Source organism: Pristis pectinata, chromosome 18 (genome assembly GCF_009764475.1).
Source record: "Pristis pectinata isolate sPriPec2 chromosome 18, sPriPec2.1.pri, whole genome shotgun sequence".
Taxonomy (NCBI): domain Eukaryota; kingdom Metazoa; phylum Chordata; class Chondrichthyes; order Rhinopristiformes; family Pristidae; genus Pristis; species Pristis pectinata.
Window position 1 is genome coordinate 19431751 of NC_067422.1, and position 56698 is coordinate 19488448.

Below are 56698 nucleotides of genomic sequence, written 5' to 3' on the forward strand. Positions count from 1 at the left end.
TCTAGCCCCAATTTCCGGTCTTAGCCCCATATCTCTTTGTACCTTGACTAATTAGATACCTATCTATCTCCTCCTTAAATGCCCCCAATGATTGGGCCTCCACAGCTGTACATGGCAAAGAATTCCATAATTTCACTGCCTTCTGGCTAAAGAAATTTCTCCTCATTTCTGCTTTAAACCGGTGCCCTCTAATTCTAAGATTGTGCCCTCTAGTCCTGGACTCACCCACCAAGGGAAATAGCTTAACCACATCTACTCTGTCCAGTCCCTTCAACGTTCTAAATGTTTCTATGAGGTCCCCTCTCATTCTTCTGTACTCCAGTGAGTACAGTCCAAGAGCCGACAAATGTTCATCATAAGTAAGCTCTTTCATTCTGGGAATCATCCTCGTAAATCTCTTCTGAACCCTCTCCCAACATCAGTACATCCTTTCTAAGATATGGGGCCCAAAACTGTACACAGTATTCCAAATGAGGCCTCACCAGTGCTCCATAGAGCCTCATCAACACTTCCCTACTTTTATACACCTTACCTCTTGAAATAAATGCCAACATAGCATTCGCTTTCTTTACCGCTGATCTGACCTGGTGGTTAACCTTTAGGGTATCCTGCACGAGTACCTCCAAGTCCTTTTGTACTTCCGTACTTTGAATTTTCTCCCCATCTAGATAATCATCTGCCTGTTTATTTCTTTTTCCAAAGTGTACAACAGCACATTTCTCAACATCGAATCTCATCTGCCGTTTCTTTGCCCATTCTCCTAAACTATCTCGGTCTCTCTGCAACCTTCCTGTTTGTTCAATACTCCCTACTCCTCCACCTATCTTGGTGTCGTCTGCAAACTTAGCCACAAAACCATTTACTCCATCATCCAAATCATTAACGTACAAAGTAAAAAGAAGCAGCCCTAACACCGACCCCTGTGGAACACCACTAGTAACCAGAACAGGATCCCTTTATTCCCACCCTTTGCTTTCTGCCTACCAGCCAATGCTCCACCCATTCTAATATCCTACCTGTAATTCCATGAGCTCTTATCTTATTAATCAGCCTCTTGTGCGGCACCTTGTTGAAGGCCTTTTGAAAGTCTAAGTACACAACATCCACAGCCTCTCCCTTATCCACCCTACCTGAGATTTCCTCAAAAAACTCCAATAGGTTGGTCAAGCAGGATCTTGCCTTCACGAAACCATGCTGGCTTGGACCTATCTTGCCTTGCACCTCTAGGTATTCCATAACCTCATTCTTGAGGATCGATTCCAAGAACTTTCCCACCACTGATGTCAGACTAATAGGTCTGTAATTTCCTTTATGCTGCCTCCCACCTTTCTTATACAGTGGAACTACATTTGCGACCTTCCAGTCCTCCGGCACCATTCTGGAGTCTATTGATTCCTGGAAAATTATCACCCATGCCTCCGCAATCTCTAAAGCCACCTCCTTCAGAACCCGGGGGTGCATCTCATCCGGTCCGGGAGACTTATCTGTCTTTAGTCCATTTATCTTCCCTAGCACCTCCTCTCTAGTAATCTTGACTGAACTCAGTTCTATCCCCTGAGACCCCTGACTATCCGGTATATTGCTGATGTCCTCCACAGTGAAGGCCGATGCAAAATACTCATTTAGTTCCTCTGCCATCTCTCCATTATCCATTATAATCTCTCCCGCACTGTTTTCAATTGGTCCTATATCAACCCGTGTCTCTCTTTTACTCTTCATGTATTTAAAAAAACTCTTAGTATCGTTTTCAATGTTATCTGCCAACTTCCTTTCATAATTCATTAGTTTCTTTCTGTAAGTTTTTAAAAGTTTCCCAGTCTTCTGTTTTTCCACTAATTTTTGCTTTGTTGTATGCCCTCCCTTTTGCTTTTATTTTAGCCTTCTCCTCTCTCGTTATCCACAATTGTGCCATTTTTCCATTCGTAATCTTTTTTCTTGGAATATATCTACCCTGCATTTTCCTTATTTCTTGTAGAAATTCCATCCATTTCTGCTCTGCCGTCCCTCCAACTAGCTTACTTTTCCAATCAATTTGGGCCAGTTTCCCTCTCATGCTACTGTAATTTCCTTTGTTCCACTGAAATATTGACACATCTGATATCAGCTTCTCCTTTTCAAATTTGAAAATGAACTCAACCATATTGAAGGCAAGCATGCCACATGTTCTCTACCACCCTATCTATTTGCGTGGCCACTTTCAATGAGCTGATGGACTTGGACCCCAAGATCCCTCTGTACACTCCTTTAAGGGTCCTGCCATTAACTGTATACTTTCTCCTTACATTAGACCTCCCAAAGTGTAACACCTTACACTTGTTCATATTAAACTCCATCTGCCATTTCTCCACCCTTATCTGTAACTGATCTATATTCTGCTGTATCTTTTCACAGCCCTCTACACTGTCCACAACTCCATCTATCTTTGTTTCGTCCGCAAACTTACTAACCCACTCATCTATGTTTTCATCCAAGTCACTTATATGTATCACAACAGAGGCCCCAGCACCAATCCCTGCGGAACACCACTGTGGCCATGGACCTCCAGCCAGAATAACACCCTTCCACCACTACCCTCTGTCATCCATGGGAAGTCATTTCTGAATCCAAACTATCAAGTCACTGTGGATCCCATGCATCTTAATCCCCTGGATCAGCCTACCATGAGGGACCTTGTCATATGTCTTACTAAAATCCAAGTAGATAACATCCACTGCTCTACTGTCATGAATCACCTTTGTCACCTTCTCAAAAAACTCAATCAAGTTTGTAAGGCATGGCCTGCCCTGTACAAAACCATGCTGACTGTCCCTAATCAGGCCATGTTTCGCCAAATGTGTAAATTCTGTCACTAGGAATCCTGTCCAATAGCTTCCCTACCACTGAGGTGAGGTTCACTGGCCTATTATTTCTTGGATTTTCCCTATTTCCCTTCTTGAACAAAGGAACAGCATTTGCTGTGCTCCAGTCCTTCAGGACCTTGTCTGTTGCTAGTGAGGATACAAAAATCTTCATCAAGGGCCCAGCAATCTCCTCTCTTGCCACTTTCAATAACCTGGGATATATCTCATCAGGCCCTGTGGGCATCCACCTTGCTGCTCTTCAAAAGACCCAGCACCACCTCCTTCCTGATCTCAAAATGCACTAGCATATTAGCATGCCCCACACTGCTGTCACTATCCTCCATGTCCTTCTCCTTGGTGAATACTGATGCAAAGTCCTCATTTAATACCTCACTGACATCCTCTGACTGCAAACATAACCTCCCTCCTTTATGCTTGAGTAGTCCTACCCTCTTCCTAGTTATCCCCTTACTTTTAATGTAACCATAACATGATTTGGGATTCTCTTTAATCCTAACATCTGCAGTCTCTAATGATGCAAGTGTCACTATTGTGGACAACGGAAGTGTTCTGCACAGTGATTACCCAAGCTGTGTTTTGAGGAGATGTGGAGGAGACTGGGCAGTACTGTAAATTGGAAGAAGTGCAAGTGAATCAAGGAGTATTTGGTAGGGAAGAGGTAAGAGAGCAAGTGTTACATCTCCTGTGTTTACTTGAGAAGAGGGGAGGGTATTGGTGGAGATGGAAGAGTGAACCAGGGAGTTGCAGATTGAATGATCCCTTTGGAATGCTGAAAGGCAAGGGAAAGATTTGTCTGGTGGTATTGTTGCCTGGAAAAAGCACTAACATTGAGTGCCATGATGGTCCTAATGACCATTCGAGGTTCTGTACAAGAGATTGAAAAATTTATAATTATTGCTCAGTTGTAAATCTCGAGATCCAAATGATGTTCTTGAAAAACTTATTTATCCTGGGATAAAGAGGATTTGGGGGGGGGGGGGCGCTGAAATTCCCAAAGTTAGGCATAGCGGCAGATATTGAGTTTTCTCTTTGAAGTCACTGTTTATATTTCTGCCATTCCATTCCTGTCTCTGTAGTCTTAGGCAAGTTAAGTCCTAAGTATTCTCTCACCTGTTCAGACTTCTTACTATGTTGACATACTATATAAACATCCGTTGTTCTTAGGTTACTGAAGTACTTTATATACAGTAAGTACACTTACTGAAGTACTTTATTTTCTTCTTATCTACTGAAATATATGCCTTGTGTTCGTTTTTCCCAGATTCCAGCTTCAATGCAAGGACATTGGTATTCATACATAACATTGTAAGGCTGTAACAAGGCGGTCATCAGGACCTAGCGGAGCTGTCTCGGAAGACAACGGCTGACGTATAGAAACCAACCTAAATAAGAGCAAAGCATCGCAGGACTGTGCTCAATTACGTCGTGGTGATATAAGGAATTCCAACGAGGTAAGGACCTACAATCTTGTAACTTGTATGGCGAAATTAAATTATGAACACCTACATATAATTTTAAGCGGCGTGACGTGGGAGATATATTGAAATGATCATTTTTGCAATTTTATTCAGAATATGAAGTCGTGGTTTTTTTAAGTATATTTGCCCAAGGGAGACCAAATGTGTACATTTGTTGAGATGCTGAATGTTAGTCTATTCTCAGTATTTCGTCGAAGATAATTTGCTTGGAACAACATTATGTTCACTTATGGCAGAAAATTAGGTAACACTGCCCAGATGTATGGTTCAAGAGTCAATTTAAGGTTGGATGTGAGTTCAGGAAATTAAAAATAGCCGATGGAGTATTTGTTAATGATTATATGCAGAGTGTACTTTTAGAAGAAAATTCTAAAGTGTATTATTGAGGGTGATGATAAAGCGTGTAACGTGCGCCCGAACAACAAATGGCGATGGGCTGCCGGAGGCACGATGTTAATGAAAGCCCTACACGTTTACAACAGTCTGCCAACAGTTAGGGCGAAAGGTCTAAGGGTTTATTGGGGAGGCGCGATGGTGAAAATATACCAAAGGTAGCATGAAGAGGCAATTTCCCAAACCGTCCATTTCATTTAATTTCATCATCTGCCACGCGGTTATTACACACATCCTGCCTTTTGGAGTTCCCCGCTTCGAACCGTGATGCCTTTCTCAACAAACTTGCTTACCTACACTCACTCACTCACTCTGTGTCTCTCTCTCTACACGCACGTATTTTTTCCTTGCAATGATACACTGAAAATCCATAAGCAAAACCAATCTGAATAAATCTCATCGTGTTGATGGCAGTAGCCCAAAGTACTTTAACGCAAAAGAAGGATTTCAAATTAAATTTGTCAACTGCTTGACCTTCATTTAAATATCCGATCCATTTTATTACGGAGAGTGCACTGGTTTGAGATTCCTTAGAGGCATCTGTTATCGAACTGATACTAAATATGAGTTATATCCTAGAGTGTATAGGTGATAGGCTACCATTTTATTCGATCTAGCAATTTTTGTTGTTCCAAAGATGTTATATGTCATTGCTTGTATGTTAAATCCCCGCCCCGTCTGGCAATTGGGTTAAATAACTAATCAACTTCAACTTTACCAACGTTAATTGTTCTGGACAGATTCGACGCATGTGTGTTGGAGCTGGACCACCACGTTGGTAGGCTTTCTTTTATGATTTAAAATATTCCAGGTTGGTTTCCTTGCTGATTTTTCAGGGGTGGGTGTGACTAAATGTTGTTAATAAACAAAACTCCGGGACTACCTTCTCACCAGTCTCATCGGGCATCCGTTCGAGTCCTTGACCACACTTCTCTCATCCAATAATCCTCATTGTGTTGCGTCCTGGGTGCTCCCACACTCTTGGGTCACGTCGCTCACGTTCTCCTGCAGTGGCATGATTCTTTGTTACACCTACTTCCTCTTCCAGTGGCTCTCTCTGGCACCTGATCACCGGGCTCTGGGACAGCATTCCACAGGCTCCAGCACCGAGTATTTGCAGGGATGCCGAAATAAAACCAATAATTATGCCTTTTGTTATTAGTCTGTTGATGTCGGACATACCTGGGAAAACGGGTTGGGGAGTTTTTCAGTGGGGGGGGGGGGCGGGGGGAAGGTTGCTGAGCAGCTGAATAAAATATTTTCTAAAGCTGCTTCATTTTATGTGTGTGTGGATATACATATCTCCACACACAACACACATCGTACCTCTCGCACCCCGCTTCGGAGATAATTTGACTGCTTTGACTATTCGTGCTGAAGTGCTGTGTTAACATGCGAAGAAAAGGAGTTCCATATTTAAGTTACACCAGTATAACTTGTTGATCAAACCTAAAGAAAATAGGATTTGTAACAATCAGGCGACATTTACATCGTTAGGTCTAATTGGCTGAAGGATTTTCTCAATGTAAGACTGAGATAGTCCCCGTGGTTACGCTGTAAAAACAGTCTCTACTGTTTAGTTGCGGATTGGCTTGATTCTATAGCAATTATGGAGTACGTGCGTACTGACTTGTCCGTTTGGAGGATAGTTTGGGTAACTGGCATTCTTGACCTTTTTGTCCTCTCTCTGTCGCTCGGAGACTAGACCTACAAGAATAAAAATTCCTTTGCTCCAGTTCTATCTACTTAGCAAAAATACAAAACTGGATGCATATTGTACTGACCAGGTCACAGTCTAATGCTAAGTATATCTGTTGCAGTTTATTCATATAATCTTCTGTGAACCAGTGTAGTTGGTCAATGTGATCCTTTCAAAATGAGACATTTAAGTGCTAAACTGATGCAGTTTTATTCCCCCAAAATAAGCCTTTTAATTGCTAGTCATGAGTAATCTGATTTCAAGATACTGAATTGAAACATTGTCCTTGAATGGACAGATTTATCATAAACACACCATGCTTGTTATTTCAGTCTGATCTTGGCAGTCATGTGGGTGGGGGCTGTGTGAGGTAGATTAATTTTTTTTCAAGCTAGTGTCTAAGATTGGGGAAACTTGATTTGCATATGATGTAAATCGTGCTGGAGTTTGAGGTTCCTGCACTGGTTCAGTGATTGATATCCAGGCTGCAGTGGTGAAACTAACACACAATACTTGCTGAGTTACCAGACATCCTAATGTTGAAGAACAAGAAGCTTACAAATGCTAGCTTGAGTTAGATCTCTGCAAGCTTGAATGACCAAAATGTGCAGTGCCTTGGTGGAATAGAAACATGGCGACACTGGCATTTTTTCATTGCCATGAAGGATAAATGATGGCAAGTGCATCAGGGGAAATAGTTTTCACCCATCTGAGGAATGCAAATGGAATTAAAAAGAAAAATGCTGGGAATACTCAATAGGGCATGTTTCATTGGGTGGGGGAGGGCAGGAGAGAGATTCAAATCAAGGTTAAGCCTGCTTCCCTTGAATACTTCCAATCTTTTCTGTATTCGGTGTCTGCAGTATTTCCTTCATTGAGGGCAAATGGGCTTCTGGTTTGACATCAAAGAATAACATGTCTAAGAATGTAAAATTCCTTGTTATTGCAGTGAAACACCAGCCTAGATTGTTACTCTTCAAGGAGTGTGGCTGAATACGTGATCTTCTAAATCTGTGAGTGCTATATCTTGGATAAGGCTGATAATTTTTTTAAGTGATGTTTTATCTCCTATAGAATATATTGTTTCTTTCTATCAAGGTGGGGAGATTTCTTAATGGTGTGCATGAATGTTCCTTCCTGTTCTTCAGGAATGTAAAAATGTTTAGATTCAATATTCATTAGTATTTCCATAATATACTTGATTGGCAGAGCACACTCAAAAGGCCAGGTGCCATTTCTCCTACTCCTGTTCTTGTGTACTGTCACTTGGCTCAGCAGTGCCATTGCTGGAAGGGTATGCAAGTCTGATATTAAGCAGCCAATAGTGGTAGAAAAAATTAGCTGAACCTGATTTTATCATGCAATACTTGTGAATTGGGGGATTAATTGGCCACTGTAAATTGCCCCTAGTGTAGGTGAGTGGTAGAATCTGGTGGGAGTTGATGACAATATGGGGAGAATAAAAAGTATAGGATAAACATGGGATTAGTTTAAATGAATGGCTGGTGTAGACTTGGTGGGCTGAAGGACTTGTTTCCTTGCTGCATTTTTGACTCCATGTCACAATGACTCAATTTTTAAAAACCAAGTGAGATTAAACTACAATTAACTGGATAATAGCATAAAATATGGAACAGTAATGGCATATGCATTTTATAAACCAAGGAAAATGAAAAGTTTTACATGCTGCAGCCAAGATTGAGAGTGGAAAAGTATATGTCATTCTATGCATCATCATTTTGCATTGCTCTACAATTTGTAATTAAAATTTGCTTAAAATCTTTCATTTATAACAGTGTCACTTCATCTCCCTAACCTCCATTCTGGTTCCATCTATTTCCTCTGATGTGTAAACAAAAGCTTCTATGGTTATAGAATTAACAGTTGTAACTTGTTTATTGATTGACTCGGGAATATAGCATTGTTTCTGAATGAATTAGGTGATACATTTGAGCAAGCATTAGAAATTGTTACTATAGTGATTCTTAATTTTGGAAGTAGAACAGAAGTTGGTAAACTGTCAAATTAATAAGGTACATACTGACTAAAGATTTGCCAAATGATTTTAAACCAAGTAACTTGTGGTTTACGACTCTTAATTTTCGTTCTGGTTTATGTTTTGTGATATTCACTATTGCCTTTAGAACATCTACATGGAATCATTTGGCAATCTGGGTAAAATTGTTCAAAATTGCTTGATCTGAGTGGAATTGGTGGAAGTTAACAATATTGTTTGAATGGGACCCTCTTCTAGTATCCTCTTCAGAAATTCATTTAAAACATGTTGCATTTAAAATTCAAACTTATTGTGTTCTGTTGTTAATGGGTGAATTACTGTTAAAGGAGGGAATGGCACACAAAAGAACTGTGGTCACAAAGGCTTTGTGTACCAGATTAAATGGGTTACTTTCCAGTTTTGGCTCCATGTTAGTGAGGGTGGCACTTCTCACTATGGATACGTATTGTTAGTTTAATCAACGTTAATGGGTAGTCAAATCAACATCAAAAGATTAAGTGCCAAATCTCTAATTGGGTGTTTCGAGGAAGAAACAATGTTGTGGAGAGCACAAATTAGGGAAATTACTGGCCCACAGACCTTAGTTTTGTGAAAATCAAATGAACGGCAGATGCTAAAAGCCACTCAGTGGGTCTAGTAGCATCTGTGGAAAGAAAAACAGTTAATGTTTCAGGACTTTTTGGGGGTAGGGGGAGGAGAGTTAGTTTTAAATTGCTGAGAGAATGAGGAGGGATGGATTGGACAAATGGAGTATCTCTGATTAGGACTGTGTGAGAGCACAAGCTATGAAGTGAAGGCAGTTGGAGAATGAGAACACAAATGAAGGAATGTGGGAGTTGTGAAAAGCTGGATGTATTTGGCAGGTCAGGCTGTGCTAATGGAGAGAGGAAAAACCGAGCCAGTGTCACAGATGGATGATGCCACAGAAATGGCCAGCTCTGATACAGATTTAAAACAAAATGAGTTACTGAAGTTGTACAATCAATATGGAGCCTGGAACACTGCAGTGTGCCCAGACAGATGTGGTCCAATTCTTGAGACCATAGATGGGTCAGAGTGGTAATGAGATGGAGAATTAAAGTGGCCGGCAACGGGAAGCTTAAGTGGCCTTTGCAGACTGAATGTAGGTGCTTTGCAAAGCTGATAATTGACCAATATGCATTTGCTAACTCTAATTTAGAGGGGAACCATATTGTGAACACCAGATGCAGTTCACTGAATTGGATCAAATGTACATGAATTGCTGCTTTACTTGGAAGAACTGTATGGGTCTCTGAACTGTGAGAAGGGAAGAAATAAAAAGATCAGCATTGCATCTCCTTTACTTCCATGGGAAATGGAGTGATTGGTGGAGATGCATGAGGACCAGGGAGTTCAAAGGGAATGATCCTTTCGGAAATGCTGGTTTTGTTTTTGTCTGGTGGGGAGGGGGAAGAGAAATGCGGGTGGAAGGTGGCAAAAGTTGCAAAGGATGATCCATTGAATGTGAAGGCCGGTGGGAGGTGAGGACCAGGTGAATTGTTCTTGCTCTGCTTGTGCAGAGGTGTAGGAAATGCATAAGGGCTGTGCCAATTATAATAGAGGGGAAGCTATCATGATTGGCACAGCAAGAGGCATCTGTATGGAAAGTCTCAATCAGAGCAAATATGACTGAGGCAGAAGGAACTGTGAAAATGGACTGGAGTTCTCACAGGAGGCAGGGCGGTAGGAAGTATCGTTGAGATGGATAAGTAGTTTGGAATGGATCTTTGTCACAAGCCTATGTCCTAGATAGTAACAGAAATCTAGGAAGGGAAGAGGCAGATGAATCGTGTTAAGGTGAGCGCAGGGTAGAAAATGGCAGCAAAAATAACTTGATTTTCCAATCTGTAAAGTGTAGGAGGCAGCACCAATACATTTATCAATGTAGCAAGAAAAAGTATTCTGGGAGGGCACTCACAGGACTGAAGCAAACTGTATCCCATCATGTGAGGTACCTCGCTTTCTGTCTGTCTCAGAATTGGATAGTCCATCTGTAAAGACACAAGACTGCAGATGCTGGAATTGGATGCCTTACTGAGTTCCATCACTATACAAGATAATCTGAGGAACACATTCAAAGATAATCTGAAACTTTCTTAAAAGTGTAACATCCCCTTGTGGGAACCCTTGGTCCATGTCCATTTAAAATGGAGCAGGACCATTTGGGGTGGTAGTGAAGGACTCTCATTCATTGTTGGGAGTTCACAGAAACTCAAAATGGTAGAAGGAAAGCCATCTCCCAAGATGCCCACCTGCTCAACCCATCAGAGCATCCCATGCTCTGCCCCACCAGAACAATGTCTTCAGGTCCCACATTAGCTTCATCAGCCACCTCCTGGACCTACGGAAGTGGAATGGAAATGAGGCGGCCTCAACACTGAGGGACTTCCTATTCAAAAGAACTTTTTCTTTGGATTAATTGGACAAAACAAATTGGCAAAGGTAACTTTGAAGAAGAGTCCATAAGATTGTATTTCACACAGTTTCTTAGAACACAATCTTGTGAAATCAGTGAGGAATTTTAGGTCTGATCATGTGAAATGAGGTGGGATTAATTGATGACTTTCTGGGGAAGCATTATAGAATTTTATATTTAGTTTGAGATTGGAAAAACTTAAGTCTGAAAGTTGTCTCTTAAATGAAGCCAAAGTTGGTTAAGATGAATTGGGGGGAAAATAGAGGGCGGCATGGTAGTGTAGCAGTTAGCATAATGCTATTACAGTGCCAGCGACCCGGGTTCAATTCCAGCTGCTGTATGTAAGGAGTTTGTACATTCTCCCCGTGACTGTATGGGTTTCCTCAGTCCTCTGGTTTCCTCCCACATTCCAAAGACATACGGGTTAAGAGTTGTGGCCATGCTATGTTGGCATCAGAAGTGTGGTGACACTTGTGGGCTGCCCCCAGCACACTCTACACAAAGATTAATTTCACTGTGTTTTGATTATACATGTGACTAATAAAGAAATCTTAATCTTAGATTAAAAAGCAAGATGGTAGCAGAGGACAATTAAGAAATAATTCTCAAGGTATTTCTCTGTAGAAGATATAAGACTCTGAAAAAGCTTATCTATTCATAGCAACCTATGGAAATGTTGAAGTGGTATCAAATTGAAAGAAACTTAAGAAAAACAATAAGGGAAGAAAAGATGAAATATGAAGGTAAACTAGCCAATAATATAAAAGAGGATACCAAAAGTTTTTTTTCCCCCCAGATATAGAGGGACAAGAGTGGATATTGAACTGCTGGAAAATGACACTGGAGAGGTAGTAATGGGGAACAAAGATGAACTAATTAAGTATTTTGCACTGGTCTTCACCGTGAAAGACACCAGCAACATGCCAGAAATTCGAGACAGTCAAGGGCAGAAGTGAGTGTGGTTGCTATTCCTAAGGAGAAGGTCTGAAAGTGGGTAAGTCACTTGGACTGGATGGACTATACCCCAGGGTTCTGAAAGAGGTAGTTGGTGGAGGCATTCATAATGATCTTTCAAGAATCACTAGGCAGGAATGGTTCCAGATGACTGAAAAATCACATGTCACTCTACTCTTTAAGAAGGGAGGGAGGCAAAAGACAGGAAATTATAGACCAGATAGCATGACCTCAGTGGTTGGCAAGATATTGGGGTCCATTATTAAGGATGAGGTTTCAGGGTACTTGGAAGGACATGATAAAATTGGCTGAAGTCAGCATGGTTTCCGTAAGGGGAAATTTTGCCTCTCAAATCTGTTGGAATTCTTTGAGGAAGTAACAGGCAGGATGGACAAAAGAGAATCTGTGGATGTTGTTTACTTGATTTTCAGAAGCCCTTTGACAAGGTGCTGCACATGAGGCTGCTAAACCAGATAAGAGCCCATGATATTACAGAAAAGGTACTAGCATGGATAGAAGATTAGCTAACTGGCAGAAGGCAAAGACTGGGAATAAAGGGGGCCTTTTCTCATTGGCTGCTGGTAACTATTGGTGTTCCCCAGGGGTCAGTGTTGGGTCCACTACTTTTTGCATTATATGTTAATGATCTGGATGATGGAATTGATGGCTTTGTGGCCAAGTTTGCAGATGATACAAAGATAGTGGAGGGGTAGGTAGTGTGGAGGAAGCAGGGAGTCTGCAGAAGGACTTGGGCACTGTGGGAGAATGGGCAAAAGTGACAGATGGATTACAGTGTAGGGAAGTGCATGGTCATGCACTTCAGTGGGAGAAATAAAGGCATAGACTATTTTCTAGATGGACCAAATCCAGAAATTGGAGGTGCAAAGGGACTTGGGAGTCCTAGTGCAGGATTCCCTAAAGGTTAATTTGCAGGTTGAGTCAGTAGTAAGGAAGGCAAATGCACCGTTAGCATTCATTTCGAGAGGACTAAAATATAAAAGCAAGGATGTAATGCTGAGGCTTTGAGGGGTTGGTCAGACCACATTTGGAGTATTGTGAGCAGTTTTTGGGCCCCATATCTAAGGAAGGATATGCTGGCATTGGAGAGGGTCCAGAGGAGGTTTACAAGAATGATTGCAGGAATGAAAAGGTTAATGTATGAGGAGCATTTGATGGTTCTGGGCTTGTACTCACTGGTGTTTAGAAGGATGGGGGGGGGGGGGGGGGGGAAGAGAATATCATTGAAACCTACTGAATATGGAAAAGCCTGGATAGAGAGGATGCTCCCAGCAGTGGGAGAGTCTAGGACCAGAGGGCACAGCCTCAGAATAGAAGGACGTCTCTTTAGAATAGAAGGACGAGGAGGAATTTCTTTAAACAGAAGGTGGTGAATCTGTGGAATTCATTGCCACTGATGGCTGTGGAGGCCAAGTCATTGGCTATATTTAAAGTGGCAGCTGATAGGCTCTTGATTAGTAAGGGTGTCAAAGGTTACAGGGAGAAGGAGAGAGAAAAATAAATCAGCCATGATCAAATGGCAGAGCAGACTCAATGGGCCAAATGGCCTAAATCTGCCCCTATGTCTTGTGGTCTTAAAAAAAACAGACAAATCGTGAAGCAGGCTGGAAGATTGAAGTTCTAGATACCAACAAAAGATGATTTAACAATGGAGTAAGAACCTTTGCAAATATTAGTTAAGGAAGGTGGTAGCTGGGGTAAGCATGGGTCTCTTGGAGGAATTAACAATATTTTGTATCTGGGGATAATAGAAGCATCCCAATATTAGTAGAAACCTGAGGGACAAATGGAAGGGAAGGACTTGATGATTGCCACCAAGGAAAAGATGCCAGGCAAATTAAAGTGACTAAAAGCAAAAAAAAAAGTCCCCTGAAACTTGTGGCCTGCTTGCTAGAGTCTCAAAAGAAGTGGCTGCAGAGTGAATGCATTGGTTTTAATCTTACAAAATTCTGTAGATTCTGCAAGATCCCTCCAGTTATCCCCTATTCAAGAAGGGAAGAAAACTATAGCCCAGTTGGCCTAACGACTGTTATTGGGAAAATTCTGGAATCCATTATTAAGGAAAGAGTAGCAGGTTAGAAAATCATAATAGAATCACACAAGAGTTAAGGCAGTGGCAGCAGATTTATTGACAACATCAAATATATGGGCAATAGAATTGGGGAGGGCAACCAGGAATAAATGTTCAGAGGGGTTCAACAGAATTACAGAGTCTGGCCATGTCATGGAGATGGTACTATGTCATTTTGATGATGGTGGCCTTATTCTGGTATCTGATCTAGCACCAATGTGGAGTATTGTTAAGTTTCAGACAGTTCTTGGAGAGAGTGGAGACACTGGTTGGGGAACAGAATTTGACTGAATGTGAAGACCACTGTTCTGGTTTTCCAAATAGTTGCTGGAATGAACCTTTTGTATTGGAGAGATGGTCTAACAATTTAGAAGCAGTAAAGATGTCATTAGTGATGAAGTAGACTTGGGTGTTTTCAATATATAAGTGTCAATTAACTTGTTCTTGGATGATGTTTTCAAGGGACACAATCTAAATGAGAAGTGGGTGAGGTTATGACCATTTGGAGAAATAAGAATCCAGGTGAATGGTCCCATCCAGTAAGATATTACAGATGGGTGATGTCATTGTTTCAAAGGCTATAGGAAGATTGAGAAGTACAAGTCATACAGGTTATCATACATGACCTATTAAGAATGGTTCTGATACTGTGTGGGGTAGAAATCTGATTTTGTACACAGGAAAAATGAGCATCCATGTGGGAGGCCAATACAAAATCCAAGGAATGGGGAACCAGGTGTTGCTTTTGAAGAGAAAATATAGAGTTGGAGGGATCAGTAATTGGAGGAAAAAAAGTGTTAGTACCAGCTAATGTGAGAGCCATGAAGAACTCAAGGCCCAGATGGAGGGGATTGCTGGAGTGAGAATTCTGAAAGAGGGGTAGGGAGTGTTGAAGGCTGAAGCCATTTGGCCAAAGATTTGAATATGTGAAAACATTGCAAGCACTTGGCATTATCTTGGCCTTTAGATTTAGTATCAGGGGAGTGAGCTGATGCTTTTATGATTTGATTGTTTGGGGCCAGAGGCTGGAAAGTCACAGGGTAGTGAAATTGCGACAAAGGATAAAATTAGAAGTTAAAGGTGAAGGAAGTGGGTATCTAAAGTCCTAATGCACCAAATACATGATTTACATGGCATCACATGTCTGTTATCAAAAATATATTGCACCATGATTTGTAGTTGCATGTAAAGTCTGCAATAACAATTGGTGCATAATAAAATTATGTGCCTTACTCCATAGTTCATAAAGGCTAAATCTGATGGTTCCTGAAAATCTGTAATAGGACTGTGATGCATAATTAATGAAGCCCACTGATATTTTTGTTTGCAGACAGTATGTCATCTTTACTAATCTGCTATTACCAATATTTTTTATTCAAAATAAAATTTATTCATCATAAAAAAAACTATATACAACAATAAAACAGTGCAAATCTTTATATTCGTGTACGGATCCATCATTAGTGTTGCCTTATATATAAAAAAACAAGCACCGATGCCACTGGGGGCTCTGTGGGGGCTACCCAATCCCGTATTTACAATATTTAAGGGGCTTTCTCGCCTGACTCTGCCCCTCCCTCTCCAGTGCCAGAAGAACCCTAAACTGTAGTCCTTCCCCACCAAGCCTTTGCATTGGCTGCACCCAGCTTCAGTGCGTCCCTCAGCATGTACTCCTGCAGCCTGGAATGTGCCAGTCGGCAGCATTCCCCTATGGACATCTCGCAGTGCTGGGAGACCAACAAGTTTCAGACAGACCAAAGGGTGTCTTTCACCGAGTTGATAACCTTCCAGCAGCAGTTGATATCCGTCTCTGTGTGTGTTTGCCTGGGAACAGCCCATAGATCAGAGAATCCTCTGTTACGCAGCTGCTGGGGATGAACTGTGACAAGGACCCTTGTACCTTTCGCCACACCCCCCTCGCAAACCCACAGCCTGCAAAGAGGTGGGCGACTGTCTCGTCCCCAGCGCAGTCCTCCCGGGGGCAGCATGTGCTGGGAGTGATGTTCTGACCATGCAGGAAGGATCTGACTGGGAGTGTCCCTCTCTCTGCCAGCCAAGCGATATTGTTTCATCTATTGGCTGAAGACATCAGCTGGAGTGTTGAGTAATAAGCTTGTACTAAAGCTATGCTATGTGGTGGCTGATATGTGGGCAGTCATGTAAGAAGTGAATCTGATTCAACTACTGTTGGAGAAGGTTGGGAAGTGGGGTGGGGGTTTGTTTGAAATTTCAGATGTTGCATAGGAGAATGTGGTGAAAGAGATGGAAAGTAGGATAGAGATTCTGTATCCTTGAGCAAATAGACACCTACTCAGAAGGTGGTGCAAATGGGGAGCCCACTTACTCTGTCCCTTCCTTTGAAACATTTTGCTCCACTCAGCAAGATTGACTGCTAAAATTCCTGCCCTGTCATCTGGCTTCCAACCACTTCTTACAGTGACCCACTGCTGAACATAATGACCAATCTTTTTCATTGCAGATGTTTTGCTATAATAGCATTCATGCACAATTTTTCTTTGGCATCGAACTAAATGTCGAGAGATGTGGGGAAAAATCTGGTTATTGTTTGAGGTGCCTCCCCAAAGGCTCCAGAAAATGGCATTTTGTTGAGGAACTACTGGGATCCAAGCAGGTATTGCACAGAATCAACAGAGGAGGGAAGACATTGCAGAAGAATCTCTGCATGAAATGGTTTTTAAAAAGCTGAAAATTTGATCTATGACAGAAGTTTCCTATTTTCAGTTCACAGCATCTCTGGGCAAATGTGCAAAATTATTCAATACAGCTTTTTTTTTTAAAGATTTGAGTTTTGGATTAACTTATCAATTATTTACTAAATGTTGTACCACTCAAATGGAAAAATTATCTTTAAGCTAATTTTTGTTGTTTTTCAGATCTCCTGTACAAATAAGTGGCACCCATTCTCAGAGGTGATTGGTTTCCTGCTTCTACTGGTGTTATATACCTGAGCTACTTGGAGGTATGTAGGAATAGCTTGGAATTGCTCTACCTTAGATTTTTCATATGGGGAGAGGTCTAGCCTCCATTCTGTATTTTCTCCAGATAACCTCTAGGGATTTGAGTGATCACCATGTAAGAAATGAATTTGAATGTCATTTGTGCCTTTCATCCTTCCTCACTTAATATCTTAGCCTAATTTCCTTTTTGCTTGTGTGTTTGTCCAGCCTCCCCTTAAATATATCTGTACTACTCGTTTCTCTCTCTTCCTCTGGAAGCAAAACAGAGATTCAGGATATTTTTGCAGATGCCAGAAAAGTATTCCCCCTCTGTGATCTCTACCACTATGAAGTCTTTTTGAGGTATGATTGCCCTGAAGAAGTTTCCTTTTTTTTTTTGGGAGTTATGCGAGGCTCTCTCTCACTGCTCCCCCTCTGTGATCACAGTCCTGATGAAGGGTCTTGACCCGAAACATCAACTGTTTATTTCCCTCCATAGATGTTCCCTGACCTACTGAGTTCCTCCAGCATTTTGTGTTCGTTGCTCCTCTGGAAGCAAGTTCCAAAGAGTGGTGAGAATGTGAATAAAGAAGCTTCTTCTGAATTCCCTATTGATTCCTTAATGACCTATATTTTAATGATGTTCTGTAGTTAAGCTTTTCCCCACGAGTGGAAGCATTCCATGTCCACTTTACCAAAACTCACATTTTAAAGATCTCTTGGATTACCCTGCAGGGGCTGTACTTTCCTGATGAATGCCCGCACATTCTGGTATCATTGTAAATCCTCTATCTATATTCTCCTTATGGAATGCATAATATTGTCTAACTAAGGATTAGTAGAGGTTTAGCTAAATTTCCCTACTTTTCATTTTTACCCCTCCTAGGAATGAACTAAAATACTTGATTTGCTCTTTTTTTAAATATCCTTGCTAACCAGTATCACAGACTGTGATACATCTGGTGATGTGGATTTGTGTATTTGTTATGTGCCATGATATGTTCTTTAGTAAGTGATCACAATTTAAAGTCAGTTGTCTGGATTGAAACTTAAGTGATTGCCATCCAGCTGTTCATTGCTTAATCAATAATACTAGTTGGTGATAAGCTGTACATCCTTAACATTTGAAATATTAACTTTGCAATAGTGAGTTTGACCTGAAATAAATGTATGTTCAGTGGATACAAGTTCTTGATGCATTCTGAGTTTTACCTAAGTGTAAAAACCAAATTACTTCAGGGAATTTGGTTTTACAATTATTCGTATGATCTGATGAGCTTGAAATTGTATGGCTCCTGAATACCACCCATTGTCCTTTTAATGGGAAGGTCTATGACGCTTTAGTTTCATGAGTTTTGGAGCTGAAAGCAACAACAAAATGGATAGATTTCCCATAAAACAGAATGTGAATGTTGGGAGGACACACACCTATAGACTATTTGTTATTGGTCAAACCCATGCTTTTGTTTTTGTATGAATTTTTTACTACAGCAGCAAAATTTATTAGTGTGAATTGTCATTACCAATTTAAATTGACAACATTTCTAGCATTAAGTATAATGATGCCATCAATGATGCTTTGCTTCTTCACTAGCTTCATTGTTGCAATCTTTATTCTTGCTGTCCACAATGAATTAGTAATTTGAGTCTCAGGTCTTTGGTATTAATCTGGCTGTAAGGACCATTCAAAATGTTAAGTCATAAAGTTATAATCACTTGGGCAACCTGAAAACTATTATTATTTTGTTTAGTACCTTTTTAAGAATAACATTCAAATTGGATTGCTTTCAAAATGAGATTAAAAATGTGCCATTTTGTCATTTTCCAAAATTTTATTGTTTTCAGTAAATTTGTGTAGATATAATTCAGCATTCAGTAAAGATATAATTTTATTGTTTTCAGTAAATTTGTGTAGATATAATTCAGTAAAGATATAATTTGGGGAGAATTTCAACCTTTTTTTTGTTTAGTTTGATTTTTAAATCCAGGGTATTAAACTAGAAGTTTATCCCTTTGTTTTTTATTTTCTACATAAAATGATAGTTATTTACGAAATACTTTTTTTGCTTTCTCTGTGGATTCTTCACTCTGCTGGAGACTGTTTGCCACAGCCTGTTTGGTCTTCATGTGCAGATTTTTTTTAAGGCAGATGTACATCATTCATCATGAAAGTAGAGTCATTGCCTTGGCCTATGATGATTAATAATTCTTAAACCTAAGATGTTAAACTGGAAAGAGCTGTTTTGTGCCTTCCACCTCCACTATAATAATGTAGAGTGTCTGAATGCCATTGTTACACTTCCAGCATCTTTAGTTGACTTCAATCTAAACTGATGTGGCAGGATTCTGTGATTTGAGTGTAAAGCATAACTTATTGAATCATTTCTGGTAAGTTGGTTTGATTAAAATTTTAATAATGATCATGCATGTGAATTATTCTCAACATGTATTCAATTTTGTCTGCATTCTTTTGGCGCTAATTCCTTTATTATACTGCAGACATCATAGGTTACAGGTTTCACAAGAAAAAGGAGCAGAAGTAGGCCATTTGGCCCATTGTGTCTGTTCTGCTACCTCACCGTGAGCTAAACTATTCTCCCATCTAGCCCGAGTTCCCAGCCTTTTTCCCCATATACCTTGATACCTTGACTAATTAGATAACTATTAATCTCCTCCTTTAAACACCCCCAATGATCGGGCCTCCACAGCTGTATGTGGCAACTAATTCCATAAATCCACAACTCTCTGGCTAAAGAAATTTCTCCTCATTTCTGTTCTAAATGGGTACCCTCTAATTCTAAGACTGCTCTCTAGTCCTGGACTCACCCACCAAGGGAAACAACTTTGCCACATCTACTCTGTCCTGTCCTTTCAACATTCTAAACGTCTCTGAGGTCCCCTCTCATTATTCTGTACTCCAATCAGTACAGCCCAAGAGCCGACAATCGTTCATCATATGTAAGCCCTTTCATTCTGGGAATCATCCTCGTAAATCAATTTATTTAAACTGGATCATCATTAACTTTGCATTATTTGGTGCCAAGTTAGTAGCAGAAGAACTTTTGTTTTAATGTGAACTACCTCTTAAAAATGGTCTACAACATCCTACTGCATGGATGAAACATTTACATAAATTACTCTGATTACCCCCAAGTTTAGCAAGGCACTTTTATGGTGTTGACTCCCTATTATAAATGCTTCCAGCATCATTCACATAGCCTACAACTGGAGTTAATGTTGAAATTATAAGTTGTACTCTTGTTCTTTAGAATGATAACAGATTTGAAAGCAGTGAAGTATTTGAAACTATATTGTCAAACTGGCTAACATTTAATGTACAGTTAGCTTGTGCAGCCATTGCTCTGACAATGAGGATGCACTGCAAGTGTTCTTATGAGCCCTGCCAAGTCTTGATAGTTGGAATGTCATTGGAAAGGTTAAACATTTCAAACAAGTTAGATGCCGTGTCATCTAATGCTTGTAATCTATCTTTGGTTGGCTGTAATTTAATCATGCTTTGAAATCCCTGGAGAAATGTCCCATTTGCTCCTTTTTCATTTTTAAAGGCAGTGATCTTATAACTGGTATAGTAAGAGCTGAAGATTGCTACTGAATGCACAGTGTTAACTCAAAATATCTTCCTCGTTTTTCAAAAAAAAATTGACAGGAAAGCTTTGACATCAAACAATTCATATAACATTTACAAAATAAAGATTAATAAAACAAAACAATTGGAACTTAGCAATAAAACTGAAGGTTAACAAAGGTCACCTGGTGAATGAAAGGGGTCAACCTTCTGTATGTAACACTTAATCATCCTTCTGTTGGAGAGGTGAGACCTGACATTAAGCATTCTTTTTCAATTGCTGAATAACCCATTCTGAATTTTGTGTTCTCCTAAGTTGCAGAAAATTTATCTGAGATACTTTGAGAAGCTTGCAAATTCACACTGCTAAAACTGCTTAAGGTATTTGTACTATCCTGTCACCTTTTCAGATTAGTTTCTCTCTGCATCTATAAATTAATTGAGACAGCATCTCAAATCTTGTTACGTATCTGGATTAGGGAGTGCTGTTTTCATATGGCTACAGGGATTAGTCAAAATATCAAGCAAACAACCAGTGCTACAGCTGCACTGAGATGATTTAGTATCTTCTAAAATATCTCTGTTCCTGTGATTAAACCACTTTTGTGGTGGGTTTCAAGATCTGTCGCCGAGATTGAACCATTCCTTGGCTGCAAGCAGATTTGGTTATTTTTCTGAAGGTTGCTTCTTCATGTGTATTTAATAGTGTGTAAAATTATTAACTTTAAGTTAATGAAGTAAGTGCATTGCAACTCTACAAGGGAACGGAATTGGTAAAATCATATACTAAGGCACCTGTTGATTTTGAAAATTTCTAGTGTACTCTGAGCAGCGCACTTTATTGATTGAGCATAGTTAAGAGTAGATTATCTGTTGATCCCAAAACAATAGTAGTTCAGGAAGGCCCCTAAACCAGTATTAGAACAGTTGACGTGATAATTGCTAGCAATTTCCTCTCATAACTATGCAGATTTGATTTTAAAAGATCTATGCAGCTTTTCATGATCCTGTGGTTAATTCTACTTGATGCTTTTTGTTGGAACTTTGGCTGTTACAATGATGTTTTTTTGAATTCCATAAATAATTGGGGTGAGGATCTATAAATAGTCAGTAATTTTTAATTCTGTTTGGGGAGAAGTATTTGGCACTGCAGAGTTGAATCCATCAGCATGTTTGGTTTACACCTGTATGCACTTGATGCTTCCGACTTCATCTAATGCATCAAGGAATGTATGCTGAAATGAGAATGTTTCTGGTCTTGGCTGGGTTGCCAACAATGGTGCACGGGAATATTTGATAGACAATTGTCTGAGTTTTTTTGCTTTGTATACACGTCCTATCCAGGGAGTGAGAGAATTGCAGCCTTTGACAGTTTTCTGCCCACCTCTTGCCAACATAGAACACCTATGTTGAGGCACAGTCAAAAGTCTTCAGCACTGAAATTAAAGATGTATGTATTTAAAATGGCTATTTCAGCATTTAATTTGAAGTAGGTTGGCACCTTTGTTAAAATTGAGCAGTAGAGCTAGAAGCTGTGAATGCAGAGTTAGGCATGACTTCAGTATTTTTCTTTACAGAAACTGAGACCACAGTATGATGAAAGCTTCCTAATAAATGCTTATTCAGTCACTTAAAGTCTAAAGTAGCCCAAGTATTGAATTTTAATGGAGTTGGTGGGGCTTTTTGCTAAGAGCAAGATTACAAGTCAATATTTTATATGTCCTCTACCAGTTACCATCATGCATTGAGCCTCTTCAGGAACAAGTGTGGGGGGAGGGGTGGAGAACTCTCACGCAGGCTAAAATAGTTTAAGGTCCTTGTTGAAAGCAATGGCAAACAATTGAAGCAATTCAAATTTTAATGAAACAGAGCATGTCCAATAGCTCTTCCTAAGGTAGGTCTGAGCTACTTTGGAATTGTAACGTGACAGTGCTTTGTAGTGATAAAGTTGGTACACAAATGTACCATGGCATTATTGAAAGGTGATACCTACTATTTTAGGGGTCTACATAAATGGTAGAATTAATTTACACTTTTTTATGCAAAATCTTATTGCTGAGTGAAGGTTGGGTTCTGTTTTGATGGTCAAAACTGTTTCATCACAGGAATGACAATATTCCTGGAACTTTTATTCCATTGAACAGGTATTTCAAAATCAATGTGCTTTACTTCCTTGTCACTTAACAAGCCCAACTTTTAACATGCCGAAGGTTGTCATTCTGAGCAAAACTCCTTTTAAAGCACCATGTAATAATTGACAATAACTCCATATCCCCACTCCAACTTGGGGGCATGCTGATTCTGAATACTTAATAAATATTCATGAATTATATATTGAGCTTGGTCCAATGGCTTAGTGAAATAATGTTTGAGTGCAGTGTCTCAGACTTGTTGCATTCCTTGATTTGCAGATAACCAAACTTGAATTTTACTATTATTCAGAAAGTTGTCTGGAATAGCTGTAAAATGTTATCCTTGACAGACAGGAGCTTGCATTTTATAACAAGTTATCAGTAACTATGAATAGGGACCAGAGGCATCCCAATATAGATCTGACCTCTTGCTGTTGTGCATAAGAATTCCATCTCTGGCACTTCATAGTATAGAGTCAAAATTGGTCCACAGAGCATATTACAGTACCAAGGTAATTGGGTTGCTGTACAAATTAGTGCACCATTTTCCCTCATGGGACAACAAAGTGTTTTGTGGTTGACTTCATTAGAACAACTTGGCCAACTTTTTCCTTTTGTGAAGCTAAAGTGAGATGCTCTCTACTCCACAACCATCATTGATTCCATGACTTGCTCTCCAGGGAGGAGAATGATTTTAAAGTAGCATGCCATGCCATTCCATTCCATTCCTTGTAAAGTTCAAAACTAATGGCACAAAACTAATTTTGTTGTTGTTGCCTGGTCTCCTAACAGATGTATGAGTGATGGCTCCTTCCTTGCCTTTTAGAAGTTAGACAAACAGATGGAGAAATTCTACTGATGTGCTAAACTACTGAATCCAAATTCTTAGCTGTTGTCAATTTTCTTAATCAAAAAATATATCTGATGCATTTTTGATCACCAGTTTTAGCATTTTAGTCAAATCAATAAACTGCTGAAGCACTTAACTTGAGCTGCTTTGTTAGCTTTTTAAAGGAAATGATCACTCTGGTCTTGTTTAAGAGCTGTCAGCCACAATTAGCACAAGCTGCCCTCAATGATTGACTGTGTCATACTCTTTACAGTTATCTGGGCAAAAATAGTTATCCAAGGCCATCAAAACAAAGTCTGAAAAATGAGATGTAAACTTTATGCAAGTTCATTCTATATACAATTTGTGTGTTCCAATCTTAAAGCAAACTAATGAGTTATGGCCTCTCTCAGCAGATAAAACAATCCTTTTGTAGATTAGAATATCCTTTTAATTTTAGTTGACCAATGGAATTTTTTTTGTTTGGAAGGGAGAGGTTTTTTTTCCCCCAGAGCCAAAAATTAGAAAAATGTCCACTGTTGTTAACCCCAAACCTGATTTGTACATTAAAGCAGACCTGGTAAGTAGCACTTTTCACAGTCCCCCAGCTGACCCAGATACCACCTTGGGGGGCGGGGGGGGGGGGGGGTGCAGGAGGGACTGTGAAAAGGATTTTGCTCCTTTATTCTCAGCAAGTAGCCTGGAGTCATAGGCTATGATGCCTCTCAGATGGAGATGCACTTTTCCTACTGGGTGCAGATAGCTTTGAGCTTTTCTAGCACAAAACCAAGTGCGACATTTTGAATTGGTTTGCAAGAATGTACAATCATTTCTATCATTTGGTACACTGGCAATAAGGAATGTGAACATGCATAGATAAACATGCAATTAGTCCTAAAGTGCAGAATTCAAGAAGTGTTTGCACACAGCTGGTAGAGCACTGAATGCAATGGCAAAAGAAGTACTCAAGTTAAATTGATCACAACTTGGAAGGGAGGAGTATACTTGGACCAGAATGTGTAATTTTAAAGTGAGCATTTTTTAAAAAAAAAAATTCCTTTAAATTCTTTGTGCACATTTGCATTTTTCAACACATTATGATTGCACCCTCAGAACAAAATGATCACAGCTTGCTGTCTACATGGACAATTTCCAGTGTAACTGTGAACACTTCTATTAAGGCAAGTGTGTACAGATGCAGAATGTGTATATATGGAGTTTTTTTTTTGGGGGGGGAATGATACATAAATGGCAATAATGCCACACTTTCAATTTTGTTAAATTAAGTGTGTGCAGAAGGCCCATTCAGTACCAGTGTTCTTGCTGCAATACATTCATAACCAGGGTATTTTTCAACTACCCAGAACTATTCATCTTTAATAAAATCCTTTCATGAATGCAGATATGTATTTTGGCATTGGACTTTTAATCCCTTGACCAATAGATCTTCCATGATTTATTGTTTTTTTTATATAAATGTTTTCACCAACTTCACTTCCTTTACAGGTTTTGCCCTAAACCATGGGTGCAGCAGTGGAAGATGATAAAACTGCTGAAGTGGAAGCCCCTGATGGAGGCTGGGGTTGGGCAATTCTCATTGGATGTTTCGTCATCACTGGATTCTCTTATGCTTTTCCAAAAGCTGTTAGTGTTTTCTTCAAGGAATTAATCAAGGAGTTCCATGTTGGGTACAGTGATACTGCTTGGATCTCTTCCATTATTCTTGCCATGTTGTATGGAACAGGTAAGCATTTATTGGGTAGAAAACAGATGTGATTGAATTTTCACCGTCTATCTTGGTCATTTATAGCATTTGGAGCTATAACTTTGGTTGTATGTTACACACATCACTAAACAAATCAAAGTAGACAGTTTAACAGTGTATTTATATTTTAGAAAATCCTCATCGAAACAAAGGTAATAAAGTAGTTTCTCACAGTTGATTTTTGGATGCCCATTGTCTGTGCTTCATTGGTGAATCTGATTGGTAAGTGGCACCATTTTCACTAAGAATCAACAATAACTGCACTTCAAAGTAATTTATTGGCTTTGTGCTATTTTGGGATGAGGACATGAGAGTTGTTTTTGAAAGTACTGTTAACTCAGAAAAACTTATTAAAAATGAGTTATAGGAATGCAAATATTTGAGAACAAGGGACAAACTTTCCTAATCTTTTTAGTTTTACAAAACCAGAAATCTGTAAGGGCATATTGCTCATTAATATAGCTGTTGGTAAAAGTTTTTAGATGAACTCTCTTGGAAGCATGTAGAGGTCCACCTCCATTCTTTTATTTGTTCCAACTCTGTCAAGAAAATCTACAGCTAAACAATCAAGGCTTTGTAAAGGGAGCTATTTTCAGCAACCATATGTCTCATTCTTGCCAATAAACTGGAGTGGCAGACTAAATTTGTAAAGCAAAAAACTCCAGCTGAATAGTTGTCTTGACTTGCAAGTGAGCCTTCAATTGAATAGTCAACATTCCTGCATTTGACTGGTAGGAAGTTATTACAGTGGATATTGTTGATGCAGAGCACAATTTCCAGATGGGCAGAATATGCACCAGAAGTAGTGGACTGGGCTAATCAGGGTAGCTAATTACAAAGAAAATACTATAATCAAATAGCCACGATTCACAAGTTGAAGTAGGTCAAGCAAGACATCAATATGGATGCTGAGCCCTTTCTAGATACACCAGAGACAAATCTCCTAAATAATTCCATTAAAACAGGAGCAGCACAAATGCAGCTCCTGCCTTGAAAACTACTACCTTTTTGCAGTTTGATCTGTGATTGCTGACCCCTCCTAAACCTCCTCCCTCTCTCAATGAAATCCAGGGGGGTTGCCGAATTCTCCAGTTGGCAGCTGTCGGTGCTTGATGGGCACTGGATCTTCACTAATATAATGCGAGTGTTTGAACCTCCCCTTGATGGACCTATTGTGTGTGCTTAACAAACAACAACCACCTACTATCTGGTGACAGAGTTCAGACAACTTGGCTGTATAATTCATTATACTAGTTATTGCCCTCAATTTGAAAATGCTGCCGTTTTAGCCAGAAACTGCAGCTGTCTTGGCAACGTGGTAAATGAATGTACAAGTTTATAATTAGCAACAATTCTAGAAGCCACTGCAAGTAAACCAGCATCTAATTATTTAACACAAGTTCTTGGTGTTCCCTTTCTATAGACTATATCCCTGCCAAAGAATGCTTGGATGTGGGTTTACAATACAATTTGTATGCAGTAGGTGAAGGAAGGGGTAAATATTTAGAATACAAACAATTAAAAACGTTTTCTATATTTGTTTGTATCTGCTCTTCAACCAGCTTTTTTTTCAGTTGGAAGTGACATAAACTATCAGATCAATTTTAGGATTTAAACTTGACCATTCACACATGGTTCCAGCTCACATAAAAATAATGAACTTTGTCCTGTGCCTGTCACATCAGTCTTCCTGTTGATTTGCTGGTGAATTGCTAGTCATCACTGACTAGATATGCAGATAACATCACTGAGCTTATTCCTTCCTTTTCACAGTACCACTGCTTATCAGTAACTGCATACACATTCTGAGACATTTAGGAAAACATTTCAATAACACAGTTTGGCTTAGTAACTTGCTAGTTTCATTCTTGTTTTTCAAACCAGGTGGTAGGTCATCACATTCATCTAACTGTTAATGAATTCTAGGGTTTGCTTACCAGTTACTGCTGAATTTGCAAGAGTTCTATAATTATTCTTGGTTTTCCTAGTTTGGGGATGGGGAAAATTGGTCAAGGCCTCTTCTCCTGACGGTCATTCAACAGCTCTCAAAGGAAGAGGAACATTCATTAAGATCAAGTTCTAATGCAGGCAATCTGACCATTGGTGGAATGTTATCTTCGAGGCTCACATAAATGGTGACCACTTATTGTATTTTCTTGGTAATTGGCTCCCTGACACCAGGCTTCAGTATGAAGCCAACATCTCCACTTGTAACTAACTTGCTGCTGTTTACTTGATGCAGCTGTGATCTTGTGGAAAAACTAAAAGCTTGCACTTGAGGACACTTCTAATTGTAATGTGACAATGGAAACTGATAATAGATTTATTTTTTCAGAATGGTGAGTTCCAAGCACAGACTTGCAGGCAGTCTTACTTGATTTTCCACTCTGAGCAGTCACAGATGTTCATTTCCAAGTATGAAATGGTACAAAATTTCCCAGAACAACAAAACTACTTCCCTACATTGATGTTTATCTATTTGTTCATGTCAAATCCATTAGAAAATTCAACTATTTTGATTTCTTTATCACTTTAAAACTCCAGATCTTTAGTAAATTTGTAGTTCTGTTGGGTGATGGCAATGTATTTTGCAGTGTTATCACCTGGGCAATGAGAAATTTTCCAAAGATGGGGAGGTCCTCTGCTCCTTTAGCTTCTTCAACAAGCTTTCACCCATTATAAGGTTAATGGTGGGATTGTTTGATTGCACAGATATCCAGCTCTGTTTAGCTCTGGGTAATGAACTTGTCATTGCCCATATTAGCAAAACCGGGGTGATGCTTGGGCTGATGAGGTGGTAAATGATATTAACAATGATCATCTCTGAAAAGTGAGGAGCTAAGAAATGTACTCAACAATACTTTGTCCTAGTTGTTACCTTCCCTGTTTAAAATTGCATAGCATTTCCAGCACACTTTCTCTAACACCTGCTGGAAGAAATATTGTGGAGTGTTACATGAGTAGAAATTGTAATACATTGGTCAAAAATGAGTGAGTACATTTGTTTAAAAGTCTCTTTTAATAGAGACTTGACCATATTTTAGCTTTACAGTAAGACTAACAATGCTAGCTGTTAATTCAGTGCAATTGGACAAATAGCAGAAGAGTGATGCAATTCAAATATCAAAAACTGTCCAAGCTGAGCTGGTCTGTAAATAGCTTTTGTACAACTGTTTTGTCATCAAAATGCTTTGAATGACATGATGTTGCTGTACTTCTACAGTGGACACCAACTAATCATTTCAACTGTGGCGTGTGATTCCTTTTGCACTCTTAAAAATTGCCAACAGCCAATGAAAAATTACTTTTATGTTCTCTCAATTTTCTCTTGCAGTCTGGCCTACTACTCTTTCTTTTATTTCTATTTCTGAATGTGATTTGACACTGAATTTTTCTGAACTACTTATTTCTTTCTGTTTGTATGTTTTTTTTAATTCAAGTGCTTATGGGCATTATCAACTCTGCCCTGTTTTCCTCACTGTCATTCTTGGTTCACGTGCAGCAACTTAAGTTTTCCCAGTATTTTACATAAAATGTGTGAGGACAAGTCTACTTAAAAGTACATTGGGAAAATACAAAAATTAACACTTCAGATTTCAATCATTCAAAACCTCATTAATCCTATATTTTTGCTGTAATTCTTCATGTGCTGTGAATCATCATTCTTTATCATTCTCTTTATTCTTAAAACTGCAGCCCTCCTTCCCTCCTGTCTACAGACTTAAAGGTTGTCAGCATTGTACAATAAATTTTGGTGGTGATCCACACAGTTGGCATTTGCCACTTCTCCCAGGTTAATAAGTCCATTATTCATTTAATAGATGGTAACTGTGTGGCCAAATTGCCAATCGTGAACAAGGTTAGTTTTAGCTTGGTAATCTGATTGCCCATCTTTTGAAATGAGTTTTGCAATGGTTTCAAAAGCCTTCCACGTGACAGCCTTGTCTACTTAGAAGTGTTTAACTCAGCACGGGTTACCTTACAGACTTTTTTTTTCCCCTCTTCTGCTAGGACCTATATCCAGTGTTCTTGTAAATCGCTTTGGTTGTCGTCCTGTTATGATGGCAGGAGGCTTTTTTGCATCAGCGGGTATGATACTGGCATCGCTGTGCACCAGCATTATTCAAATCTACTTAACAGTTGGAGTCATCACTGGTAAGAAGTTGCTAAAGCCAAAACAACTTTTTTTATAGTCAAGTATATGGATGTTGGAAATCTGATATGGGAAATGAGAAGTATGCAGCAGGTTGAGTAGCATCCATGGAGAATGAAGCAGGGTTAATGTTTCAGGCTGGGATATTTCACAAGTTCTTCAATGATCTGAAAAGTTGATCTGCACACTGTCCATTACTTTGGTAAATGTCAGTAATTACCTCTTTTTTTTCCTCCTCGGAAAGTAAATGGGCAATTTTCTTACCACCAGTCAAAGTTGAGTTTATTATCATATGCACAAATACATGTATGCATAGGTGCAGTGGAAAAACTTAATTGTAGCAGCATCACAGGCATATAGCATCATATAAGCACCATTTACAAGAAAAACGTAAATTAAACAAATTACACTTTTTACACAATTAGAAAAAAATTCCATTTTAGTGCAAAGTGGTCATAGTGTTGCTAAACTAGTGATTTGGGTTGAGCTGGTTGGTTTAAGAACTGAATGGTTGTAGCTGGTCTTAAACCTAATGGTGTGGGACTTCAGGCTTCTGTACCTCCTGCGCAGTGGTAGCTGTGAAAAGATGGTATGGCCCAGGTGGTGGGGATCTTTGCATGTTGCTGCCTTGAGGCAGTGCCTCTTGTAGATACTACCAGTGGTGAGGAGGGATGTGACGGATTGGGTCGAGTCCACTACCTGCATTCCTTGGCTGTGCCACTGGGAGCTGGAATCTCCCATACTTTGTTCACCAGGTCACCTTTATTAATGACAGACAAAACTCTGCAGAGTTTTTTTTTTGAGTGCAGGGAGTTTGCCACTGACTACAAACTCCCATGCCAAAATCATATGTTCAAGGCTGAAACTCCTAACCCATATGATTGTGTCCATAAAAATGAAACCTACACAGGGCATAGTTCTTTGGTCTGAATTGAGGGTGAAGTTTTTATTTGTGTAGCAGGTAATACTACTATAGCCAGCCAAACAACTAAATTCCATTTTCTTCACTCCGCTTTTCACTTGCCAGTATCCAACTAAAGACCATCAGATGATGAAAATTAAGGTTTGAACTTGTAGCGTTTATCTGTTTAATGTATCTGCATCCATGCATGCTTTCTTGGAATTAAACTGATTTCATTTAATTTGTGAATAATCCCTCCTAACTGCCTGAAGATACATAACTGAATAAATTACCTTTTTTTTTCCTCCCCAGGTCTGGGTCTAGCCTTGAACTTTCAACCATCTCTCATTATGATAAACCGCTACTTTGACAAGCGGCGACCATTAGCAAATGGCTTAACTGCAGCTGGGAGTCCTGTGTTCTTGTGTGGCCTCTCTCCATTAGGTCAGATCCTATCCAAAGTATATGGATGGCGAGGTGGCTTCCTCATTCTTGGGGGTCTGCTGCTGAACTGCTGTGCATGTGCAGCACTGATGAGGCCTCTGAAAGCAAGCACCAAAGGAAAAGCAAAATCAGAGGAAGGAAAAGAGACACAGGTGGTGGAAAAGAAGAAAAAGAATAAGCTTCTGGATTTCTCTGTTTTTAAGGATCGAGGTTTTTTGATCTATACAGTAGCAGCTTCTGTCATGGTGTTTGGACTCTTTGTTCCTCCTGTCTTCATAGTAAACTATGCAAAAGACTTAGGAGTACCAGACACTGATGCTGCCTTCTTGTTGACCATCTTGGGTTTTGTTGACATTTTCGCCCGACCTCTTTGTGGTATTATTGCTGGGTTGAAGCCTATCCGGCCTCGATGTGTATATTTTTTCAGCTTTGCTATGATTTTCAATGGGATTACGGATCTTGGTGGCTCTTTTGCTCATGATTATGCTGGACTCACTGTGTTTTGCATCTTCTTTGGAATGTCCTATGGAATGGTGGGAGCCCTGCAGTTTGAAGTCTTGATGGCAATCGTCGGAACTAAGAAGTTCCCCAGTGCCATTGGCCTAGTATTGTTGGTTGAAGCCATGGCTGTCTTGGTAGGCCCACCAGGAGCTGGTAAGTGTGTGTTCACCATAATATTAAAGTAGGGAACAAAAGGTGGAGGGAAATGAACAAAATAACTTGAATGCCAGAAATATGGAAAAGGGGCTCAAGTTTGTTTTCAATGGGACATTTCATTAGATGTGTTAAGATCAGGAGTGGAGTCCCTATGGCATAACAAAAAGTGGTGATATTTACTATTTAATGTCATTCAATTCTATTATAACTTTTTAAAGGTACCACAAATGAATTTGTGACACATGGGCTTGTTCCTCCAGTTTCTTTCCTCCTTCCCCTCTCTCTGTATAGTCAAATGGGATCCAAATGCTTTCTTTTGATTGGTAGACAATGATTTTCTTGTCACCATTATAGAAGACCTTTTGCAGCAAGGAGAGGAGAGCATTAACAAAAATATATTGCAGAGCACAGCTTGGAGTTGCAGATTCTGCATTCTTAAATATCTGGTTTAACTGTGAGCAGAAAACAGTTTCTTGAGGTGTTGCTGTTTACTTGCATGAATACTAGTTTCTGTATGATTATTGATAGTTTCTCTTTTCCATTTGTGCCTATTACAGGGAGGTTGTTGGACTATACAAAAACTTACAAGTACGTTTTTTATTTGGCTGGTTCTGAAGTGGTCCTCTCTGCCCTGATACTGTGTATTGGAAACTACTTTTTCATAAGTGGAAAAACTAAATCACCTGAGATTGAGCAAAAAGAAAGTGTAGAAGAAGGGGAGAAGCAACGGCAACAGGAACCAGGAGCAGTGGATTCCGTGGAGGTGGAGCAGTTCTTAAATGAGACGGGAGAAAATGGTGAAATTTTGCCAACACCTGAAACAAGTGTATGAAACTCGAAAGAAACAGAATGTTTACAAAAGTGAAGAAAAAGGAGTTTGTATTTATTTAGAAACGTGAGGTACCTTGTATTGGTGAGAGTAGGTTATTTAATTGTGCAGAATATTTTTGTGACACTTGTTTTAATTTGCTGCCTTGCATTTGTCATTCAGTGTGTCTTTCAGAAATCTTTAAAATGTAACAGTATTTTTCATAAGTCGAGATGCTTTAAGAGCATTTGGAGATGTGGAGGATGGGGATATCAAACCTACAGAATTGTGATTTCCATAACAATGAGAAAAGTAGAGGTACAACCTACACTCTGCTAACAACATGGACAACGGTACTCCTTCACTTTAAGAAATTGTCCATAACTGAAGGTTTCCACAATTTATTTGGCAGAAACACTTGTGGACCAGCATGGGTTAAGTATTTTTAAAGGAAGCAGAAATGAACCAGATGTAAACCTGGCTCTATCTGGGGTTCTAATCCCATTCTTCTAGTGTTTTATTTGTCAATTAAGGATGTAGCCAAATCGCTAGTATGTAGTGAACTTACTTGCAAGGCAAGAATATAAAAATAGAAAAATTTTAAAGCTCCTAGTTGTTAGTATTGGCTTGTTGCCATTAAGAAATGATCCTGCTGTGATTTGTGCAGATTGATATTCACACTGTACTGGAATATGAGGCTGATGAGATTTTTAACTTCCAGTGATTCTCCCACTGTATTAAAACCATCTTTTGTTTCTTACTAAATTAGGAGTGTCTGACTAAATGTTTGTTTTGAAAACTGGAACAAAAATTTCTATCCATAGTAGCATTGAACATTGCTTTGTGCTCCTTCTGTCAATTAACCAAAGTTTAACTTCTGGGACTGTAGGTGATTGGACCAATGCACCATACTGTTGTCAAAGGCAGTTCCAGTTTAAGTGTAAGGTGACACATTCAAACACTGGTTTTATGGCATGGCTACATTTACAAAGAAGATGACTGCTTTTTAACTGTGGACCAGCATGGGTTGTGGGCACAGATTTCGATACTAGTTGAAGCATCCTTGGCTTTGACATTTCAATTACCTAAATCTCAGGATAAAATCTTCTAAACTAATCCCAGCAAATTTAAGACCAAGAAACCAGCCTATCGCTGGATGTTGAAAAGCCCTTGTATTTCTTAACAAATTTCTTAACAACTGATAAGAAGAATCTGCACTTCTAATTGGGAAGTCCCAAACCACTATTGCTCATTCTTGAATATAGGATCCCATTGTTAATGCAACTGGGAAGACACAAAAAAAAAACCCTATGACATTGTTCCTGATAATATTGTCCACTTATGACCAGCGTATTCTGGGACACCTCATTTAAAATGAGCAAGTAATATAAATGAGGAATAATGTTATTCCCTGCTGAGATTGAAAGTCCCCAAAATGCTCTGAAAATGGGCATTTCAGAGGAGACCATTTAGATACATGTTACTCCATAAATACTTTAAATTAGTTGAAATATTCTCCAGACTGGTGGAACTGGGGTGGTCTTGCATTATTCCAACTCAAATAGGTGTTTAGAATTCCAGTTTTTTTTTATTCCTAAAATTGGATACTCCTGTGGTTTGCTGAAGATCTGTCAATATGATTTAACACATTTTTAAACAAAAACTTCCTGTTTGTGTGTAGTACTCTATTATTGACATAATTAATTGAATTAACGCAAAATGTTTGTAGGTTAATTTTATTAATGTCTTATGACTGGTCCAGAAACTTCACTCTAACTTGAAGTTAATGTAGTAATTTCAAATTCCATAGATAATATGGTCAAACTGGAGAAAATTAAGAACACTAGACTGGCTTTTTAAGATGGGGTTTGAAAATATCCATAAGTATTCTCTATTGATGTCTATTAAATGTCCATTCTATTCCTTGTACTTAAACAGATTAGCACTTGTCTATATTTAAGGTTGGGATTATAGCAGTGCAGCCTATTGCAGTCATGTGCCCTTAGCGCATCACTCTATGTTGAATTAGCCCTTCAAAAATATTTCTAGATAATGAGGTTCCAAGTTGTCCAGTGACTTGTGCTGCTGTTTTAAAAACCTGAACAATTTCAAATGTGCAGGCTGTACAGAAGATGGTGTATTAGATCCTTAAATTATTCCTGTAGCATCAAACAGATGCCTGTTCTGTTCTTGTGTTTGAATATCTGATGTGAGCAAGAACATTGTGTTCATTGTTAGTATTATCATAAAAGACTCTTGGGTCTTTTAACAATATTGCTTGTACCATTCTTGGAATTATACTGGTAGTCGGTTTATCTGGTATCTGGCTGTGCTGTAGCAGTCCTTAAGATGTTGCCAGATGGCCCTGTACTTGGTTTGCCACCATTACAGAGTATAAGCAAAGGTTATGTGGCTATATTGTTTGAGCTCTGCCTCAAGCCAGCAGTGGGATCATTGAAATTTGGCCTCCTGGTTTAAGGAAATGTTGGGGATTAGCCAGCAACTTCACTGGTATGTGTTTTTCATACAAAGGATGAATTGAAGGGGGTTGATGTGAAGCTGCTTTAGCTGACAACATCCATTGCCAACTGAAGAACAGCTGCTTGGGTGAGATATTACAAGATACTGGTGCCTATGGGTTTGTACCTATCCGTGAAAGCACTTCCAGAAAGTAGTGGATAAGCGACAAATCTACTCACTGCTCCCTTTCTTAGGCTGGGTACTATAATATGAAATGAGAGATTTTTAATTTGCATGTAGTTTACAATTTAAATCTAATCTCAAATTCTAAAAGATTTTGGATCTATTCAAATTCTTAATAAAGGTTTTTTAAAAGCTGGTGTTAATCAATATTTCAGGTTAGTATTAAACCACATTGTAAGGATTCTTACCCATTTCCAATTTTGTTCTCTAGAATTTGGCAGGAGAATGCATGTGATTCAAGCCCAAAAAATGGCAGAAATCTCAAATTCTGCCTCCTCCCTTCCCCACCACCCCCCCCCCCCCCCCCCCCATCAGGAGGACTTGATGCAGTTGTAATTGTGTCCTGGTGAGAGGGGAGTGGTTACAGCCATCTTCCCACTCCACTGCTGCAGGTCAAGTGCCAGGTAAATCTATAATTTACCTTGGCAAGACCAGGAGGAATGGGTTGTTCCTCGATGCAACAAGGAAAACCTAGATTAATCTTCCACTTCTTTCTAAATCTCCTATCTCTCCACTTCACCAGAAGGTGATGAATGGCCAGGAGGTGCCCAATCTGCAACCACAGGACAATGTTCTGCATCCTATTCATGTCTGTTTCAGATGGCTAAGAGTTAAAATACCTGAGCATTGGGGTGTCTGGTCAAAAACTAAAATAAACTCAATCACTCCATTCTCAATGCTTGGTTAAACCTTGGTGGATTTCAAACTCCGCATGAAACAGTGGTAATATTTAAATCAATGAGGAGGTTTATTGCAATTTGACTGCCCTGCTTATTGGGAGTTGGTTGTTTTAAAAAGTCTACAGTTTTATCTTGATAAATTATGCGGTCTTGCTTAACAAAAACTAGTGTAATTAAATGGCAGTAAATGGGAAATGGTTTGACAAACTAACAGTTAAAGGAGCACACAGTACCCCAGTAACTTGCATAATCTGTTGGGGTGATGATGGGACTTAGCAACTTTACTGAGTTGTGACATTGTAGTCTTGGAATGTTATATGCAATTGGATAATTTAAAAACAATTGGAAGAATTTGTTTGCTCAATTTGCAAAGGATGTTAGGATTAGCATTAGAACCAATGCACCAAGTTGTAAAAGTAAAATCTGTGGGACTGTCGTACCAGTGCCTGTTAACTCTTGAAGAATATCGGGAGCTAAGAAATGCAAAGTGCAAATGTATTTACATTGCTGCCAATCAAGTTTTCATGAGATTTAGGAATGGGGGAGGGAAGTTGACACATGTGACAGTTGGAAATGAAATATTGTCAAGTGTTAGCAATTTCTAGTTATCCATACTATACAGACCTGAAGGTTAAATAAGTTTATTAATGATGCACTTTATATGGAAGAATTAAGTGCAGTTTACTTGTTTAAAGCCATATTGAACAACTTTCACACTGTATTGTAACATTCTAGTTACCTAATTGACTTCTGGTCTTTTTTTAAAAAAAACACCACCTTCATTGGATGGTGTGCAAGTAACTAGTTTATCATGAAATTGGCCAATTTGGAATAAAAAGTGGAAAAAAACAAAGTCTAATCCCATTGTGGAAAATCACTATTTTAACAATCTGCATAGAACTTAAATTCAGAGTTGCACATTAAGACTTAATTTTCACACCTTGTACTAATCTCTACTCTGCAAGATCTTTGGGGTGAATTTTGATGCAAAGTAGTGGTAATAAATTGTCTATCCTTGATTTATACCCAGCATCCTCTTTCTGTTAACTTCAATGTATAGTGCTTGATTTGCTGCCACCTGTTTTACAGACATGCTGGAGCTGTATTTTACTTATTCCACTGATTCTCCTCTGTTATACTTTTTTAAAAAAGGAATGATCTCATTGAGAGAACACTCACTCGCCTATACTTTTGATATTACAATGTAAAGCATTTTTAAATTGCACCATCACCAATGGTATAATAGAATTTGCAGAAGATATTTGCCAACTAAAAATGTAAATTGTCTTGGAATAAGTTTTATTTGCTATCTAGTGAATGCATGGATGACAGGAGGGCAAGGGGGAGGAGCAGATCTGAAACCATCTTTTAAGAGAGCCTATTTTCCATTGGTTTCCCATTTTATAATTGATCAGCTGGTCTGGGTAGTTAGAGCCTACATGTGAAGTTGCTGAGAATGTCTGCTGTAAGGCGTACGTATACAGTATGTAAAGCCAGAGGCCATGTTTTGAAATGACTGTTGTCATTGATAATCCCCCTTGGCAACTTGGTGAAATCACTTTGTTAACTGAATTCATCTGTTTCTCTCTCAGCTTTTTACGTGTTACAATGCAATTTTTTGTGTAATTCTATTTAATTGAAACCTGATGGATTTTCAATATTTTTGGCTATCCTGTCAAGTGTTCCTGGGATTTATTTTACGACATCCTAATCTGTTCCATTCATGGCCAGAGTTCAATCTGAAAGTGCATCAATGTATGAAATTCAGCTTCAGTAGCACCACAAAACCCAGCATTAGTGGATTGGTCATTTTTGGGGTTAGGCTTAGGCCAGCTTTTCTATTCCATTGAAGTTGATGATAAAGGACCTCAATTTAAAAACTGATTCACACCCCCTCCAAACTGGGTGTTCTCCCTGAAGGAATCAACTGCTGTGCTGAGGCATTTTGGTTTATTCACTGCATAAATCATAAAATGAATATTCTTCAAAGCAGAGCACATCAGTAAGTAAATGTTGTTTAAGTACCACAGGCCAGATCTCCTGGCTGACTTCTCCCCGGGGACTTGCTTGGAGCAGAGCAACTAGTATGTTTATTTTTATCTGCATGTATAGTAAGACCAGCTAAACTAAGCAGTAGAAAAATATGTCAGCAGCTTTTTGATTGTGGTTGTTTTCTCAAGAATTGTAGTTCTTGCTGAAGACTGTAATCTTCTAACCTCAAGTGAGGTTTTATAATATTTGTGTTTTGAAAGATGGGTGGGGCTCAGGCAGTTCTGCTTTGAACAGTTGTATGAAACCTGGTAAAACAAAGGAAGTTCATCAGGTCAGAGAATTTCATCTCAAGGCATTATGCAGGCTTTGTTTTAAATGGATATGTATGTTGGCAATTGCCATATTACTTAAGCAATAATCAGATGTGAGTTAACTGCTGTCTGGCTGATCAGCTAGGGGCTAAAGTTAGAAAGAAGGTAAAAAGAAACCAATAATTCTCATTGCTGATCTTTTGTGCTATGACTACTGTGCCAAGCAGTGTGTGTCCATGGATCAGGACAAGACTGAACTCTGCACATTACCCCTTATGGTCAAATAGACTTCTGGCAATTTGCTGCCTGGGTTCACAAATGCAGAATGAATCTATGGTGCTATAAATGTGAAAACTGAGCACCTTTCAGGATGGCCATGTGATTTTTTTCTCCCTGGGGTAGGAGGGGAGAAAACCATCCTCAGGCATGCAATGTAAGACTTCTGTTGTTCTTTGTTCCTGTGAGAATTTTGCCCACAAATAGTGACTAAAGGAAACATACCCCTGTGGTTTCCCAGTAATTTAGTTGCTACAAGCATTTCATTCTACTAATCCATGGTTAAATGTGAACATTACATGGTTTATTGTAGTTTTTTTTATTCTTGGTTCAAAAGTATTTGCAGATGTAGGAATCTATTTATTAATGTTTACGTATACTGGATAATGGAGAATGTAGATGCTTTGCAAAAGAATTGTAGCTTTCAGTGGCTTGAAGCAACACCTTAAATGCTCAACATTCAGTTTGATTACTGGGTTTTTGCATTATAGTCTTTTTTTCTGATGCATTGTTTCACCATTTGAGTAATTTGGCATAGATATTGGCTGCCTTTTATAAACTTGACTGTAAGGAAGTAACTAACCAAACATTATCAAATTTGATATGTCTGTGAACTTTGTATCTGTATTTCCTGTATGTATTACTTCTGTCCAACCTAAACTGTGTCATTTTCTAGCAAAGAACCACTGCTGTGTTTCAACTGACAAATTTAAGGAAGATTCAGATTCTAAAGGTTTTAATCACAGAAATAGTAGCAATACAATTTTCTTTGCATGGTTAAAACATGAATAACTTGAGCTGTTGTTACTTCAAACCAGTTTCTTCACTCTTAATTAGACCAAAAGTATTCACTGCTTTGGACTGTTGATTTGATTGTGCCACTGTGATATCTCCATCCCAGGCCTTTATCAGTTTACTAATAAACGAAAAAGGCACACAAATTGTAATAGTGCAAGTTGGGATTAGCAACTGCAGTGAACTAACACATATGCAAAACAAAATAAAGGACAATTTTTTCTAAATTTCATAACTCTTCATCTTTATTCATAATAATCTTGCCCTAATGATTCTGATTCTACAGTGACTATCAAATGCTGCATAATTGTCCTAGGATTTTTTTTCAAACAAATGAAATAGTTCTTGGATATGACTGTTATAACTGTAAAATCTGGAACTTTATGAATTTTGTGAGTGAGATCAAGTAGTGGTGTTGCTTGTTCAGGAATTGTAAATGATTCCTGGGCCACAGTTGGAAACTGCTAACACATTAATGTTGTCTCATTGTATCAAAACACCAAAATTTGTTGCTTTGTTCTCATTGCAGCTTCCTTCTATCTCAAAGATTTGATTATTGTTGGAGTTTCACTGTTATGTATGGACTTTCTCCTGATTATCTTTGCTCAAGTATTTGCTTTTTTTTTGAAGTTTGAGGTGCTCTGGGTACTTTGTAGTTGCAAATACATGTAGATTTTGGAAAAACGTGGTTTAGTCTTCAGTGTGTTCAAATATCTAGGAAGAAGCATCAATTACACTACACCATTCTGACAGTCTTAGAAAATGGTACAGAGCCTAAAATAGTAGGAAAGGAGCAAAAAAATTAGGTTGGTAATCAGATAAATGAGAGTCCCTAGCAGTGGCTTCAGCAGTGAAATTAACACCACCCTGCTCCTCCCAATAAACATTTATTTCAAAGCTTTATAAAGGTAGGCAAATGTGTTGATGGAAGTAAACCTCTTGTTTCTGAGATGCTTTTAAAACACTTCCTCCCACGTTTTGAGCCGGGAACTCTACAGTCTATTCACTTGTTGCATCCATTGCCATGAATAGTGGCAAAGTACCCAACATGAAGCTTCCTGGTGGATTTGACCTGAGTGCTTCAGAGGAGCTGAACTCCACCAATGCAGCAGTACCTGCATACCTACATTCAGAGGCCCAAGGATGTGCATTTAGATCTCCTGATTCTTGTCTTTGCTACCTCCAGCTCAAGCCATACTTCCATTTGCTGCATGATAACCTTTTGAATTACAGAAGTGAAAGTTACAATGTGGAGTTTTGATCTTTCCCATTAGAACAAGGACACTTCCTACCTGCATCAAGCAGTTAAATATGGACATAGGGCTTGTAATTTTATTTCAGAAGTATTCTTTCATTAAAATCCCCTCTGCAACTACTCCACTATGTGTTTCTCTTGAAACTATCCCACTGTCCATCAGTACTCTAGTAATGTTTGGACCGTATGACAACAGAAAACAACTACTGTGGTTGCATTTTTTTGAAAGATAGAGGGGCCAGGAACCTGGTACTAGAAATTCACTTGGAACCCCTTTCAATTAACAACACTGATGTGGCATATTCAATTACATAGACTCCTTTTGCCCTTGAGTTTATTCACAAGTTCTCGTAAAAGCATGAAAAGGTTTTGGCCTGGATGTCTTGGCATGCACTCTTCCACTTGCCAGCTTACCAACTTTGCCATAAGGAAATGTGAAAAGGAAAAGGCTGCTTGTACTTCTGTATCACTTTGATCAATCATCCCATTTTTTAAAATCCCAGCACAATTTGGCTTGTCATGTTGAGAATCCAAGGCTCCCATTGCAGTTCCAGGTGCTTTGCTAACAGCAGTTGGTGTTACATTAGCAGTTGGATGAAATTTATGAAGTTTAAGTTTATTGTCATAGGCACACATACTCAGTATAAATGCCATGAAAGTGCAGCAGCACAGTACATTGTTAACATAAACTTAAATTAACACAAATTATGCATAACTTGCATGACAAATAACCATAACAACACTACTGCAAGTTGAGAGAAAAAATAAATCTGGCCTCACAGGTTGGTTCAAGAACCTGATGGTAGTGGGAAAGAAGCTATTGTTGAACCTTGAGGTGTGGGTCTTCAGGCTCCTGTACCTCCTGCCTGATGGCATTGAGAAGAGGGCATAGCCCACATGATGGGTGTCCATGGTGATGGATATCACCTTTCTGTGATGTCACCTATTGTAGATGTCCTCTCTGGTAAGTTGAGCTGTACCCCTGGTGGAACTGGTCAAGTCCACTGCTCTCTGTAGCTTGCATTCTTGTGCATTGGAGTTTCCACACTAGGTCATGATGCAACCAGTCAGAATGGTTCCCACTGTACAGCTGTAGAGTTTGGGCATGTCATCAAAGATTCCAACAATCTCCTTAAACTTGTAGGAGAGTTGCTGACGCATCTTCTTTATGGTTGTACCTATGTGCTGGGACAAGGATAGATCCTTTGAGACGTTGCCTTCTAGGAACTTGAAGCACACAGACCCTCGAATGAGGACAATCCACCACAGACCCTCGAATGAGGACAATCATCAAGGACCAGCACAGCAGATGCTTGGAAAGGCTACTACCTGTAAACTTCCCCTCCAAATCACACCATTCTGACTTGGAAATGTATCATCATTTCTTTTGTCACTGCATCTTATTCCTGGAACTCCCTACCTCCAGCAGTGTGGGAATACATTCAAGAGTAAGATGGCAACAGTTCAAGCAGGAGGATCGCCTTCACCTCCAGGGTAGTTAAGGATGGAGATTAACTCTGGCTTTGCCAATGACACCTACATCCAACAAGTGAACTTAAAAATAAAGCACCTATTTAGAACACTAATTCAGGGCACCTAGTGCTATCTTAAAAATAGTTGTATTAGAGTGGCATTGCAAAACATATTGAGCTTAAAGTTACTGGTTCCATTTTAGTTGCTATTGAAATTCACTGGTACATAAAACAGTTACAGACTTTGGTGATCCATTTGCTTTGTTCATTTCGTATCTGGCGCAGAGTTTTTCAACCACAACAGACCCAAGAAAATGGACACTGCGTTTCCCTCATGACACACATTTTTCCATTCCCTGAACATTGCTGCTTTTGTCTCAAAGCTACTGAGAACATTTCAGTGCCTGTATAACGCACTTTTTAATCATCAATTAGGACACAATGTACATACTGGCAGATTACAGGATGAGGATCTGTCATTAGAGGCATGAATACGCTGCTACATTAAAAAATACTTAAAACTGGATTGTAAAGTTTAAAATAAATGTTCTTAGTTCACCATTGTTTCAATTTCCAAATACTAAGTATAATTTTCCAATTCATAGAATAAATAGGTGCTCTGAGTGAGAGTAACTTGAAGTGGTTTTGGCCTTCTGATTTCACTCATTACCTGACAAATTGCGCAGTGTCGGAAGATTATTGCTCTCTGTGGGACTATGGCTGTGCATTTCTGTCATGGCAAGCTTAATCACCCGGGCCTGGACTCAGCAGCTAGCAGCTTTGTGACAGAAAACTGAATTGACAAATTTCCTGCTTGTGACAAAAGGAAAAGTGATCATATTAATGACATAGCCTTGGTTAAATCCTGTTGGCCAACATACTGTATGTTCTGGATGTGAAAGTGGCAGTAAATAATTTGGCCTGTGACTGCTGGCAACTGTCACTATGGCCTAACCAGAGTCTCACTCCTTATCTCTTATGAGTACAGTAAACTAATTATAATTTAGTTATCTTCTTGAGATTTTTCCTCCTTCAAGCCAGCTGGTTAAAATTGTTGGCTCACATTGACATTATCATGGTCTGATTTATGCCCGGTGTCCTCAATCCAACTAAGTTTAGATAAGATATTTTTATTAGTCACATGTACATCAAAACACACAGTGAAATACATCTTTTTGCATAGTGTTCTGGGGGCAGCCTGCAAGTGTCACCACGCTTCTGGCGCCAACATAGCATGCCCATAACTTCCTAACCTGCCTGTCTTTGGAATGTGCAAGGAAACCGGAGCACCTGCAGGAAACCCACACAGTCACCCAAACTGTGTTTGATGGTGCTTGCTGGTCAGCTTGGGTAGGTAAGTATCTTGAATGATTTTAATTACCTGGCTCTGCTGGCCCATTAGGATTAAAAGTGTCACCCACAACAATCTAATCCTTGTCCTCAAAATAACTGTTGCTTAGAAATTTATTTATGCTAAATGTCCTTGCAGCTGACCAAGCAGCTGATTATTTTTGGCACCTTTAATTAAGGGTCAATTCTTAAATAGGTGTTGGGTCTGAAACGTGCATCTGGATGAATTCAAATTAATTTATGTTCTGATAAAACATTTAGAAGATACGAATTTTGTGAGGTAAAAAAAAGGTATGGCACAGGGCAAAGGAGAAGTCCTTTACTGTAGATCACTACATTATTGTATAACTATTATATAATGTATTACTGTACATGAATGTAGTAATGATCTGCATACACAAACAACAGACCCACCTTGCTCCATTAACACCCCTGGCTATGCACTCTGACCTCTGATCACTGGAGAACATATGGAAGCAGCCCCTCTTTTGCATTGCCAACAGCAACCCGTATTTGCATAGCAGTTCCAGTTAAAAAATAAGCCACAGTGGTTCATAGGAGAGCCACCTACGATGATATTACAACAGGTGCCTAAAAGCTTCGACAGAGCTAGGTTTCAAGGAGCACCCTCAAGGAAGAAAGGGAGATGGAAGAGTTAAAGTAAGCAGCCACTGTTGAACAAAGGTAACTCCATTCCTGATTTAAAAAACTGGGTGTAGCAGGCTTATCCCTCCGACAGGCCTATAGCAAACCTTGGCCCTTCTACTGGACACTAAGAAACATGAACGAAATCTATTAGAAAAGGAAGCACATGAAATCATTCCTTGGCGGATAATGAGAAAACACAAATTACACTGGCCACGTAAGAAATATGAAAACGTCCAAGCTCAACAAACAACATTCCCTGCTGTGGGACAGCCAAATCTTGGGATAACTCACTTCATTGAATCACTGAGAAAAGTTGTACCATCCTTGCAATGAGAGCTGGCAAGGGAAGATAGCAGGAAGTAAGGACATTGTCCAGGCGTTTGCACTTCACCATGCAACAATGACACACTGTCTACTGGATCATTAGCTGTGACAGGCAGGGGTGTTTGACCATCATCATCTTAAAAGACAATTAGGGATGGAGGAGTGAGTGCTGGCTTTGCCAGAACTGCTCTCAACCCATAAATAAATAACACAATGGTCCTGACTCAACTACTAAGGAAATGGGAAAACTACACAGGATTATTAAGTTGCAAAATAGTTGTTGATGACTGCAACTAAAACAACATCTGTAGAGGCAGCTAATGATGGTCAGGGTGCTGCTCTTCCTATCTGCTGGAACTCTCAGAACCTCCAGGCTATAAGATGATATTTCGTTGTGTAGATAGGGACTCAGAATGGGTTTGTCCAGCAGATATCATTTGGATTTGGCCAAAGATTAGTGTTATTACAAATATCAAAACCTTGGTCCAAAAATGTCTCGCGTATAACTTTAGTAGGGATCACTGCTGCACACAAATTGTCTGGCACATTTTTAGTTTAGGGATTAAAGTGCATTAGTGGATAGATTATTGCAAAAGGCAAATCTACATGGCTGTTAGTGCAGGCACTAATGCCTGGTAATAACCTACATTGTTACATTAGTGGTGGCAGATTAATAATAGCTCTGTATGCATTTATAAGCTGCTCTCTCTGCTAAAGGTCAGTGTGGATTTGAGCACCTTTAATACTAATGATTTGTTATGCCTTATTCACGGTAAATTACTTCAATTCATATGAAATAACATCAATAATTAACCTCAATTTGTTGCATCAGCAGTGGCTCAGTAAGGTTGTCACTTGTTGGATCAGAGGTTTCTGCTTTCCAAGTTGACTCCAGAAATTTGAATACAAACTCCAGACTGACACTCCAGTCATCTACTGAGCCCAGCTACACATAGATGTCGACTTTCAAATGAGATGTTAAGTTTGGTCTAAATATAAGAACCTCTTATATAATTCAGGTAAGAGGATTCAAAGGACTTGAACTTTGCCATGCCTTTTGAACAGAAGGGCCTTTATGAAATGATATTGATGAGGATGTGATTCAAAGAAATGTATCCTAATTCTCTTATTTTCAGACCAGGGTGTGAGTTAATTCCATGCAGCGGAGGGAGTCTGCTTTGCCTGTCTGGCCAATATCCATCCAATGATTAATGAACATGGATCATCTATTGAAAAGTTAATTAAATAATTCCACTTCAAAACTAAGCTGGTGAAGTTGCTGATAAACTGTACAAGAAATAGAAAAGATTACAGTGAAGTAGTGGAAAATATCCTTCCCAGGTTGGGACTGAGGCAAATCATTGGCAGACAGTGAGTGAAAGGAGCTTTATTTCTGCATCAGTCATTCTTCAGTTCGAATATCTTTCACCCTGATAAGCACTAAAATAAAGAAGCAACGTAGTGTCTTATTAAAGATACCAACATTGACATCTATCTCACTCCTGTACGCCTCCTCATCACTATCTGAGATTCTGACAACAGTGGTGTCATCAGCGAATTTACAGATGGTGTTTGAGCCGTGCCTACCCACACAGTCATGAGTGTGGAGAGAGTAGAGCAGTGGGCTGAGCACGCATCCTTGAGGTGTGCCTGTGTTGATTGTCAGCAAAGAGGAGATATTATTACCAATCCGCACTGATTGTGGTCTCCCAATAAGGAAGTCGAGGATCCTGTTGCAGAGGGAGGTACAGAGGCCCAGGTTTTAAAGCTTGTTGATTAGTCCTGAAGGGATGATGGTGTTGAACGCTGAGCTGTAATCGATAAACAGTAGCCTAATGTATATTTTGCTGTTGTCTAGGTGCTCCAAAGCCGAGTGGAGAGCCAGTGAGATTGTGCCTGCTGCAGACCTGTTGTGGTGATAGGCAAATTACAGCGGGTTCAAGTCCTTGCTCAGGCAGGAGTTAATTCTAGCCATGACGAAACTCTCAAAACACTTCATCACAGCAGATGTGAGTGCTACTGGGTGATAGTCGTTGAGGCAGTTCACCCTGCTCTTCTTGGGAACCGGTATGATCGATGCCCTTTTGAAGCAGGTAGGAACCTCCGACTGCAGCAGTGAGAGGTTGAAGATGTCCTTGAACACTCCAGCCAGTTGGTCGGCACAGATTTTCAGTAACATGATGGGGCCTGATGCCTTGCGTGGGTTCACCCTCTTGAAGGATGTTCTAACGTCAGCCTCCAAGACAGAGGTCACAGGACTGCCAGATACTGTGGGGATTCGCACAGGTGTGGTGTTATTCTCCCTTTCAAAGTGTGCATAAAAAGCATTGAGCTCATCGAGGAGTGGAGCACCACTGCCATTTATGCTGTTAGGTTTATCCTTACAGGAAGTAATGGCATGCAAACCCTGCCACAGCTGTCGTGCATCCGATTGTGTCTCTAACTTCACCCGGAATTGCCTTTTTGCTCTCATGATGGCCTTCCATGGGTCGTATTTGGACTTCTTGTAGAGTTCTGGATCGCCAGTCCTGAACACCACAGACCTAGCCCTCGGTAGACTGCGAATCTCTTGGTTCATCCAGGGCTTCTGGTTTGGGAAAACTCGGTGTGTTCTCAACGGCACACACTCATCCACTCCACGCAGGTCTTGATGAAGTTGGTGATGGCCGTGGCATATTCATTCAGATCCGAAGAAGAATCCCTGAATATGGTCCAGTTCACTGATTCAAAGCAGTCCTGTTAACGCTCCTCCGCCTCCCTTGACCATACCTTCGCAGTCCTCACCACTGGTGCTGCAGTCCTCAGTCTCTGCCTGTATGTCCGGACTAGAAGTAAAGCCAGGTGATCGGACTTGCCAAAGTGCGGGTGTGGGATGGCACAGTGAGTGTTCTTGATGGTGGTGTAACCATAATAGAGTGTGTTGGCTCCTCTGGGTCCACAGGTGACACGCTGGTCATAGTTGGTCAAAGACTCCTTCAAGCTGGCCTGGTTGAAGTCCCCCACGATGATCAGGAAGGCATCAGGGTGCGCTGTCTCGTGACTGTTGATCACGGTTCTCAGCTCCTCCAGTGCCAGCTTGACATTTACCAGGGGTGGAATGTACACCACTACCAGGACGATGGCGGAGAACTCCCTCGGCAGATAAAACAGATGACACTTAACCGCAGACGTTCCAGGTCGGGGGAGCATGACTGAGACAGAACTGCCATTTCTGTGCACCATGATGAGTTAATCATGAAGCAAACACTGCCGCCTCTGCCGTTATCTGATGCCGCCGTCTGGTCTGTGCGGTGGATGGTGAAGCCCTCTGGCTGGAGCGCTGTGTCTGGAGTGCTGGGGGTGAGCCATGTCTCTGTGAAGCAGAGTACACAACAGTCCCTGATGTCCCTCTGGTACTGCAGTCTTGCTCTGAGGTCTTCAATTTTATTTTCCAGAGACTGTACGTTAGCCAGGAGGGTGGTAGGAAGGGGGGCCTTGGTGCCCTGCGTTTCAGTTTTACCTGCAGTCCTGCCCTGCAGCCACGTTTCCTGAGACGATGAAGACGTTCCCTGAGCTTCTAGCTGCTGCATTCGCTCGCTGGGTGGTCTGGAGTCCCGAGTCTGCCGGTTCGGAAAATCACTAGTTCTTTTAAATAACTTGAAACAGTATTACTTACTGCAGTCTCTGTGACTGCAGATTTCAGTCATAGTAGTTGTAAACGGGAGTATTTTATAATTCCCTTGGGAGCTGCACACAAAAAGTCACCCCTCTCCGGCACCATCTTCAAGGTATGATGCCCTTGCTAAAATTTTGCATCTACAATTTACAGTGTACAACCTGGTATTTAAACACCACAATTTAAATCTCATAGTAAAGTGTTACCTCTACCATAAACAGCTCAACATTTGCGGTAGGTTCTTCATCTAACCTTAGCAGGTGACAAAGTGCTAATGAGCATGTTCTGGGCTGTAACTTATCCTAGGATTGGCATTATGCTTTGGTGCCTGGAGTTCTAACCTACACCATAGTCATTGGCTCAAAAAGCAAAACAAAAACCGCAAATGCTGGAAATCTGACCCAACAGATCAGGCAGCATCTGTGGAGAGAGGAAAACTTGCTAACTTTAAAGATTGATCAGAATCAGGCAGTTCTAGACAAATTGGAAAGGCTGCTTGTCTGAATTGTTGAATTTATTGAGGCCTGTGGGCTGGAACGTGCCTGATAGGAAGATCAGTGACCGCTCCTTGAGCTTATGTTGGGCAACTGGAACCTCAACCATGGTCTTTGGCTTTTCTGTCCAGGTTAACACAAATCTGACATTGTCACTGAGATATTTTAATTTGGTTTGTAATAATGCTGCGTAATAATTCTATTATCCCCATACTTCCTTGAATTGTTCTGAATCTGCATATCTTGCATGCCACAGAGAATTGGATGGAAATCTATGATCCCACAGTGATATAATAAACACTTGCATTAATTATGCAGTGCCTTAAACTTATGAACAAGGCTGGTGTTTGTGGCACAACCTTATCCACTTGCATGGAGTCACTGACCAGGATTGAAAAGGTAAGTGCAGCTATTTTTGTTTGCTTTATTTTACTTAATATGCATGTTTTAATTATTATATATTACTTTATAAAAACATTTTTTTTTAAATTATTTAATCCTTTTGAACTACTTCAAAATGTTAAAAGACCATCCTTGGGCTCTTTGGTCTCAGGCCTAGTCACTCTTGTGGCTTGCTCTGCTTGGTGGGACAACCATAGACGTGTGACCAAGAGGAGGCTTCATCCTGCACAACTGCATAAGGCATGGCTGCAGGAATAGTGTACGTGAGGTACAGGCTTGGTTGTATATGATCTGGCCCACGAAAAAGCTGTGTCTTTAAATTCACTTGTTTACCTAAGTGATATCACAGATAAAGCAGCTTGCAACAGACAGTAATAAATAAACCTCCCACAATCCTCCATTTATTGTAAGTATATCAGAAATAGGACTAGCATTGGGTCTTTAGAGCCCTTCCGCTCGCTCTGACGAAGTAATGGCTGATCTTCTACCTCATCTCCAACTTCCCAATTTTTCTAGGCCCTCTGGAGCATTTAAAAATCTATTGGTTTCTATTCTGAAAATAGTTGGTAAATGATTACTTGCATGCTGCTGGACTAACTAATGTCTAACATATTTTTAAAAAATGGAATAAATTTAAATCCTAAATGGATAGCTGCTTTTCTTTTGAGTCATTATTCCTAGTCCAGGACTCTCCATCAGGGGAAATATTGCACCTTCTACTCTGTCAAGCCCTTAAGAATTTGGTGTATTTTAATAATATCATGGTGTATTCCTTCAAGATATGTACCTAGTTTACCCAGCCTCTCCTCTCAGGATAATCTCTTCATCCCATAAATTAATCTGGTGAATTTGAGCTAAAGGCCAACCAGTTTTTTTAAACCCCAGTCCACAGGTAAGGAAATAGAAAGGACAGAGTTTATACATGCATGCAAGAGGCAATTTATAGCAAAACACTTGGTGCAAGTACTGCGGCTGGGGGAGAGCCAGTGGGGGTTTCATATCGCCAATGCTTAAATAGAATTAGGCTGCTAGATTCTACAGGTTAAAGCTCACATTGTTTAATATCCAGGTTTGTGTCATTTAACTTATTTTTTTCTAAACATACCTCCCCATTTTTGTGACACACTACAATTTACTTTTAACAAATTCTCCAGGACTCGTATTTAATGCCTCTCATTCAGAGCTTGTGTGATTGTTTCAGTCTGGTTAATGTAGAACTCTAAAGAATCAACAGTCAAAAAATCAATAATGTATCAGTAAACGAGTAATCATTTATTATATAGGTTTGTGTCATTTAACTGTCACTTAAAAGTAAATCAATTATTCTAACCTACCATCATTGGAATTTGCAACACTCTGCTCACCAAGAACCAATACCAACATTATTAACATTGTCATCAAACCTGCTGATAAGAGCAGCGCTGTTGTTTGACAAACTGCCCTCTGCCTTGCAAAGGCTGAGCACCAGCTCTCTGACACCTCTCATATCTCCCTCAGACCCAGTCCCTCCATGGACTCTCACAGCTATCTTGATTCTACTTCTTCCGTCTTGCTTCCTGTAAGGATTTTACTCTCTTCCCTTCAGTCTCTGGCTCCATCGTTACTCCTCTGAAGATGGCACTCTCCACATCAATGCCTCCAAGATGTCTTCCTTTCTTTTTCATTGCAGATTAACTATAGTTGATGAGGCTGTCAACCAGTTCTGTCCATTTCTCACATTTTTGCTCTTGCCTCATCTCCTCCATTTGCTTCACAGTCCCTCTTGATCTCCTGTTTAAGCCTTTTAGGCAGTCCCTGGGGATGGATAACGACTCAGTTTCACTCTGGTTTTGTGGGTTTTGAGGTGACCATTGAGACCAATGTGGGAAGCTGCCTTATTAAGCTGCTGCAATCCTTGTGGTGTAGAGAGTGCCAGGATCTTCACCTAGAGGCAATGAAGGGATGGTGATAGATATCCCAGTCAAGATGTCTGTGGCTCATAGGCGATAGTATTGTTCTACTGGGCCCCCTGTCCTTATCTCTCTGGGCAAGAAGCATCCCTGCTTATTTTTTGGCATTTTTCTATTAATACTTACACTTTCCAGCATCTGCAATATTTTGCCTTAGTTTTGAGACACGGAAGATACCTGGATTGGACACAGCTGCAGTCTGGTAGAATCAAAGGGCAGGTGGACAATTTTAGAGCTGTATAATTGTGAAATACGTGATGAGGGTTAGTACATTTCCTCTCCCGCCTTCACCGTGTTGTGATACAGCAAACAACATAACACATTCTCTTTAGCAGTGTATGGAAATCCAATCAATTAAAACAAAGCATCACTGTGTGTAGTGGAAAGGTCAATCTGTGGACAACCATTTAATTCAGGTTCATCGCCAAGATCAAGCACTCCTTCCTGTTTATTTACTTACACACAACTGCAAGAACTTACATGATCCCAGTAAAAGAATCCAGGAAACACTTTCAGAATCTGCTGGGCCTGCTCAGTTTGGACCTGCCCTTTTGAAAGATCATGATTACAGTATTCACTATATTTCTAATCTGTGTATTTGCAGCAAAATGCTTAACTGCCCAGCAGGTGGAATTGAGATCCACAGGCAAGAAACGTCCTGAAAATCAGAAAACTGCAGATGCCGGAAATCTGAAATGGAAAATGCTAGAAACAGCAGGTCAGGCATCATCTGCAGAAATATGAACAGAGTTAATGTTTTAGGTCAAAGATTCTGTGTCTCTTTCAGTAGAGTGCGTGTCCTGCTCAGTGTTTCCATCTAAGTCTCAAGTTTGCTCTCTATTGGTCCAAACAGGGAAGACGTGGCTGCTACAATTCACAACTGCTTCAGCCTATAAGCAAGGCAGTGAGGATACACACATGGCAGTGTGTGAACAAACAACACTGGGTAAGTGCAGAGTTGGGCTTCACAATAATGTACAATGTCTTTAGTTGACTCTGCTTATTGTTTATGCTCTAAGGGGAAGTACTGTATGATCACTTGGCAGAGTGCCATATTAGACCCAGTACACCTACAACTGCACCCCAGAAAAGAAAGAAGGGCAAAGGAAAATTGGAAGTTTTATTATTTCAAATAGGCTAAACCAATGCATTATTTATTAACAATTTGGAGGGGAGATATGACGGAGTTGCATGAGGTGATGAGTGGTTTAGATAGGGGAAATAAAGAGCAGCAGATGTCGTTACATCTGTGCCCTTGAACTAATGTTTCAGAGAAAAGGCGTTAACTCCTTTTTCTACACTGAAAGTAGTTATGATCAAGAACTCACTGCCTGGAAATGAGGCAGGAACAGTTAAATCAGGGCTTTCAAAAGGTAAATGAATAGGTATTTAAAGAGAATGATTTGCAGAGTTACAGGCAAAGATTAGGGGAAGGAAACTGACAGGATTGCTCTATTCAGACCATGCAGACTCAATGGAGTCTTCCAAGTCAGAACAATTCTATTTCCTTTCAAATATCAGGGGAATTCTTGCACAAATAAGTCCAGAGATTTGACCTATGGTGTGAATGGTTAATAACTTTGATCTCAGTCATCCAGTTTGCTTCAACAATGTGGTCTGTGATTGATAGATCACCTGAATGTTGCTTGCATGATTTATCCAAAGGATGAGCTAAACAACCAAGAGTAAATACAGAAATATTGAGGATGAATAATTTAAAAATTCATAAACAGAATTGGCAGAACTGCTGCTGATTTCCAGCACATTATCATCATAAATTAATGTGGAAAATTGAAAAGAACGTGATTGAACTGGGTAGAAGGGTTGAATTAACAGTAGTAACTGCACCATCTCTCATTTTACAGGAAATACAGATGGAATGTGGAATCTCCAGCACTGCTAAATGCAAAGGTCATTCTGCTATTTTCTCTTTTAAATTTTTTTCTCAATGAAAAGTGTTTACTCTTAATTGCTACAAGTTACGAATGGAGAACTGGGCACACTTTCCCTTTTGAAACCCTGGTGAAACTCCACCAACCTGCAGGGATAGTGACAGCTGCTGAAAGTGACTTGTATGAAATTCAGTTTTCTGTGAGCCCACGGCACAAAACTTCCCCTAACCTGGTGCTCCGATAGGCCCGATATGGTTCATGAGAAACGGAAACATCTGCATTTATGCTGTGGTGTATACAGAACTGAGGTTCATAGAGATTAAAAAGAGCTCAACTCTGCCTTTAGCTGAACTTGATACCAATCCTCTGAAGGTAGAAAACGGCCACTGAATAACACTGCACTTCCTTCTTTGATGACCACAAATTATCCTGGAATAGGTCATCCATTCCTTGATTGTGCTCCATCATTAACATAGAACACTACAGCACAGTACTGCCCCTTCGGCCCACAATGTTGTGCCGACGTTTTATCTTGCTCTAAGAGCTATCTAACCCTTCCCTCCCCCATAGCCCCCTATTTTTCTATCATTTATGTGTCTATCTAAGAGTATCTTAAATGTCCCTGATGTATCTGCCCCCACAACCTCTGCAGGCAGTACATTCCACACACCCACCACTCTGTAAAAAAAAACTTACCGCTGATATCCTCCCTATACCTTCCATCAATCACTAAAATTATGTCCCATAACTAAACCTCTAATCCTAATCCTCATACCCTTAGATTCCCATTGAATACATGGAGAATCCTCTGGAGTTGGGAAGTCCCAGGATTCAATCCTTAGTGATGAAATCTGTTTTTTTTTTAAGAAAAGCAATTTATTATTTATTAGACTCCAGGCTTCTTTGTGCTGGCTCTTGTTGCTAGGGAGGAGCCCAGGCTTTGAGAGGCTCTGTGGTGAATGTGTTCAGTGATGCTGTGTCCTTCTCCTGGTAGATTTTCCAGAACATGGCACACAGCTGCTGCAAGGCAAAGTCACATTGAAAGTGCCCTTGGCCAGGTAGTTCTGCAGGCAGATTATGTTGGCAGGCAACATACCAATGCAATCTAGCAGCACGTCTTTGACCAAAGTTCCTGTTGACTCGTCGGGTAGGGCTAAAATGTCATGTTTAAGAAGTTCCTCTTACATTGAAACTAAGAGGCCTTGTTCTAAACTGTCTGGCCAGAGGAAACTGCAGCTCAATATTGACACTCAGTTGCTCTCAGAATCTACACTAAAGGTTAAATTGTCAGAACAAAACTCTGCTAATATAAAGCAATACATGTTGAACCTATTATATGTAACAATTTCATAAATTTAAATCATTTTATGTTGAGGGACCTTCTCCAAAATCATACTGAGAATACAACCAAGACACAAATCTGTATTCCCACAGTGAGTAAACTAACATCAAATTCAAAGTTACTTAGAAACTAGAAGATATATTTGCAGAGAAGTTTTCATATTTAACCAGGACACAGCTCGTCATTAGAACTAACATCCTGCACAGCTTGTCATCAGGATTGACTCCATTCTTTGTTGAATTAACATATACATTGCATAAAACATCTCGTTTCCTGTTTAATTTTAAGCTCATTATTTTACTCCTGCAATTGTGTGATTGATACAAACACTCTTCTACAATAAGTCTTGTTGGAATGCAAGTCTTGACAGGACAAAGTTTAAGCAAGTTTAGTCCACAGTTGTTTGTGCGTACATCCAGGCTGTTGTTTCAATAATAAATTGCTTAGGTTAAAATATGGCAGCCAATCAATCCACAATTTGAACTCTTGTTCACTGTTACTGTTGACAACCTCTGAGCTTTTACACTTCAACGTCTTTGGCCCAGTTTCAAAGAACCGTTGCCACATGTCGATATTATCTTCTGAATGTCATTGAGTTGAGAAATAATGAAAAATATGAATGTCATTATCAGCACAAACCTCAGAGTCAGTGATCAAAAGATTATTTATATCCTCATGAATTTCAAAAACAAAATGTTATCCAAAAAGCCACTGTGGGCAAAAAGCTAATGTGGGTAAAAATTGCTGTTTTAAAGCAAAATCACTAATGTATACAAGTAGAAAGAACATTTTGGGATATCTTGAAAAGCATTGTGCAAATGAAATCTTTCCTCCTTTTAAATTGGTTAGTAATGTAAATAGCTGTGCTGCATGACAGAGTTATACAGTGGTAATAACTGTTTCCTCATTTCTTAACAAGATTAGGTGCCAAATCCAAAATCAATGATACATGGACAATATTGCACTTGCTCAAGTGAATTTAGATCAAAAATTGCTTTCCCAAATTTCTGAGCCTTATACACAATTAGATAATTTCAATGATGTTCCACCACCTCATGGTGGTGCTGCACATACGTCTCTTCCGTTGTTCCCCAAGCAAATTCCTCATTACGAAAGCAGGTTGAGGGAACTCGGCCTTTTCTCCTTGGAGCGATGGAGGATGAGGGGGGACCTGATAGATGTATATAAGATGATGAGAGGTATTGATCGGGTAGATAATCAGAGGCTTTTCCCCAGGGCTGAAATTGTGGCCACAAGAGGACATAGGTTTAAGGTGCTGGGAAGTAGGTATAGAGATGTCAGGGGTAAGTTTTTTTTTACTCAGAGTGGTGAGTGTGTGGAATGGGCTGCCGGCAACAGTGGTGGAGGCGGATATGATAGGGTTTTTCAAGAGACTGTTAGATAGGTACATGGAGCTGAGAAAAATAGAGGGCTATGGGTAAGCCTAGTAATTTCTAGGGTAGGGACATGTTCGGCACAGCTTTGTGGGCCGAAGGGCCTGAATTGTGCTGTAGTTTTTCTATGTTCTATTAGGAGGTCAGGAGAGGTGAAGGTAATGGCTAAATAAGTGCTGACAAAATTTGCACAAAAATGTCACTGATTGAGCTTTACAGGAATGTGCCTTCTCACACAAGGGTCTATGGTCCAGAGTCTAAAGAAACCCCATTGTAGAATCATCAAACCAGCAACACCACACGGTCCACTCCTTATTTTGCTGAGTTAGTAGATCTAAAGTTGAACAACTGAGGGAACTTGGTATCAAAGGGCAAGGAAGAGGTAGAAAAATATTACCCAACTTTCACTCGATTGTTACACAGCGACCTCTACAGGAAAGCCTTGTGGCTGCAGCTCAAGAGAAAAGGGAGAGGACCTTTGTTAACAGAAACTACCACAGCTAATCATCAAAGCAAACAAATCAATTTTATTAAAAATCTTGCATAGGGATTCTCTTCATTAAAATTTATTTAACTGGTACCAATGATTATTCTAAGAGTAAAGTGTCAATATTTGTACATACCAGTAACTATGATTGCTGCTCCATTAAGTGATGCTATATTGGGCATATCAAAGTGACAGTATTGACCCATTGCTAATAATCATCATTTAGTAAGCTTTGTACATCTTTGATTTCCACAATCAAAATGTTTTAATAAAATAAATGCATTTATTCCTCACTGACTGAACTATTATTCACTACGTTATGTCAAACAACTTGGGAGGCATTTTTCTTCAATAATTTAATAAAACATCCACTGAATTGGGCATCTGTTTCCAGCCTACCTGAAAAAGTCCTGACTGTGACAGGATACCGTTAGTGCTGATAGAGACCTCTCAAATATGTCCCTCATTTTCGACATATATTTCTGCAGCATTTCCCTGCGTGTAATTTGCATCACCAGTAGTTGGAGGACACAACTTCTCGATCCTTACTAAATAAGAACTTTTTTTTCCCCCAAATGGCTCTTAAAGAATGAGATTAAATTTGCAAAGCATTATTTCAGTCAATTATCACGTTTGTACAAATGTTCATGTTAATAAACTTATCACAAATAGCACCTGTAAATAATATATGAACATCTACCACCACCATGAATAGACTTTATCAATGTCAAATACAACCCTGAATGGCAAATCTTGATTTAGTGACCCCTGTTCAATAAAATATTCCAAATCAACCATATTTTAATCTTTATTCTTGTCCCTTTTCTGCAAAACTATAATTTTACACGAAGGACAATAGGATTTTGTACCCAATTTATCTGGATAGTTGAAAAAAAGGATTCACCAAACAAATTGTTACAAATTATTTTGAAAGGAATGAAATATACTTCACAGAAAAGTGACTGGAAACAGTTAACAGAATGATGATGTGCGTCACCTCAATTTAAAAAAAATGATAGTAAAAGCTATGAACAGTTTAACAAAGCACCAAGGAGAAGCTGCTGCCAAGGGCCTTACTTTTCAGATGTGCAAGGCCCCACCAACTTGTACAAGTGAA

General features: G+C 39.6%; 1 protein-coding gene across 5 annotated transcripts; it reads left to right on the forward strand.

Annotated features, from left to right (window-relative positions):
* The first annotated feature begins 4235 nt into the window (after positions 1-4235).
* On the forward strand, positions 4236-39152 carry LOC127579792 (monocarboxylate transporter 4-like). Of its 5 annotated transcripts, XM_052032721.1 has the most exons (8): positions 4283-4312; positions 5473-5543; positions 7381-7444; positions 16823-16908; positions 24939-25176; positions 29209-29352; positions 30564-31349; positions 31910-39152. In XM_052032721.1, exons 5-8 carry the CDS (start codon positions 24954-24956, stop codon positions 32182-32184), a joined length of 1428 nt encoding a protein of 475 aa, XP_051888681.1. In that variant the 5' UTR covers positions 4283-4312; positions 5473-5543; positions 7381-7444; positions 16823-16908; positions 24939-24953; the 3' UTR covers positions 32185-39152. The 5 variants fall into 5 exon arrangements, with proteins under 5 accessions (XP_051888680.1, XP_051888681.1, XP_051888682.1 ...); XM_052032720.1 differs by lacking the exon at positions 5473-5543 and having other exon boundaries at positions 4236-4312; XM_052032722.1 differs by lacking the exon at positions 4283-4312 and having other exon boundaries at positions 5473-5510.
* The last annotated feature ends 17546 nt before the right edge of the window (positions 39153-56698 follow it).

Bases quoted from the DNA above. Each gene is read 5' to 3' on its own strand.
- LOC127579792 (XM_052032720.1), top strand. From the start codon at position 24,954: ATGGGTGCAGCAGTGGAAGATGATAAAACTGCTGAAGTGGAAGCCCCT. The intron at 29,353-30,563 runs GTAAGAAGTTGC...TTTCCTCCCCAG, and splicing joins AACAGTTGGAGTCATCACTG to GTCTGGGTCTAGCCTTGAAC. The intron at 31,350-31,909 runs GTAAGTGTGTGT...TGCCTATTACAG, and splicing joins GGTAGGCCCACCAGGAGCTG to GGAGGTTGTTGGACTATACA.